This window comes from Brassica napus, chromosome C2, assembly GCF_020379485.1.
Source record: "Brassica napus cultivar Da-Ae chromosome C2, Da-Ae, whole genome shotgun sequence".
Taxonomy (NCBI): domain Eukaryota; kingdom Viridiplantae; phylum Streptophyta; class Magnoliopsida; order Brassicales; family Brassicaceae; genus Brassica; species Brassica napus.
Window position 1 is genome coordinate 34116353 of NC_063445.1, and position 72089 is coordinate 34188441.

Genomic DNA, 72089 nt, shown 5'->3' on the forward strand with positions numbered 1-72089 from the left:
TACAACATAAAAAATAGAAATACTACATTAAACATATGTAAGATTACCATTTTACATTTTTATTTTTAAAAAAATAATATGTAAACATACAACATAAAAAATAGAAAAACTACATTAAACATATATAAGATTACCATTTTTCACTAAAAAAAAGACTGCTTATCTCCATAATGTAACATTACTATTTCGTAAAAAAAAACATTATATATAATTTCAAAAATAATAAATAATATATAAACATACAACATAAAAATGGAAATACTACATTAAACATATGTAAGATTACCATTTTACATTTAACATAAAACATAAAAAAATGGAAAAACTACATTAAACATATGTAAGATTACCATTTTTCACTAAAAAAAAGGGCTTATCTCCATAATGTAACATTACCATTTATAAAAAAAAAAAAAAAAACCATAAATATAACTATTTGACTATTTGTCCAAGTTCTTCTATTAAACATTGCCGTTTTACATTAAAAAAGGAAAAAAACATTAAGATTTAAACATCCATCTTAAAATATAAATATAGATATTAACTAAATATAAAGTATAAAAAAGAGAAATACTCAATATATAGAAAAATAAATAATAAGTAAATATTATAAATATATAAATATATGAATTATATATACAATAATAAGTAAATGCACAATTTTTAAAATATGGAAAGAGTACATTAAATATTAAACATCTATCTTAAAATGTAAAATATAGATATTAAGTAAATAGAAAGTATAAGAAAAAGAAATACACAACTTAAAAACAATGGAAAAAGTATATTAATATTTAAACATCTATCTTAAAATGTAAAATATAGATATTACGCAAATAGAAAGTATAAGAAAAGGAAATACACAATTTAAAAAATGGAAAAGTACATTAGTATTTAAACATCTATCTTAAAATGTAAATCTATCTTAAAATATAAAATTATTATTAAATAGAAAGTATAAGAAATAGAAATACACAATCTATACTAATAAAATGGACATTTGAGGCTCCATAGAGCGTCCACATCAGCGAAAAAAATTATTCCGATAAATGACAAGTGACATAAAATATATTTTTACATTTTAATATTACTAATTTTCGAAAATTATAAATAATATGTAAACATACAGCATAAAAAATAGAAAAACTACTTTAAACATATATAAAATTACCTTTTTCACTTAAAAAAAAACTGGCTTATCTCCATAATGTAACATTACCGTTTTAAAAAAAGAAAACAAAAAACATTATATATAATTTCGAAAATAATAAATATATGTAAACATACAACATAAAAAATAGAAATACTACATTAAACATATGTAAGATTACCATTTTACATTTTTATTTAAAAAAAAAATAATATGTAAACATACAACATAAAAAATGGAAAAACTACATTAAACATATGTAAGATTACCATTTTTCACTAAGAAAAAGACTGATTATCTCCATAATGTAACATTACTATTTCGTAAAAAAAAACATTATATATAATTTCGAAAATAATAAATAATATATAAACATACAACATAAAAAATTGAAATACTACATTAAATATATGTAAGATTACCATTTTACATTTAACATAAAACATAAAAAAAATAGAAAAACTACATTAAACATATGTAAGATTACCATTTTTCACTAAAAAAAATGGTTTATCTCCATAATGTAACATTACCATTTTATAAAAAAAAAAAAAAACATAAATATAACTATTTGACTATTTGGCCAAGTTCTTCTATTACACATTGCCGTTTTACATTAAAAAAAGAAAAAAACATTAAGATTTAAACATCTATCTTAAAATATAAAATATAGATATTAACTAAATATAAAGTATAAAAAAGAGAAATACTCAATATATAGAAAAATAAATAATAAGTAAATATTATAAATACATAAATATATGAATTATATATACAATAATAAGTAAATGCACAATTTTTAAAATATGGAAAGAGTGCATTAAATATTAAACATCTATCTTAAAATGTAAAATATAGATATTAAGTAAATAGAAAGTATAAGAAAAAGAAATACACAACTTAAAAACAATGGAAAAAGTATATTAATATTTAAACATCTATCTTAAAATGTAAAATATAGATATTACGCAAATAGAAAGTATAAGAAAAGGAAATACACAATTTAAAAAATGGAAAAAGTACATTACTATTTAAACATCTATCTTAAAATGTAAATCCATCTTAAAATATAAAATTATTAGTAAATAGAAAGTATAAGAAATAGAAATATACAATATAAAGAAAATTAAATAATAAGTAAATATATGATATGAGTAAATACGCAATTTAAAAATGGAAAATTACACTAAGATTTAAAAATATATCTTAAAATTTAAAATATAGGTATTACGTAAATAGAAAGTATAACAAATGGAAATATACAATTTAAAAAAATGGAAAATGTACTTTAAGATTTTAACATCTATCTTAAAATGTAAAATAGAGATATTAAGTAAATAAAAAGTACAAGAAATGGAAATAAATATACAGAAAAATAAATAATATGTAAATAATGTAAATATATAATATATGAATTATATATATAATAATAAGTAAATACACAATTTTTTTAAAAAAATGGAAAAAGTTCATTAAGCATTAAACATCTATCTTAAAATGTAAAATATATAACGTAAGTAAATACACAATTAAAAAAAATGGAAAAGTACATTAAGATTTAAATATCTATTTTAAAATATAAAATATAGATATTACGTAAATAAAAAAATATAAGAAATAGAAATAAACATTTTAAAAAATAGAAAAAGTACATTAAGATTTAAACATCTATTTTAAAATATACATCTATCTTAAAATGGTAGTAAATTATATAAAAAAGGAAATACCACATCAAATAAAAAAAAATAAAAATGTACAGTTTTACATCAAGAAAGTCCCTATAAAATTCATTATTCCATCAACATCAACTTCACACTATCAAGGAAAACTTCAAAGCACTCGAGCAAAAAAAAATGGTTCTGCCATCAACTCTTGCCGTCCCAAAAACCTTTAATGACCTCGAAGGAGATTTTTTATAACAACGAACTTTTTGTTAGGTGGATTCATTGTTGGGAAACCCGCAATTTCCAAAATCCAAACTTATTCATGGGAATTGAATTGCTTTTCATACTCTCAAATGTATTCTTACAAATTTAAATTAATCTAATCCATAATTTTATTGTTAATATTCATACTAACTCTTTCATGATCAAACCATTACAGTTAATAACCATTCAATCGTTTATCCCGAAACACTTCTTTCCTCGCCGAATCAGGTATTGGTTCATGTTGGTTTAGTATTGTTTTTAGTTTATTAACCGGTTTAGGATGGTTCTATTGTAAATATAATTTAAGTTGGTTTAGCATATATTATGCTTAAAATAAATTAAATTAAATAATAGTAATATTACGCTTAAAATTATAATTTAAGAGAGTTTTCAAATATAGTTTACAGAACATTATAGGTGATGAATTTAATTTATTAAATTCGTTTATTACTTAAAACTAAGTTTTTTAAAAAAACGTATTGAGTTATAAATATCAATGCTGGATTGGTGAGTATAACATGAAGACAAAAATATAAATATTTCATTTTCAAGATAAGAAATTCAGCTTTTATTCAGTTATATCTTAAATTATTTTTCAAAAAATATACATAATTTATATATATAGATTAATCTTCCAAACTTAAACTATTATATTATATATGAATAATGTTTTTAAATAAAAATAATTTCTGATTTAAAAAAAAAATAAAAACAACAAATGGTTATTTTCAAATAATGGATGTAATTTACATTATACTATCATTTAACAAGTATTAGATACGTTTTGATATATCATTATTTTCTATTTCCAGAAAAAAATAAATTGTTAAACATCAATATCATCTAGGTTAAGTATACTAACATCAAAAATTCAAACATCACAAAAAATATTCACATAAACATTATAATACAATAATTTAATCAAAAAATACAGTGCAAAAAAACAATATTCAAAAGAATAGTCATATACTTAATATTTGAAAATCAAAGATATTTTTGCTAAAATTGTACTTACCTGGCCAAGGAGATCGACCATCTTTTTACGGATCGATCGATTGTTGAGCATGTGGTCGATCCGAAAATACTCTGTAGTTTAATTAAATATCTAAAACATTTATTCCAACACTCAGCAGATAGTTTTGCCAAATATGATAACTAGATAGCCAACAAAATCACTAAAAATATTTAAATAGTAAAAAATATGTTAATTTAATGTGTTAAAATTTAAAAGTAAATTTTAATTATGACATGCATCTTAACATTTATATAAATATATATCATAACCTAAATATAAATAATTTAACAACTTAAATTAGAAAAAAATAAAAATCTCGGGCGCAGCCCGGGTTAATCCCTAGTCACAATACTAAAAGCAGCATATTCTGTATCCAGAAAACGCCACGTCATCAAAAATATTTGCCCAATCAGATTTTTTTTTTGGGCTTAAAGTTTACGTTTGGGCTTTATGACCAATCGGATCATTTTTTTGTGCTTAAAGTTTACGATTGTGTTTACGTATGGGCTTTATACTATTAAAACATAAACAATACATTGATCTAACATTGTTCTCTTATTTAAGTCCATTCCTATAAATCCTTTTATTTTGTTTTGGGTGTATTAAAAAAAAAAAACCTAGCCGCCATCACAAGCGGACGCAGAGAAAAAAAAAAGTCGTCTAGCACCACCGCCTCTTTTCTACGTCGTATCTTATCTTCCTCTCCTCTCCATCAAGCAGGAGTCGTAGCCCAATCCGTTGGAGATCCGCTGCTGTTGCAAATTTACGCCGTTAGACTCCGTGAAACTCTAATAAAACCCTAATAAGAAGCAAAACAAAGGTTGTTACTTTTCAGACAAGGCAGATCCATTTCTCCGTTGTCTGATTATATATTTTTTTTTCCACAAACACAAACGGACAATTCTCTATTAAAAAAGAAGCCTAGGAGATTTTCCAGAATGGCGTACGTGAAAGTTGAACAAAATATTAAGAAAGGAGCGGCAAAGACTAAGATAGTGTGGACACTTGGAGCAGCGTCTAGATCTGTTGAGATGATAGAGAAGCTTCTCGAAGCTGGTATGAACATAGCCCGATTCGATTTCTCTGAGGGGTCTCACGCACACCACCAAGAAACTATCAATAATCTCAGAACCGCCATACGGAACACTGGCATCCTCTGCGCCGTCATGCTCGACACAAAGGTCCATACTTTTGTCTCTCTCTTTGTTGTGTGTTTATAAAAAGTACTCCCCATCATGGCGAGGAAAGCCACTTACGCCTGAGACCCCAAAGCAAAGGCTATCATTATCACTGCCAAGGCTGCGGTAAATCTTGTGGCCAGGTGCAGGCCGAGCGTTCCTGTTCTCTTGGTTGTTTCGATGTCGGAGTCCTTTAAATGGTCGTCTCATGTGGCCAGTCATGGCTTGGTGTTCCGTGGGATCCTTCCGCTGATGGGGGCGGATTCGAAAATGATTGGGGACATGATTAGTGTTGGTTTGCTTGACATATCTTTAAGAAGATTTGAAGTCAATTGATTCATGTTCCATTGATATGTGGCAATGGATTTGAAGTACTCAGCCGTTAAGCAGAGCTGCATAAGTCAGATCCTCATGGGTCACCTGAGGTGGTATGTTGTCTTGAGGGTCAAACTCTCAAGCGGGGTTTTGTTGTGGAACGTGTGAGTTTGATGTGAATGCTGATACTTCGTGCCATCAATTTCTTGTTGTCTCATATCCCGGTGGCAGAGGAAGTGGAGATCACTTGTTGAGACGATTAACGACTTCGAACATGGTTCAAGGTGGAGTTACAAATGTTGGATGATCGTCGACATTTAGCTGTGCAGGATGCGATCCTACGTCAGACTTAGTGATGCTACTTCCTGTTTGTGGTGCTAGGGAAGATAAGTTAAGGTGTTTTCGAAAAGGAGAATTAGGATCGGCCAATCAACTAGCTCCATCGACTGTCCCGCTTTGGAGTATTGGATATTGAGATTTTTTTAGACGGTGCTAGTGCCTCTCGAGACAAGTCTCAAAGGTTCGAGCAGCTGTCACATGTCGATGCGTTTGATCTTTGAGTGAGATGAGCATCCCTTGGATCTTTACTAGCTTGTTCGACGAAGACGGAAGCAGAGAGATCCGTCGCTTACTCGATCTGGCTCCGGCGGCAGACAAACCATTGTTTTGTTTTGTATCCAAGAGTTGAGTTGGTCAATAGGAACACTTACCAGATTCAGGTTTTCGACCGAGGGAACGATTGGGAGAGTCGTATAGTTGTTGAAGGATTATCTTGGGCGGATGACTGAGATTCGTGCTTGATGGAAGTATGGCTCAGCTCTCCGATGTTGATGGTGCTCTACTGAGTCAGAATGACTTCATTAGCTTGAATCGGTGCATCGTTACGGTTGGTATCACTGGTTATGGGATCCATTTTGTTCTGGCTTTTCTTAGATTGGGTTCTTGGCTCGTCCTTTATACTGCTCAGCTCGCCTAACTACTCTGTGTATTTAGGCGCACGTGTCATGCTTTGCTCTGGAGATCTTGTTTAGCTAGTAACCACTTGATGGCAAGGTGACCGGATCTTGGTTGTTATCCGTAGACTCGGAGCTGGCTACTTCAAGCTGTGAGGCAGCCCTTTGGGCCCAAATAGTTGGGTTTCATCGATGGATCATGTGTTCATTGTCAATTTGGCATGTTTCAGTTAAGCCTTTATTGCAGGGAATTTATGTGTAAATCATGATTGAGCACTACATTTTGAAGACTTGCTTTTAAGGAAATTTTTTTTGCAGAATCAGAATCAACACTTTGGGCTGAGGCACAAGTGTTGAACATACAAAGGGCCGCACACCATGTAGAGGTTACGAATCTACCGTCAATTCCAGGGTGATGGTGTTTTACAGATGGTTCTTGGAAATAAAATGATCGATTTTCAGGACAAGGTTGGTATAGTACTCTAGAAGGTTTTGATGGTTTGTTGGGGGCACAAAATGTCAGGGCGAGTCTCTCTCCTCCTCATGCAGAAGTGGGAGCGCTACTTTAGGCAATGGAGTGCATGAGGAACTTACGACAGTTTCAGGTCACGTTTACAACAGATTGTTCTCAATTGGTGAAGATGGTTTCTAAACCAGAAAAATGGCCAGCTTTTACTAATTATTTGGAGGATATAAAGACTCTAAAAGCAATCTTTCTCAGCTCAGAGATCATTCATGTACCACGAACGCAGAATTTTTAGGCGGATTGGGTTTTGGTTTAGGATCTTGTTTAGAAAATTGTGGTTTTTGTTTGTTGAAGAGGAAGTTCTTGATGCACAAAGAGGTGAAGAGGAAGAGTCGGTGCAGTCAAGAAGCCCCGTGGTAGACGCCGGCGCGTGGGGGAAGTTAGTGGAAGTGAAAGAGATGATGAAACCGGCGGTGACTTTGAGAAAAATCAAACGGAAGAAATTTTTTGGCTCCATGTGTTGTTTTTTGTTTCTTTAGTGAGATAGATCAAAGTAGCCATCGCATTATATAGAAGAAAAAAAGGAAACACGTGAGCTTAGTTAATTACGTCACTGATCACCAGTATTGTAAATAGACAAATCGTCCAAAAGATAAAATATCGAACCCCTAGGAAGTAGGATCTTATCTTTGACGATGGAAGATTAAGACAAACAAAATTTGTCCACACATTGAAACTTTCGGTGTGATGTACTGTGCCGTGGTAGTGTGGTACAAGCATGAGTGAAAAGTGTATAAACCCAATGGGAAATACCGTGGTGAAGAGAAAAAGAGTGCAGCGTGCGTCTACTCCCCCTAATGAGAACATAACTTGAGATATCTGATAGGACACAATCCAATGTGATGAATTAACTCCTTCGTCTTTGGCTTGGACCGGTTCACTTTTCTTGGCAGATTTGACACTCTTCACTGAAACTTGAATATCTTGATGACCGTAGAACAAAATAACTTCAAACCACTTGTAAATCGAAGCTAACATCCATGTTTAACTTTAGGCGCCAGTCTTGATCTGGTAAGATGGAAATAAGGAGCAATATTTGGGATACCAGTCGAAATTAGGTATTCTGAGACAGCTTCTACATGTCCCACGAAAACTACCATATCTAGAGTTCTATCATCCGAAATGACTTGATTCAAACTAGAGATGAAAGTAGACTCAAATATCTTTCTATGAACACCAAGTTCACATCTTAATTTCATTTAGAAAGCCTCCTTTGATTGGAAAACTTTCGACCTTTGATTCTTTCTCGCAAATGGAATGTGCCTTGATTCTTCTTCAAGTATGATTGATCTTGATCATTCTCTTTTGCTTCTCTTAATCTCAATAACACATTGGAATATCGATAGATCTTCATCACTTAAGTGATAACATTCCTCTTTAGGTATATATCATTTGCGTGTTCTTTGTTGCCTCGTTAAAACCTTGACATGAAAAACCCAATGGGACAAAACCAATGATAAGGAAAAAGAGTACAACTACGCACATCATCATATTCTCCCCCTGGAAGCATCATCTTTGGGAGATGTATTCTCATCATATATATCATCCTTTTTAAGAATTGCTATATTATTATTGAATAAACTCGTTTGATTGTCAGATAATCTCTTAGACCATTGACTTCTTGTCCATAACATTACTTTCACACAAAAGATCATATCTTGGTCTATTTGGAATCCATGTCCAAATTTCCTTTAAAGACAATCTTTTACACCTTCAGATTATGTATACTTATACATACGAGTTATTCCTTTGCTTCTTGTAAAAGTTACAAGTATGAATATCCTTCTTCTCATACGAAACCACATCTTTCAATCATGAAAGAGATTAGTAAATTTCCAATATATATCATGGTACTTCATGACCAAAAATTATTTCCTTTATATGCTCAATATACTCGCGCGGTAATGTTCTCGAGAACTAGCACTTATTGTTTCTCGCAGCCCAAATCCTTATGGGGTTTATTGCTTCTTACATTTCACATCCTTCTGGATCTTTCACATAATTGTCATTTTCCAGTGGCTTTCAATTTTTGCCAGACAAAAGAAACTTGAAAGTTGATGCTTCCACCACATGATGATATGTTTCTTATAGCAATTTCAGGTCTTTGTGAGAACTCTTGTGAAACTACTCTTTTTCATCTCATAACTTTTCATCATCTCATTCATTCTTTCACATAAAGACCCATTTGTGTGCCACTGGTCACCATTAGGTGTACGGACTATCAGTCCGAATACTCTTCTCTTTCCAAGAGATTTAATCCTTCACCTATTGCTTATTTCCATTTTGGCCTATTATTTTCTTTTTGTGTGTACAATTTTCAATAGATGGTTCATGATCCTCATTCTTATCAACTGCTACATTGCATGCATATGTATTCACGACGTCGATTTGATATCGGTTCATATTGTTTCGTACATGACATAGCTATTTAAGATTTCTTTATTCTCAGGTACCTGAATTTCTTTCTTGTCATGTTTTCTATCTCTTCTTGAGATCCTTAATATTTTATTTCTCAATTCTGCCATTCTCATTCATGCTCCTTTTATTTTTCGAGGATTATTATTTGGAACCGATAGGTCTATCACGCTTTAAGCGCTCTTTAGACTCGTTAGCAGTTTGATATTGTCCTTCTGGGACACTCATTTTAATTGAAGCATTTAGAGCTGGTACTTGTGACTAAATCACTTTCTTAGGGCCAGTAAATGAGTCTGACAACTCATATGCTAATCTTTGTAATAGAATTATCTCCATACATTCAGTTTTGGACTTTTATTCACTCTCTTTAGTCCAAGGATCAATGATAATTCATTCAACTCATTCATTTTCCAGCTGTTTATTTTCTCTCCCTAATTTTGGATAGACTAACTTTTAGCCTTTAGATAAATCTTATAAAATCTTGTATTATCAATGGAGATCATATCCAACATATTCATAACCTTCTTTGAGGTCCCATCTTTTAGTTGTGTGGTGGAACAACTACAACTTATCCAAAAAATTTTAGATGGGGATCTTTGGTTCCTGACCCAAAACCAATTTGATGGGGAGAGTTCTTAATCACTCTTTGGCATTATGCGAATAAATGCTGCCGCATCTTAAATATGAACATTAGCTACAAGATGTTCATCATGTATCCATACATGCATAAAATAATCATCAAATGCTTGTGATTTTACCAGTATTACCAATTAGTCTCGCAAACATCAGGTTGCGGATCTTTGACAAGGATACATACGACTTTCTTGACGATGCATTAATCATATGGTGGATGATCAGTCCACCAGTGGGTGCTCAAGCCAACAACATTTCCTTGTATACATAGATTCCAAATCTATTCAACGGGTGAAAATTGTATTCTTATATTGCCTTGTAAGCAAACAACATATAGCAGATCATTCGTAAGAATCTTCTGGTTCTTTAACGAATGTCCATATGATTATCTTTTGTATAATTACTAAACCGGGATGGCATAACCAGCTTGCCAAACATTACACGTTCAGTAAACTTCTGGTTTACTATTACATTTATCTCTATTTCTAATCATTGTGCAGTACAATACAATAGTGCCTTGGGTAATACTTGTGATTCAAGGTATGCAAGATTTCTCTTTACTTATTGTCTCAATATTTTTTAGATGTACAATCCCTTGGTTTTATTTTATAAATGACTCTTCAAGTTTATTTCCAGTGTGAACATACTTATGGATGTTCCACATACTAGGGATGTGAGATTCTCTAATTCTCCCCCTCGAGATGATAACACTGCATTTTTGTCAATCTCGAAGTGAATCTCAACTAAAAATGAACGACATACCCAACTTAAGGTCATGTGTTACATCTTAGATCCTTTTGATCTTTGAGACTTGAGAAAGTATAAGTTTCAGTCTCATAGACATACATGTATATGTTCTTTTAGAGCTTCCAATAATCTTGATACTACAAGACATTGTACTCACACTAGTTTCTTTCCTTATAAGGTCAGAGAAATATCTCTTATTTGCTACCATACTTATTTTCTCACTTCTTGTGAGAATATTTTTCTTGAAAGAAACTCATTGGGGTCTACTTTGACCATAAAAGTAGTTTTCGGTAGTACCACTAAAGTATTAAACAGTAAATCGTATTAAGCAAAAGTTAGTTCATCAAATTAATGTAATTAATGTTCTACACAATAAAATATGCTACCATGTCATATCTGATATATATATTATAAATCATTAGAGTTATTGATTCATCTACTTGCCTATTAGACAAGCAATGATGGTAAATATAGAATACATGACCTAAGTTGTAGATATTATAAATCTGTATAATTTCAATTGATTATAAATACAACAGTAAACTTTGACCGTAATTGAGCAATAAAACCGATCCAACCAGCAAATCTATTTCTACGAAATTAAACTTAGCTGAATTAATTTGCTAACTCCTAATTATTAAAATTCAGTTTATTTGTCTGCTCGTAATGGCATACACATGTAGTTAGGGTTTTCAATCATCGTTAGAATATAAGTACATCGTTAGATTAGTACTTATCACAATTAGGGTTTTGCTTAGACCGCTAGGTTTTGACGATTTAAAAGGTTTCAATTATGAATTTAGAAAGCCTAGTACACGGATTCTATCAGATCATGCAATCATATTCAATATTCAGAGAGATCAGGTTCTAGCATGTGATTAAGACTAGTTCAAAACAGAAACATATTTTGATTCAAAATATTCGATTAGGGTTTTAAAGATTATATGTATCGATTTTAATCAAGATTTATTTGATCTGATTGTGTTAATAATCAGATCTGATACTTTAGTTTAATTAGGTTTTAGAATATAAATCGAATATGTTTTGGTTTTAGGGTTTGATAATTTTAGGGATTTGATTTAATCATTAGGGTTTTGATTTTAATCATTAGGGTTTTGATTATGTAAAACATGATTAGGGTTTTAAGATATAGGTTTCGATTTTTACATGTAAATCCGATTAGGGTTTGATAATTACCTTAAACCTCCAATTGGGTTGAATGGACCACCGATTGAACAAGAGAAGATTTCGAACTGGAACTTGCTGAGATCGTCGGTCGAACAAGCTGAGAACGGTATCGCCGTTTCGAACAGGCTGAGATCGGATTGTCGGTTCACAATCGGGATGAAGGTTCACGATCAAGGGATTAAGGTTCTCGCCGTCTAGGGTTTCGATCGAGGGAGAAAGAGATAATTGGTTGTTCTTATTATTATTCCATAGACAACATACATATATATAGGAATACAGAACTAGGGTTTAGAACCGTCTAGAACATGGGCCTATGGGCCTATATGGACATTCACATAATAGTTCATAACAAATATATAATTATTTAGAAGCAATTTCATAAAGATTAATTAAAATATTTTTATATCGGGATATTATGCAAAATTTTAAGAAAAAACTATAATGTTTTCCTAAATTGTAGATTAAATGTTCAAAATCATCATAGATTGTTATCTCTATTGGTAAAGCTTAATGTTTAAAACTTAGAGATACCATGTTCAAATCTCAGAGAGGCTCCATTGTTAAGAAAGTTTCTAAAAGAAAATAATATACTAGTACTAAAATAAGTCAATTACATTTTATTTTTTAAACCAATCAAAACATATCTATTTCCCCCTACTTGAATGATATCAGTCTTCTAAAGTTCTAAGCAATTTTTATAAAAAATAAAACAGGATTTTTGTTCATCCTCTCTCATATTTTTGTTACTATTTCTTTTTTTTAAGATGAGAAATCTTCTAGAATCCACCGTTAAAGGTACTCTCCGTAGCTGCGCAGAATCTCATTTAACAACCAGCTATTATTCCTATTTCAAAAAGACTATAGACTTCGGTGCAGAACTTCTTACAATTAAAAATAATAATTCAACGGCTTGAGCCACACTATGCAAAAAAATGTGTTTACATGGGATAACTTTGTGTCTTTCTTTCTTCACACATAGATATGCTAGTAATCTATCTATCTATACTATTAAATCAATATCCCTAATAGGATTCTGCCCTTGGTTTTTGGAGTTATTTACAATGATATGTCATTTTCTTATTTAGATTTTAAAAAAAATTAAATTTGACCAAAAATTAAACACACTTATTTCCATATATATACTATTCTCTCCTCTATTTAAGGAATATTCCAAAAACAAAAAAAAATTAAACATTCTAATAACTAAAACTCTCCTATTCGACTGGAATATAAAATATTTGTTGCTTAATATATATTCTACCGGAAGTCCTCAATGAAAACTTGCCGGTATGTTTAGAAGCGGCCAGAGTGAATGTGGTGGTAACTTAATTTTATGCGAGAATCTTTTTCATAAAGTCTGTGGCTACCTGAGAGATATGTTTATTGGATTCGGAGGTTAGGGCTTGTGATGAGTGTAAGACGAGGGATGTTACGACGGTGGAGTTTAAGGAATGGATAGTGTTTTGATTATTCATACAATGGGGAAAAAGGATAGGCTGAAGGCTATTGGTAACGCTGGACGGGTGATTGATGCCGGAGGTATTTTTGCATATGCTAGAGAAGCAGGAATGATTCCGTCAATAGCTGCTCGATTTTCCAATGTATGATTTATAAGACCGAACTTTCTGATTTTGTTATGTATAGGTTGATTCAAAGCTTAGTATTTTGATTGTCTTAGGTGACACTTGTGGTATAGGTTGATTCAAAGCATAGTCTTTTGCTTGTGTTAGGTGACAGTTGTGGTGAAAAGATTCTGGTTTTGTGTGAGTAGTTACTTGGTGTCAACATAGTCCACCTAATCATATGGTAGATGTTTGTTCGTGTTTTGATATTTTTTATTACAAACAAATGTCATGTTTGAATTTCTAATAGTATAAACACAATATTCATCCCCTTCTCTTTGTTTTTTTTTTTTTTGCAGGGTAAAGTATCCGCAAAAGATTTTTTTTACCACCAAAAAAGTATTTTAAAGTCATTTCTTAGCTTTCCCTTGGTGAATAAAAATAAGATTAAGAAGACAGTGTTTTCAGTAGTTTATGAACCTAATCTATGCTTTGTGGATGTATATTTAGACTTTTGTTTAGTTTGCTTTAAATAAAGGTGTAGTTTTTCTTTAGATGTGTCAATCATCAAAGCCTAAATGCTTCTCTGCTCATTTTATTCAAAGCATACAATGACATTCACAAGCTATTTTCCATATAACAATTTATACCACTGTTTTCCAAACGATGAGATCTTACCAAACTATTAATAAGTGACATTTATAAGCTCAATTTAAAGATTGGTCACTATGATTCAGATGATAACTAAGCTGAGTAGAGAATGATTAATGTGACTGGATGCAAGAATCTAATTTACAATCGATTCTATTTCTAATTAAAATCCAAACACCATATATATTATAACTATAGGAAACTTTTTTTTTTAACAACGAACGGCTATTTTACAGATTATACTTAGTTATTTTACTAAAATATTTTATTTAAAAATTATTGTTTTGAAATATACTTGAATCTTACATAATTGTAGATTTAAATTTGTAGTTTGTTTCAAAATTTATTATTTACAAAATCAATCTCAAAATATATTTGAAATCTATAATTAAGTATTCAGTTTATGTTCAAAAATTTAGGATTGAAAAGCTACTTTTAACATCTATAACAAAACTGAAAATGACACTTCACTATTTTATCAAAATTTTAAGGTAGCAAAATTTAGTGATTATTTTTGTAGATGAGAATGTAAGTCATATTTATTATCTACTACATTTTTTAGAAGTATATGACAGATACGAGATTTATGGATAATATATATTTAGTTTTTCTTACTAAAAAAATTAAAATAATGAACTGAATTAAATATGAGACGTTGAAATAAAATAATTTCTCAATTATAGACGTCAAACTCAAATCTTAAAATTCAAAGGGTTACTATTTTTTCATTTCATAAATAGTTTTTAACCGAAAAATTATTCCGCGCTTTGAAAGCCCATGTCAAAATCTAGTATCTATTATAATCGAAGTACACTTTAAAATTAACCTTTAGATTTGCAAAATATATACAATCTAATGCCATCAAAGTATTTTTTTTTTCCTGTTTTTAATACATTTCCTAAATTGATTATCAACTATAAAAATTGGCAACATTAATTATCTTTGAACTGACTTCCTATTTTACGTCAGGAAAATATACACGTACTATATCATGAAAGAGAATATTTTCAAAGATATTGAATGCATCTTTGAGATCACCAGTGGATTTTAAATATATTATCGTACTGTATTTTATGTTTAACACAATACAACTCAGAGTTTTCTATTTCTTATGATCTTAATTCAGTAAAGTGTTTTGTATATCTATCTTAATTTCTAAACTGCTATATAATATAAATTTTTGTAACATTTTTAATATTAAACCAAAGTTTATGCAAAAAAAAAAAAAATTAATATTAGATTTGGAAGTATATTATTCATTTACTATGGCTTTATAAAAGCTTTAGACAAAAAGATCATAATCGAAGAACCGAACCAAAATACATGAATCTGAAACTGGACCGAACTCTTAAATAATGAATTGGTTTCAAAATTTATATATTCAAAATCATCGAACCGAGCTGAACGGGTACCCAAATATAAAAATATTAATTATATATATACATATAGCATAGCTAAATATATATTTATACTTTAAAAATATATTTAAAATATTTGAAAAAGACTAAATTATTGTAAAGTATCTGAACTATCTGAACGTATCCGAAACTATCCAGATAATTTTATCCAAAGTAACCAAAAATATCAGATTTTTTAATCTAAATCATCCTAATTATTCGATATTTTATCCAAAATACATGTTGTTTAACCTACACTACTTGAAATAACGAACCAGAACCAAAACCAAATGAGGACCAAAACATTTCGGGTATTTTTGGTTCCTAATTTTACTATCAGAATCGAACCGAACCAAACCCAAAGCTATCCGAACCGAACCAAAAAAAAATTGTTAAATAGTAAATGGATCCTCTAGCCTCCTACGTGAATTACCTGATATTCAAAATACCCGAACCGAACCGAATTGATACCCATAATGCCCACACTTGCTTATAACATAATATTGTTTTAAACCTTAACACATTAAATATTTCATATTATCTATTAGTAATACAGGAGAAGTTATAAAACATCAAATAATCAATTTATATACTATTAAATATATGTTAATATAATCTATGAATATATTAATTGTATAATATTTACATATAAATACAAGTCTAAATCGTTTATAAATATGGAATTAGGCTATATGATATCCATGTCGGTCTAAAATACAAAATATAATTAGTAAATGTAAAATTATATGTAAATAATGTGTTAAAATTTTATAATACTTTTAAAATTATAAATATATTATACCATTTATTCAAAGCAAAAATTTACTTACAAAAAATTGAAAATAAAAACCCGTGCAGGTGGTCTAGTATATAATTATCGGTACAGTACCTTCAAACTTAACGAATTTTTTTTTTTTGGTAATCAGACTTTCCAAAATTTCAAACTCAAAACTGGTAAAAAAATGAACGGGAATATCATGGTTCAAATAGGGTTTATCCTATAGAGTTAGGGTTTTATTCAATTAAACTTAATATTTTCTATATAATTTAAAATTAATTTAAATTTTTATTTTGCTGGAAAAAAGTTAAAATTTATTTTCCACCAAAAAACTTAAACTCTTGTTTTCGGTAAAAAATGCAAAATCTTGTTTCCAAGTAAGAAAATAAAATCTAATTTTCACTGAAACATAAAATCATATTTATTGTAAAATATTTTAATTTTGATTTTTCATCAAAAACATAAAATATTTTTTCTTCAAAATTATAAATTAATTATTATATTTATCATAAATGAATAAAATAAATTTATCATATATAATTGAATATAAACTGAACAAATGATAATAATGTAGTAGGGTACTCGTGGCCGTAGATAACCTTAAGAATAACAATGGTTTCCTTCGGTTACCTTAACAGTTTAGAGTTTCTTAAGTTTTTTCCTATTAAAATTGTTTTGGACAGTTTTTCGGATTACCTTAATTAAGAGTTTTGGGTTTCTTAAAGTTTCTTAAGGTTTAACTTTATAATAACACAAAAGGTCACATTCTAATTGCCACACACTTTTCTCTTGTTGATTGTCCATCATACCCTTAAAGCCTTACTCTCATTCTTGTTACATGTTTTGCTAACTAAAAAACTGTGTGCAAATAAAATACGAACTCATAAACCTTGAACATGGTCGAATCGAACATGGTCGAATCGTCTGCTTCATGAAAGGCCGACCTCATCTCCTGGTAACTAAATTAAAAACCCTAATTTTTCATTCACCCTCCCCTCCAATTTCTCGTTTTGGGATGTGAAATTTGAAAACCCTTGATTTTGGAATTTTGGACAGACCGCAGGAAATATCTTACATGGAGGAGCAACAGAGACACTGGTGGATTTGATAGGATCAGCTGTAATTTTCACAACCGGAGTTACACAGTCAGGTGTTTCATTTGAGATCAAACTCTCATACCTTGATGATGCGTTTCTTGACGTAAGATTATGTTTTTCTGTTGAGATCAATTTCAAAGAAACCAAAATTAGATCTGTGTCTGGGTGATTCAATTTCAAAGATTATATAGTGAGATTTTGATGTTGCTGGAAGATATAGAGATAGAGTCAAAAGCTCAGCATGTGGGTAAGGTAATATCTGTTGTGAGTGTTTAGCTGAGGAAGAAGAAGAATGATAAGATGATGGGAACATGGGACCTTCTCCAAGAAAAAACGTCCACGGAACATAGTCCACGACACAGCTAATACATGAAACGTTTTAAGATTTGAAACTTAGTCCACGACAGCTAACCTCCCTCTCTCTCTTACGATGATGACATATATGAGATTATGTGAGTTTTTCATGGTATATTGTTTGGATTGACATAGATTGCAATTTGTATTTTTGTAAGGTGCTCATGAATATGTATGTTAAATTTCAGGGGATGAGTTTGAATACTAGTGTAGGTCTATTCAAATGTTTCATACAAATCCAATTCTAAAAATTGATGTTAACTAGAAAAGTTCACGCTTTTATGAAAGTTTATATTACATTCTCGTAAGTGAGTAAATTCTTTATAATGTGAATGTTTGAATATCCATAAGAACATGTCTACAAAAACATATACACATGAATCTATCTACACAAGCCACTACACCATATTCTTTCAATTCCTAACGAAACACATGCATCCTTCAACACAAACACACACAAAAAAAAATCCAAATTCTTACAATTCCACACCTTAAATGATATTTAAACATATTTTAGTTTTCTTATCCATAATTCTTATGTCTACAACTCATTTTTAATTTATGTTTTCACAATTCACGAGTTCACATTTTTTCTCTATTCACAACATATATATGTTCAGATTTTTTCTGTCCACAAACACTTAATCCACAAATCTGCTTTTTGTGTGTTTAATATACTTTTGTGGGTGGTTTATCCACCTAGTATCCACAATATTTTATTCAAAAATCATTTTCTATGTTTTTCATATTAAAATTACTAAAATATATGTAAATGAATATCAAATATAAAAGATAAAATGAATTTATTATATCAAATTTATTTATTTATTTATATATTTTAATTTTAGAAAAATAATCAAATAAAGAAATGGGGGATGAATAAATAATAATATAAATATAAAACATTGCACCTCATTCATTTAAACATGTGAATCTAATAACATTTTGGTTCTTTTTAGTTACACTTTCATTACAACTTGACTAATTTCCAATCATTACTTGTTAGGAAAAAGGTATTTCGGTCCAAGAACATCCTTGAAACAAAAAAATGTGCTTTTTCAGCGAAATCTAATTAGATATTAAAAAAAAAAGACAAAAGTGATAATCCACTCTTTTAAGAGAATGTTATGTAAAAGGACACATCTTGTGTTTCTTTTTCACCTGAAAACACATTGTGTATTTGGAGCATTTCTTGAAGACAACTGTCTTTTTTAGACGAAAATGACCATGTAAACAAACAACTAGAATCTACTTTAGTCAAGGCATTCAGTTGGTGTTGGCATTTAATGCCTAATTTAAAGAGGTTTGAGGTTGGTGTGTGGGGTTTGCGTGAATTAATTTGGACTCTTGGATAGTTTATGGATATATGAGCATCAATATAACCATAAGATATCATTTATCAAATCAATCCAATGGCCATAATTTGTAGGTGAAAAAAAAGATTTTATGAATTTTTTGTGCTTTCCGACATAAGGCTCTTCACCCTTTTTTAGGAACAATTTTTTTTGTTGCTATTTATAACTAAAATAATTTTTATACCTCCAACATATTTTTATTCATATTTATTTTTTAATTTGAAGATACAAAAATATATAAATCTGTATATAGAAAATAATTTTTTTCTTTTTATTTTGATATCCATATTTATATATATTTTAATTTTTCTTAAAATTTGATTTTAGTATAACATTGTGGACAGTGTTTTCGTGGATATATTTTTTGATAGAAGAGAATGAGTGGATGTATCTATAGTGGTTGGTAGAAGAGAATGAGTGGATGTATCTATAGTGGATAGGTTCTTGGTGCATAGGTTTGTGTCTATGGTGGATAAGTGTTTATGGACAAGAGTTTGTGGATAAGTAATAATCTCAAAATCCATAAAAAAAAGTAATATGAGATATGTGGACGAGATAAACGCGGATAAGAAAAAGTTGTGGAAATGTTCTTGTACACATCCATTAGTCAAAATTGCATGTTAACTTAACAATAATCCAAAATCTCATCCATTTAAGAGCGTGGGGTCAATCCAAAAGGATTTATATGCAAATTTGAGAGTTTAGGATCAAATTCAGAACAACGACAAAGTTAGAAGATGAGATGTACAAATAAGTAAAAGTTGACCATTGTTGCTCTTCAATTCAGCTTTGGAACTGCAACAAAAAGGAGCTGTGATGGTACTTTGTAGACAAAATTCTTCATTTTCTTTGTATTGTCCTCTTTATTTTTAAACTCATCTCTGATATATCTTCATCTGCTTCTGAATCATTAATTCCTCTCACGCGAATCATTCGACCATCCAGCTCATCATCTTCTTCTTCTATGAATCTTCATACGCTTCTTCGTTCTCTTTGTCATCTACGAGATCTAATTTCATCGATGGAGAAAGATTTTGCCATGAGTGAGGCAATAGAAAGAAAATGAAGCATTTTTGAATAAAATGATTGAAAACCAGACTTTGTTATGTATAATTGATTGAGAGATTAAAGTGAAAACACAAATGATTTATGGAAGAAAGAAAGATCGTGAGAGGTTAGATATTTTGGGATTTAGATAAATTTAATTTATGAAAGATGGTTGGTTTCAAGATAGGAAATTGGAAAAAGAAAGATTATTTGTTTGTAGCCGGGACAGAATAGCCTAGTGGTAACACTAGAGTGAACTGGATCCCAAGGCACCTGGGTTCGAGTCCTCTGGAATTCCGGAGACCGCCCGTGACAAAAAAAAAAAAAAAAAAAAAAAAAAAAAAAAAAATTATTTGTCTTTCTTAGTTATAAAATCCAACCAAACACGTTTCCACACTGGTTAAAAAGCAGACCAGTCAATTTAATAAATGAAAGTGCTCTATAGGTCCAATATACGTTTGTGGGAAATTGGAAAGATAGAGTGTGTCCTTGAGCGTAAACATTTTCCTCTTTTTAACACAGGAACATCCATATACATAGGAAAAATGTCGTTAATTCAAACTCATCTTTTCTTCTAAATTCTATTTTAGAGTAACTTTTAGCAAGTCTTCTTGAAACTTAACCTTTAATATCACATTATTTATTATCTTTATTTGGTCTCGAATATAAAATCTTCTAACAGGTGTTTCGTTTTAATTTTTCCAAACTACACAAGCCTTAGCTACACGAATAATTTTTCTTTTGTTAGTTTCACCAACAAGCACATGCAATACTTGTAATATAATTTAAAGTTTTACCATGGATTTATAATAAGATCGAAAAGCTGAATAATTATTTCATCAATTTTTTATTCTTCTTAAGCAGAAACAGATTCTGTTCCGCAAACTGGAAGGTCACGTTCGAAGTACGGAGAAGCTTGAAGGATTGGATTGCGCTCGAAGAAATTTGTAGGCTTCAAATCGAAGCTAGAAGAAACCGTGGGCATTATTGGGAAATCTTCTTGACATGGAATGTGATGAAATCCAAGTGTGTACCATACCACTATGTCTTTATTCTCTATGTCTCTATCCCTGTTTCAGAACAATTAAACACATCAATTTAAAATCATCAATGACTAACAATATGTATAGTTACAACTCTATAAACTATTAATTATACAGTTATTAATTTAAAGAGAATTTTATGAAATTTATATTTTAAAGATATCTTTTAATTAACAATAAAAAATATATTTCATTTCAAGATATTATATATTAGTTAAATTTTAAGGCTTTATATTTTATCTATTTTATTATATTATTTAATAGATTGTATATTGAATACGTATCATAGAATACAAATAAATTTTATGTGTAATGCAATAAAGTAACTGCAAATTATCAAAAAAGATGAAAGTTAACTTAAAGAAAAATAAACAATAAAATGCTTTTTATTGTTATATAAAAAATTTATATAGTAATTATTAATTTATCATTTTAATGAAACTATATTTACTAAAAATAAATAATATTGTCTTATTAAATTATGTCATATTTTATATTGGCTAAACTTATGACCAAATTGTTTTTATTAATTCATCGTGTTTATTAATTTATCAAATATTACTTACCTCTCAGACCAAACTGCAAGAGTATCGTCACCATGACTTTGGTAGGTGAACAAACCACCAGCCCATTGCTCAGACATATTGTATGGAGTGACCCATATTTGGTTATTGGTAAAAGCTCCTCTCTTCTGCGGTGGATCATCGTGGTCAAGCAAGCTAGCAGCCGTGGCTCTAGATACAATCTTGTAGCCCGTTGGGTTACCGACCCTAGTGGTTTTACCAGAATTGATGACGTGGAATTCTGATGGATCGTACAATCTAAGCTTGATCTGGCCTTCCTTTTCAGTTTTTGCAATGTTCCTAACAGCTTTCATGTAACTCTTCCTTGGTGACTCACCCGGCTTAGTCTCCTGCCTCTTTAGGTTCACTTTCACAAACGAATTATCCGGGCCATCGACATCGAGGTCAAGATAGAAAGTGACGTAGTGGTCGTGAATTACTCCTATTACATTTTCAGATAGAATGGTGCCATAAAGCTCTTCTTCATTACCTTCTTTGTCTTTCTTCACTTGGTTCTTGTTCTCATACGCTGTCCCTTTAACCATCAAGATTCCACTGAGCCCGACCTATTTTCCACAGTACCAATAATAGATATTCAGTATAAAACATTTACAATCTTTTTATAACATAAGACTGATAAGGAAAGTTAAAAGTACCTTAGGTCTCATAAGCCCATCAGTTTCGAATTCATAATCAATGATGTAATCGTAGTTACCCACTGAGGCTACCATTCGTACCACAAGCGTCAACTTTGGTCTTACTTCCCTTATCGGCTAAAAGAAAATTGTAATTAATCGCTTTCTATCTTACAATATGTGATGCTGATATTTTGAGTGTGACTACTCACAAGCAGCATGTCACCACTGTTATGTTGTAGTCTGTAGATGTCTTTTTATATTCGTCCATACTACTATATATCATAACAATCTTCGGTTTGCCCAGTGAAATCTTCATAATAATATTTTTGAAAGAATTGATTTGTTCATTATCAATTGGGTTTCAACTATTTTATCATAAAAATTAGTAAAAACTGCATTTTCAACTACAAACTCATATGTTTTGGTTTTAAACCAAAAAAAAAAAACTCATTTATATTGACTGTCTTTTTTTTTTTTTTTGAATGTTAAATTTATATTTATCAAAAAAGTCCTTTTACATCAAGTGTAGACCTTGATAAGAAAATCCTAATCTTTTGCAACTTATACTTCTAAGGATTAATTATCTACACTCTTGTACTAAACCAATATTGAAGAGCATTCTCCATGCCCTTTCCTCCTTTCAATCTCATTAGGCTTAGCTTGTTTCTAACTCCTTTGTCAATCCGCTTCTTCATTACTTCCAAAGGTAAAGGCTTCTCTCCATGTCTTATTTTGTTTCTCTCCATCCATACTGTGTGAACAATAGCTTGGAAAGCATATCGAGTACAGAAAGATCTCTTCTTGTCATTATCAACCCGCGATAACAACACCACAATTTCCGACCAGTCTGTAGTAAAATCTCTTCCCAGAATTCCCTTTACAAGATGCTCCCAAATCTGAGAGGTGTATGAGCATTCAAAGAACAAATGATTGCGAGATTCTCTGGCTCTCTTGCAAAGAACACATGTAACATCCACACCTTGACTCCATCTCTCAATTCTATCCATAGTTGCAAGTCTATTAAGCTAAGCATTGCTAGCAAAGCCATGAAAGCAAACTTAGGAGTGGCTTGCGCGAACCATTTACCTCTCACCCAACTACACTGAGTATGATCTTCTCTTAGTAACGCCCATGTCTCCCGAGTTGAAAATTTCTCTTTAAATCCTGATTTGCACTTCCATAGACACACATCTTCTGAGTTTTCACACATCTTCTCTTCTACTTTAGTCAGCTCTGCCTCCACTTCAGTTAGCAACGTATTTCGATGCCTTCTTCTTCTGGCTTTAAGCACTGCTTCTTCCACTGTTGCTTCATTTCTTATTCCCATGACCAGAGCTCCTCTTTCACCTAAACTCTCAAATAAAATCCCTTTAGAAGACCAATTCTCATACAAAAACAAGTGCTTATGCCATTTCCTATAAGAACTCTTAGCTGTGTCTCTTTGCTTCAATAATTTCCTCCACATCCAAGATCCAGCCTGAGTATTCTTCTTCACTTCCCAGAAACATTTCCTCTTTAGTAAGTTTTTTTTAATCCACTTCCCCCAAAGAGAGTCTCCTGTTAACAGCCTCCATATTAATTTCAAACCAGCTACCTTATTCACTTCCTTCAAAGCTCTGATTCCCAGCCCTCCTTCACATTTAAGTTTACAAATGTCCTTCCACGCTACCTTTGCACCTGTGCTTTTCAGTTCCGGACCTGTTCAAAGAAATGAGGCACAGAGCTTTTCAACTTCTTTTATACACCCACTCGGTAACCTGAATACAGATGCCCAAAAGTTTATTATGCTTATCAACACAGTCTTAATTAGTTGCACTCTACCAGCATAGGATAGATATCTGCAAGTCCAAGTGCTTATTCTGCTTCTGACTCTCTCTACTAGTGGCAAGTAATCTTGCTTTCTCATAGCTTTTGTCATGAGAGGCAAACCCAAATACCGAACTGGCAAAGTCCTTTCTGCAAACGGAAAATTCTGCAGAACTCTACTCTTCTCTTCATCTGAAACCCCGGCCTTATATATAGTTGACTTCTCTATACTGATATTTAGACCTGACCAACTGGCAAACTCATCAAAGACTGATAAAGCCCCCTCTATAGACTTCTTTGATCCTTCCACAAACACCATTAAATCATCCGCGAAACAGAGATGAGTCAAGGAGATTTGCTTACAGCAAGGGTGGAAGGTAAATCTCTTCTCTGCAACTGCTTTATCAATCTTATGAGATAAAACATTCATGCACAACACGAAGAGATAGGAAGACAGAGAACAACCCTGCCTTAGACCCCTCGCACTTTGAAAATACCCAGCAAGCTCTCCATTTACTTGCACCGAGAACGAAGGAGTAGAGATGCAGAGATTAATCCAGTGAATGAATTTATCCGGGAATCCTAAAGCCTTCAGAGTTCGCAGCACAAAAGATCACTGCACTGAATCAAATGCTTTGGATATATCTATTTTCATCAAGCACCTTGAGGAGATATTTTCCTTGTGATAATCCTTTACCAACTCTGAAGCCAATAACAGATTCTCCATCAATAATCTGCCTTGAACAAACGCAGACTGATTTGCAGAAACGATTCGAGGCAGAACCCTTTTGAGTCGATTAGCCAAAATCTTCAAAACCACCTTATAGAGGACGTTACAACAAGCTATGGGCCGATAATCTCTCATCTCCATGGAATCATTCTTCTTTGGAACCAAAGCTAATATTGTAGAATTAACCCCTTTAGGTAGAAAACCATACCTGAAAACCGATTTTACTGCAACCGTGAAGTCATTTGCAAGAATGGACCAAGTCATCTTGAAAAACTCAGAAGGAAACCCATCTGGTCCTGGAGATTTGTTTGATGGCATATCAAACAAAACTTTACGAACTTCCTCCTCTGTAACTTCTTCCTCCAACTTCCCACAGTCCTATGTATTGCACCGAAATTTCAGTAAATTCTGTAATTCCTCTGTAGTTGCACCATTAAAACTATCAGGAATCTGATTCAGAAATTCTGAAAAGAACTGCTCTTCTTCCACCTTTATCTCCGAGTGCTTTTTAATAATACGACCATCCTTACATCTGATCTCTCGAATAGTGTTCTGTGCCCTTCGAGAACATATGGCATTATGGAACGTTTTATTATTCTCATCTCCCACTTATAACCAATGGAGTTTAGCCCTCTGTTTCAGATGACCCTCTTCCAGTGCTGCAACATGAAGCCAATTTCCATAAGCCTCAGCTTCCTCCTTCACTGAATCTTCACTAGGATGCAATAGCGTATGCTTCTGCTTATCACATAATATCTCATGAGCTTCTTTAGCTCTTTTTGTGAGGTTACCCAGTTGCTCTCTACCTATCTCACGGATTAGAGGTTTCAGATTCTTTAATTTTTTAGAGAATCTGAACATTGCAGAAGTAGACAGAAACAACCTCTGAGTTGAATCCCAATACTCTTGTACCTTTGGTAGAAACGCAGGCAACCTCCCAATGGCAGTGACAAACTTAAAAGGTCTTCTCAACTTTTCAGGTGGTGGAATGAATTGGATCTTGCACCTCATGTGATCTGAGCATCCTCCCGACTCAAATACTGAATAGGCATTAGGAAATCTCTGTAAAGCAACATCATTCAATAGAACTCTATCCAACTTCTTGCAAATCACACCCTCATCCCTCTTATTACACCAAGTAAATAATGGACCTTGAAAGCCTATATCAGAGAACCGACAATGAAGTACCACCCTCTGAAACTCCCGCATACCACTAGAAACTATCCCCCTACTAGTGAAACTTGAACCATCTTCCACATCCAAAGTCTCGTTAAAGTCACCCATAATCATCCAAGCCTTATTCCTGAACAGAGCATAATTTTGATGATGACATATGTCATCCCACAACTCCATTCTGCCCTCCACTGCATTGCTAGCGTAAACAAATGAACAGAAGAACTCCTCAAACCCTTGAACACTCACTGAACAAGTTATCATCTGATCAGATTTGTAAACCGGCGTCATCCTCACTGTATCTTTCCAAACAACCCAAACTCTCCCTCCTTGACTATATTCATAGTTCGTCATGTACGACCAATCTTTAAAAACTGTACTCAAAATTCTAACAGCCTTCCCTTCTTTAACCCTAGTCTCCAAAATAGACCCAAACTCCATGTTATTGCTTCGAACCCACTCTTTTACGACGGAATGGTTTATATGTTTATTGAATCCGCGCACATTCCAGAAGAAACTCTTCATGATTAGTTTTTGCGATGAGAAGACCGTGAGTTCTTACCCTGGTTAGAGTCTTGAACCTTAGTCTTCTGACCTCTCTTCCTTCCTTTTTGCATACCCAACTTCTTCCACTCTTTCACACTTTGATCAATAATATCATCTTCCAGTAGATCTCTTTCATTCATCTCATCTTCCTCCATTCCCTCTAACATATCATCATCTTTTAGAATTTCCCTTCCTCTCTCTCATCCATCAGAACCAAAAACTTTGAGACTGATATCTGGATCTCCGGAGTATTAGTTTGAGAAGAACTGTTCTGAACTTTTCCAATTTTCATTGGAGTTAACTAGGCATTTTCCTTCACTTTTACTTCCTCCTCTCTCACTTCCTTTACATTGTTTAGACTCTTCTCCCCTACCTGTAGTGAAATATTCTCCTCATTTTCTTTCCCTCATCCCCTATCACATCTTCCTGAAGATGAACACTCTCCAAACCAAACTTTTTTACTTCCAGACTGTCCTTATCCTTTTTCCCCCTCCCTTTCTGTCCACAAACTGCTTCACCATGCCCTCATTTGTCACACAATTTACATGTTGCGGGAAGCCAAGGGTAAAACTATTTCACCGTAAACTGCTTTCCCTCCTTGGTGAAAGTGATCTCTTTTGGTAAAACCTTCGATGTATCTACCTTGACAAACACTTTAGCTTCCTCCAAATTGGTGCACGCAATGGTTTCTTGATGAAGCTTTACCGAGAATCCAATAGTGCTTGTAATGAAACTTAAACCCTCCCACGAGTACATATGTAGAGGTACTTTCTCCAAATGCACCCACATAGGAATGGCGTCATCTTCTTGTTTCTCATCCTCTGTTGTTGGTGTCCATCTTGTTACAACCATTGGGACCCCGGCGATGTTCCACATTCCTCTACGAAGAATCTTCTCCCTCGCTCTCAGATTCGACACCTTGAATCGCATCGTAGTAGGATTCACATCATAGACATCTACCTTTGCAGTAGAGTCTCCATAACACCATATCCTATTACGCACCTTGTGAACCTTAGCGATATGAGGCGCCAGATCCAAGAACTTCCCAACAACAAAGTCTTCCCAAAGCGGTATTGAATTCGTGATGATCTCGTCAGGGATCTCCACCGTATTCATACCATCCTTCTTCAAAATCTCAACCGTATGTTTCTTCAATGATTTCTTATCTTGAGCAACAGATACCCGGCTTGCCGATTTCTTCAAATCCTCAATCCGATCTGCACCTCTACGAACCTCAGCACCTTCCGGAGACGCAGAGATCCCTTTATCTCCCTCCGGTAGCTCCGACAAATCCGGCGGAATAGCCAGATCCATCGATCAAACCCCTATCGCACTTCGCCTGTATATCGCCAATAAAATCGCCACCTCCTAAACGCAGCGTTTTTAAAAATTCAAAAATTAAAATCTGTATTACCATTGACTGTCTTTTTATGTAAACTAAATTAAATGATATATTTTTTTCTTTTAGGAGTTTATTGGTAGTGAATGTAAACGTGAGCTTTTGCTTACTACATATATTTTGGTTTTTGAATAATGCAATTATGGATTTTACTAAGTTACAATTATAAACTATTGGATCTTTATAATAAAAACACCTTAGGAAAACATGTTTTTATTTTATTTTATTTTTGCTAAAAACATGTTTTAATTTTATTTTAGGTTTATGAATCGTTCTAAAAGTTTGAAAATTGTTCATTAAATCATGTAGTAAAAAGTCTTAGAACTAGTCAAAAGCTCAAACTATGTGTGGTACTTTTGGAGTGATCGATTGTAATCTTGGAAACGTAAAGTTATGGTATTTGGAAATTGTTTTCGAAATATATATGGGCAATGCCGATTTGTAAAGGTGTATTGTTAAAAATATACAATCATACAAAAGTTGATATTGGGTAAAATTTAGTTTTCTAAAATATAATTTTGAATACTTTTTTAAAGACAAAAGTATAAAGTTGATAAAGAAAATCTAGACTTACTGGACAGAAACATTTTAATAACACGTGATTTGATATATTAATCAATTAATTGTTCTGAAAACTATAATAGATTTATAATCTCAAGAACTTTTAAGATACAGTTGTGAAGATTGAACTGGAATCCAAAGTCACAGAAATACTTTCATGTAATAATAATATAAAATAGAGAAGAACAAAGAATCTTACCGGTAAGCCGGTGACGGGATTTTCTGAGTGACGCCATGCAATATCTCCGGCGTAACTCTCAAACACACATATCATATTCTCTCTCACATCTTTGCACCACAAGAAACTTCCTTTTCAACAAACATATTCGACCCATTCCTGAAAACAATCCTAAACCAAACCCAGAAAACCATGACCACCTTTCTGATACACCAAAACATCCTCTAGACCCCCTCACGTTGGTCGAGATACAAAAAGTTCGATCAACACTCTCCTCTCACGCACTCTTCGCCTCACGTGCACCACACGCACTTCACTCCGTCGTACTCGAAGAGCCAGACAAGAATCTCGTACGACAATGGGAGAAAGGAAACACACTCCCACCAAGAAAAGCCTCTGTGATAGCACGTGTTGTTAGCGACTCGCACGTGCTCACCGTTGATTTATCTACTGGTCACGTCGACATAGTGGATAGTCCAGTTCGTGTGTTGGATTTCCCGGTTATGACCGTTGAGGAGATGAGCGACGCCACATGGGCACCTTTCTCAAACACGGAGTTCAACCGTACGATCATCTCACGTGGATATCGGGAAACAAATCACGTCCGTTAGATTAAGTCCACGTGAGATGATCGTACGGTTGAACTCCGTGTTTGAGAAAGGTGCCCATGTGGCGTCGCTCATCTCCTCAACGGTCATAACCGGGAAATCCAACACACGAACTGGACTATCCACTATGTCGACGTGACCAGTAGATAAATCAACGGTGAGCACGTGCGAGTCGCTAACAACACGTGCTATCACAGAGGCTTTTCTTGGTGGGAGTGTGTTTCCTTTCTCCCATTGTCGTACGAGATTCTTGTCTGGCTCTTCGAGTACGACGGAGTGAAGTGCGTGTGGTGCACGTGAGGCGAAGAGTGCGTGAGAGGAGAGTGTTGATCGAACTTTTTGTATCTCGACCAACGTGAGGGGGTCTAGAGGATGTTTTGGTGTATCAGAAAGGTGGTCATGGTTTTCTGGGTTTGGTTTAGGATTGTTTTCAGGAATGGGTCGAATATGTTTGTTGAAAAGGAAGTTTCTTGTGGTGCAAAGATGTGAAAAGGATGAGTTTGTGCAGTCAAAAATCCTTGTCATGGACGACGGTGCGTGAGTGAAGTTAGTGGAAGTGAAAATAAGGATGAAACAAGCCGTTGTGATGAGAAGAAACAAACGGAAGGACTTTGGCTCCATGGAAGCTCTCTCTCTCTCTCTCTCTCTATCTAGATCTCACTTAGCTGAGTTATGTGTGTTTTGTAATGTGTTCTTTGTTCAATTGATTATATAAATCAGTATTATATTTATCTATATCTACTTTTCATAGACCAAACAAAGAGAACCTCTGTAATATGTTAATTTTCAAGTATTTTTTAGAATAACATGAAAAAATATGGAATTCTGGAGGGCACGATATTCAATGCTTTAAAGAAATATATAAACCACATGACCAACAAAACGTTCGACATATGCGACCAATTTTGTTTTTTTTTTCTTTTGATCAAGTGCGACCCAATTCGTTTTGTATCTAGTTTTCTGGATTAAGCTAGTTTTCGATCCAAGAGCCAAGCACCGAGCACCGAGCACCGAATGTGATCTCCACCCAAATGGTCAGATGAATATAAAATAAAATATCCAATATAAAGTAAGAGCATGTTTATTGCAATAAATCCTAGGTGGGTTCTTAGTCAATATATACTCTATTAAAATAGAGTCCTAATTAAACTCTTCCATGGAATATTTTAATTTTGGACTTATTCAACATGTTATCACTTAACATAAGATCCTTTTAATTTACACGCTCTTCTTTATACAATAATTTATGATGATCCGTATAATTAAATTTGACTGGTATGTTGTGCCTTGATATCGACATGTCGTTTCGATCACTCGGTTAAGTTTCACTTTCATAACCATGAACATTATTAATATAGTGAAAATGTACAATAATTTATGATGCTCGATAATAGGATCATTTTATTATGAACATAACAAATTAGATTAATAGTAAAATCAATCTAATACACGAATCTTCTTATAATATGTTATGCTATTTTTATGAAGATTTATACTAAACCTTCGGTTATGTATTTTTTTTACAACAAACGACTATTCTATTACTCAAATTTGAGGTAGTCTGGATAACCAAACCGAAATAGAAAACTAATGAAACAAATCTCTCTATAGAAAAACTTTGCGGTCCTACCTAAAGAATCAGAAATCTGATTTTGCGCTCGTAGAATATGAGTGATCTTGAAGTCCGGCAAGCATATCTACAGAGACTCTATCCTCTCCAATTTTGATGCAAAGCTTGGCCAAGCATAAGGCTCTTTAATTATGACGATCAGCTTCTTACAGTGTGTTTCAAAGGTCTGGCATGTCGAATGTTGAAGCATATTCTCCATCATCCATCGCAGTGCTTCTACTTCGGTTATATATTTATTATTAGAAGAACAATATAATACACAAATCTTCTTATAATCGGTTATACTATTGGGCTTTAAAGTCTTTTTTGGCAAATCAAGTTCTGATTATATTGTACCTGAACCATAAACACATAAATTTAATTTAGTATGAATATTTACGGATCTTAGAAATTTATCAAATATTTTTGGGGTTTATTGTATTTTTAAATGTACATAACTAATATTTTAAAACCTATGTATAACCAAATTATTTATTAATTAGATAAAAAAATTTGGTTAGTATTATTGAACATAAAATTTTTTTAAAATAAACTATTTTATATAAATTAAATTAAAAGATATATTTTAAAATTAATTTAATTCCTTAGTTTAAGTAAGATAATATCAGAATTAAAAAACCAAGTCAAAAACCAAGATTATACATTAAAAATTAACACCATGTATAATCTATCTATAAGATTAAAACAAACACCAAGATTATACAAGTAGAAAGTAAATTATATTCCAAATAAATGTATTTTTTAAAATATAAACCTCAAATTTCATAATCCTATAATATTATATATTAAAAAAATTATGAAGACATAACGAAAATAATATCCGCGCACGGCGTGGATCCGTATCTAGTTTTAGTATTAAAATTAAGTTAAGAATTAATGTTAATAAACACCTAATTTTGGACCTCCAATGATAGTTTCTTAAGTTAAGGGTTCTTAGAAAAAACAGAAACTGAAATTTACAGAAGAGAGGGGAGAGATTTACATACCATCTCGCAACTTGGCTTGTTGTTCCATGACTTGTAAACGATGCTTGAGCTCTGTGTTCTCAGATGACAAACCAGTTGTGTCTCTCTGTAAAAAGCAAGTTGAGACACTGAGTACAGTTTCCCTAAGTACAAATTGTACAAAATGTTGAAGTATGTAATAAGAAACCTGGAACAAAGACAGTTGTGCAGAGAGGGTAGTAGCTTCAGTTTGCGTTCTGCCTCTTGCCTTTCCCTCTACTTCTTCTCATAACTCTCAATTCAATTTTCTACCAAACCAAAAAGTCTCAAGCAACTAGACAAGAAACCTGCAGGTGAAAATGTCGTTTCTTTTCAATCCATCTTAACAATCTGCAGTATCCCAACACCAAAAAGAGACAGTGAAAACGAATTAAACTCAAACACATACTCAAATTTGTCTGAAGAAAGCTAAGTTAGACTACTGGAAAAGTGAAAAGCAACGAATTAACAGGGTTATAAACGAGAAAAGCAAGATTTCATTCTAAGATCTCGAAGTAATGCATTGAAAAACTTATTTGACAATGACTAATTACAATTTTATTTCCATGAAAAAGGTAATTTTTAACAAAGAGAAGTATAAACAACACTTCAGTCGCTAGAAACCTATATCATTCAACTCAGTAGTACGTAGCAAGCTAGCTCAATCCATGGAAACTACTTGCATGAACAAACAATCCAAAGAGAAAACACAAGCTCTATTTTTTTTCTTACAATCTCTACAAACTTCAGAACACTCACCACATGATTCACTACCACAAAAAACAAATAAAGAGAAACATAGACTCACCTGTGAATCTCTACAAACTTCATCGGCGTAAGGACCATTGTAGGGCCGGGGCTGTTAATCGAATGGCGGGAGCTGCAGCGGAGAAGAGGTGGAGTAATCAGAGCGGAGGAAGGTCATCGCAGGTGTAGAAACCCGTTAAAAAAAAGAGAGAGAATGGTCGAGTATCTTTGTGGTGGTCGAGTCTTGGGCGATAAGGATCGATCGAGAAGCTTTGAAGTACGAGGTGAGCGAAGAATTGATCGTGAGTGAACTATGAGTCGAATAAGTTGCTCGACCATGGTTAGAAGATGTCTTAGATTGATTACACATATGTTTTGGAAGCAGAACATTTTTGGAAGCACGACGGTTTAGAAGCTCGACGTTTTGGAAGAATGACGTTTCTTCAGCAAGAAGTTTTCGATGAAACTTCGTATCAGTGGAATATTATTTCGAAGACATTGGAAGCAGGACGGGAATCAAGAAGGATGGGAAGCAAGCACGACGGGATCGAAGCACGACGGGAAAACCCGAAATTAGACAAAAACCATAATTTCGGTATTATGCAAGTCTTCGATGAAGCCGAAGGATCGGGAAATATTTACTGCCAAGGTCAGACTTCAGATTGGAGTTTATTAAAAATATTAAACTCATCTGAACGGGAGCAGAAAAATATTTGGGGTTAATCGCGGATCAGAAAATTGCCGGAAGGACCGAAATCAGGCAAATGGACCGAGAAGCTCGAGGTGGCTCGTTGCATGGGTTCAGAACGTGGTGTCAACCATCTAACAAGCTGAGTGTCTCCAGAAGCTCGAGGTGTCGCCGTGAATGGAAGCTGTACATGCAGCCTGACATGTAGAAGCACGAGGTGGATCAACCAAGCACGAGATGTCTCCGTGCATGCAACCGAAGCATGCTGATCGACATGTGTGTGCTGCTGTGGTGCCTTGCATGAGCTCTAGTCATGAAGCCTGACATCTGGGAGGAGTGGTGGCGTCCTGCATGTGTCCTGGACATGCAGCCAGCCATGTGGAGCACGAGGTGTCACCGCGCATGCGTCCGGAGCCATGCGAAGCGACACACGGACTGCCACCAACCTGAAGCTGATTGGTTGCTGTATTCTATAAATAGGCACGACCTCCCTTCAGTTTCAACACATCCATACCTGTACAAACCAAGTTAAAAACGTGAGAGAAAAGTAGAAAAAGAAAGCAACAGTTTCCGAACTATTTCGAGAGTTTTAGAAAGTTTTCGAGGTCTGTTCTCTACTGATTTTGAGTCAGCGCCTAGGGAAGGTTCTGTCCAACTGAAGTTCAATCAAATGAAGATCAGCTCAGATGGGAATCAAGTCAATGTGGCAAGAGAGAAAGAGAGAGAGAAACAAAGTGGTCAACTTAGAGTGTAGTCGATTCTCACCGAGAAGGCCAGTTCCGTCCAATCGACGATTCTCTACGATTGTGACGCGGAAACTCTGTCCATATCAGTCCGTCCAGGCAACTAAGTTCCTTTGATGATCAAGTGGAGGTGATGTCCAGAGTTAGTTCAGTTCCACGGTTTCAAATCAGTCGAATTTCTGCTCGATACTCCGCCGTGAAGTCCGAAGAACTGTCCAGGAGCTAAAGGAGGTTCTGTCCAGATCATTCTGCCGAGGCCTTTCAGTGTCTTCATGTTCAAGCCGAGGTTCTGTCCAAGTCGAGATCAGTTAAGTCCAGTCCAGTTGAGACATTCATCTTGGGTTTTGGCCAAGTCCTCTCCGATCAACCAGCTGCTTTTCGCCTAGAATACTGTGAGTTGGTTTTGTGTGAATTCCACTTGGAATTTAGGGAAGATTTGTGAGTTCCACTTGGAACTTAGGGAAGATCGAGTCACATATAGAGTAGAATGCTCACGCTGTTGCATGGTAGAGTCCTTAGGGTTATTTATTAAACCGGACTCAGTTTAGCACGGGCTAGCTGAGATGAAATGGAATTAAGACTGAGATAATAACCTGACTAGGACTAGGATGCATCATGTTTAATATTCCTTGCGTGTTGATATGGTTGAGTGCAGGTTCCCGTTATCTTTAAAGATAGTGTCGTAACAGGATGCCAAACTATCTGGGTAACGGTTTGATTGAGTAGATTGATTGAGTAGATTTAATTAAATTCTTGCTTGTTTAATTAATCTTGTTAATTGAGGTTAGTCATCTCTTGGTAAGGGAGTGACTAACTGGTTGAGTTGGTTAGTGATAATGTTGTTGTTTAGGGATCTTTGGCCATATATGCCGATCTCCTAGTTGTGATGTTGGTATTACGGGTCCTATGCCATATAGGCAGGACTACGAGTATTAGTGTTAGTGTCGTAGACTTCTAAGTGTTGTGTAGTTTTGGATAGGACTCTTGTCCCTTAGGTCTTTCCTAGGGATTGTGTGTCGAGTGTTATGCCGACAGCAGGTGGGAAACCCGCCCATGCTAGGCATGTTTTGGGGTGGACTAGTGTTTCCTCGCCCTCGTATTCAGCGGGTTCAAGGAAACCCCTTATTCGCTGGATCGGGAAGACTCAGAGAGACGGGATCATGGCCAATGGCTGAGTGATTACACTACGGTGTAATGTGGCAGTGACCCGAAGGGCTGTGGGCTGTAGCACGGTGATCCGAAGGACTGTGGGCCGCGGTCGGTTGAAAGTTTCTTCTTCCGGCCTTTGTGGTAGGGAGATAGGATATTTCCGATAGAGAGGAGGAACACGAAGTCACCAGGGCCCAGGTTAGAGTGTTGTGTTAGTGTGTCGTAGAGGGTTATGGAACCCTCGAGTTAATGTAGCACCGATATACGGCGTTACGAGTTAGATTGAGTCACTGGTAGTTACTATCTTATTATTGTTGTGGTTGTGGTTGTTGATTGTTTGTCTTGCAGGTTCTGACATTAAGTCCTAAGTCTGGTTTAGGTACCGGATTTGGCTTGGTGTGTATTTGGTTAGTGTAGGCCTGACGTTGGCCTATATGTGTTCGAGTGATATCTTGTGAAGGGTGGTGGATATTAAAGCTATGCGGTGTCATTGGTAGATCATGTTCTTGTCTGATTGTTGGTCGACCGGTTAATTATACTTGTATAGTCTAAGTGTCTAACACTACATGAGTACTGAACTCAAGCGTATATATGGTTAACTAGGGATTGGTTGTTGACTTGTTTTAATGCAGGTTCCCGTTACTTGAAGCTAGATCATGGCAGGAGACCAAGTCTAACTTCGTAACGGTTTGCTTAGCCTTAGCTTTTATTGCATGCTAGGGCTAGATTGATTGTTATTTTGGGTTGTCTGGGTTAGAGTCTAGGTTGCGGGTAGAGGCCGCCAGCTACTGAGTAATACTAGATTACTCATCCAACTCCGTTGTCCTTTTTGGAGGTCGCTTTAGGTAAGGATGATCGGATAGCTTGGAGCTGGACGTTAGGACCGCCGGTGTAGATTTTCATGTCTTTTGTAAACGGTATTGTGAATTGTGTTAAGTTGACTCGATTTGGTATTAGGCCGGGCCCAGTCTTGAATTATTCAATGTATGAATATTTCCTAAATCAATAAAAGTAATTGTTTTATATGCGCTTCATGAGTACTCTGATATTTGACTAGTCTGGTCTAACACAAGGTAAGGTCGTTGTATGGGATGAAAAGCCTTAGGCCTCGATCTACCAGAAAATGATAACTCTAGGTACGGGTTGGAAAGCTTTGTGCCTTGACGCAGCGGGACAAGTTAGTGGATGAACTGGTCTAGGTCGTGGAGTAAATTTTGTGACTTTGACCGGTTCGTCCCTAATCCGTAACGTAGCGCTTCTGGACCATGGTGTTGGGTTGGATGGTCAGTCATGTTCTTGTTTGATTGTTGGCTGGCCGGTTGGTTCATTCATCTCCAACCCTTGGTGTTGGACGGTCGATCGGTCATGTTCTTGTTTGATTGTTGGCCGGTTGATCGACCATATGTCTAGGACGGTTCGGGGGTGTTACAGCAGGGGAATGGATCCGGGAAGAACTTGAAGCTCTATCGACGAGGCGAGCACCGACGAGATTTTTCGAGGAGGCGAGCATCGAGGAGAGGACAGAGAGGACGGAGAGAATCGAGGAGAGAACGGAGAGAGTTCGGAGACTTCGAAGACTTCGTCGATTCTTCTTCTCCCAAAATGAACAACTCCAATTCCCTTCCTACACGTGTTAAGCAAGAGTCGGTTTTTTAAACCCTTAATTAGGACCCGTTTCTTAAGTAATTAACCTTTTTTCTTTCTTTTTTAATTACAAAATACCCTAACCAACCCACTTAAGACACTGCAATAAACATGTTCTAACAATTTTTTCTTAATCCTCGCGTTCTTCCTCTAGTGGAGTAGGAAGTTTTAGCTACATAAAAAATCAAAATAATATCCTGCATTAATGTGATATGCAGAACAAATAAAGAGAAACATAGACTCACCTGTGAATCTCTACAAACTTCATCGGCGTAAGGACTATTGTAGGGCCAGGGCTGGTAATCGAATGGCGGGAGCTGCAGTGGAGAAGAGGTTGAGTAATCAGAGCGGAGGAAGGTGATCGCAGGGGAATGGATCCAGGAAGAACTTGAAGCTCTATCGACGAGGCGAGCACCGACGAGATTCTTCAAGGAGGCGAGCATCGAGGAGAGGATGGAGAGGACAGAGAGAATCGAGGAGAGCACGGAGAGAGTTCGAAGACTTCGTCGACTTCGTCGATTCTTCTTCTCCCAAAATCACAACTCCAATCCCCTTCATATACGTGTTACGCAAGAGTCGGATTTTTAAACCTTTAATTAGGACCCGTTTCTTAAGTAATTAACCATTTTTTTTAATTACAAAATACCCTAACCAACCCACCTAAGACACTGCAATAAACATGTTTTAACATTTTCTTCTTAATCCTCGCGTTCTTCCGCTAGTGGAGGAGGAAGTTTTAGCTACATAAAAAATCAAAATAATATCCTGCATCAATGTGATATGCGCATCAGTAGAAACTACAGTAGCTAAAGAGATGGACCTATAAATTTACAGGTAAAGCATAATTTGAGGATGGCCCATTAGGATCACATTGTTTCATTGGTGACGAACCTGGACTCTTCTTGATCAATGTTTTATGATCTTTCGAATGAATATGAATATTACGATACAAGAAAAACATTGTCATTTAATTCATTAACATTATATTGGACATCTGTCAGCCACATCGATTTCAATTTGAGTATGCTGACGTGTCGGCATTATATTTATTTAACAATTAATGCGTTCACATAACTAATTTTTTAATCGGCTCATTTTAACCTTGGTATTAATAATGAACTGAAGTTCTCTCCGTACAACTAATGAATAATATCATTTTGAAATAAATAAATTAAAAAGTGATTAAGATTCACATCAACTAAAATGATGAAATATGAATGTTTTTGGAAATTGAAACTTTTGTATCTTGCCGAACTTATCCATTGTTGAGGCTTCGGTACACGAAGGCAATAAATAATTGTGATTAGCTATGAATTTAAAAAATTGAGGTAAAAAATACCACACACAAAGTCGGATCATTAGTTAAGCCAAATATTTTTTTTACGGAGTTTTTATATCAAACCAAAAATAAGAAACATAATCAGATTGCAAAAAAAAAATCAGAAAAATTTTGAAAAGAAAAGAAAATTCGTGAAATCGATTGAAAAACAGAATTCATGTGCTTGACGAAGAAATCACATTATAAGAAAATACATGTTATTAGTTTTATATTATGTCAATTTTGCAATATGTCCAAAAATATTGACACGATTCTTAACCATTTTTATTGGTATTTTTAAAGTATAGACCAATAATTATGTATGTTAAATAAACCGAGAATATTTATTTTACATTTATTTTATTTTTCTTTATTCTAGTAGAAAAAAAGTAAGTTTGGGTAAAACATCTAGATCAAAGAACCGACCTGAACTAGATTCGAAACTAATACTAAACACAAACTAAAACTGATTAATTACTCGGATGGATCTAAAAGTTTAATATCCAGATAACCAGACCCGATTTTGATCCAAACTAAAATATTTTAGATACCAAAAATATCTAAATCACAATTATATATTTAAATATTTTAATTATTTTAAATTTTGACTGTATTATATATTCAAAAATATGAAAATATCTAAAATTATCAATACAGTCACAAGTAAATATCTAAAAATAATAGAAAATGTTCAAAATACTGAAAATATATATTTGTTTCCATCGAAATATTTAAATTGAACTAATTTTTATGTAAATTTAAATATTTATTCTTACATTATTCAAATTTTTATGTTTCATATTATTTTATTTTAATATTAAGTATATTTGGATTATAGATAAAAATACATAATTAAAATGAGTATCTGAACTCAATCCGAACCGAACCCGCAATGATTCGAACCAAATCAAAACAAAAAATTTCAAATATCCGAATATGATTTAAATTTCTAACCCTAAAAATCTGAAATCCGAATAGATTAAATGAATCCGAACGGATATATGATGCTCATCCTCTGAAAAAAACTATACAACAAATTCTTTAGTACGACATACAATAAATAACTAGCTTAAGATCCGCGCCTTGCGCGGGATGAGTACGTTCTACACTATTTTCTATTTTCTGAAACAATTACTTGGCTTCATACCAATTTTTACGAATGTATATAGTTTCATAATCTTATTACTATCATTTTTTTCTAACCTACACATATAGTTGAGAGATATGTGTAGGTTTAGCAATGACGCATATTCGAAACTTGAATGTAGAGAGATTTTCGGTAATAATTTGATAATTATACAAAACTCATTAGGAAATGTTCCAATAATAAACGAATATATATATCAAAGATATATAATATATAATTCCTTATTGTAAGATCTTGGACACTAAGTTTACGAATTGCCTTTTCAACGTACAGGAAAACCTTGCACACCAAGTTTTAACATTAGTACTAACTTATCTAAAAATGAAACTTGCAAATAATTCACAAAATCATATCATTTATTACATGGTTCGAAAAGCCAGTACGCTGGATCACCTTTTGTGTTACATAACCTTATATTTCTCAAGTGTATTATACTATTATGTTACTTTGATCAAATCTTATGATTTTTATACAATTCAATCTTTTTTGTAGTGATATATAAATATCCCTGTTCGGAACTACGTTAGGCGCTAGTCGGGCGGCCACTCCGGGCCTAGCGAATTACCAAAAAATTGGGGATTAAACGGGGTATATGCGGGGATTACTTTTATTATTATTTTATTTTATTATAATATTTAACTAAAATATAAAATATAAAATATAAATATATTAGAATGTAATAGTTTTTTGTATATTATCATTGAAATTTATATTTATTGGTTGAACAAAATTAATTGTTAGCATATGTTAATTCCGTACATTTGAAAAACTAATTATTCTAGACTAGTTTTTGAATGTTTATTATATGTATACGTCTATATATTAAGCTCTGCATTTTACTAACAAAGATTCGTTGTTTCCTAGTGGTTGAGTCTCATGTTCTGCGCCGAATAACGTGGATTCGATGCTTCTTGATTGCAATTTATTTATTTTCGTATTGTTAGTATTGATGTTCAAAAGTTCCACATCGGTTATAGCTCAAAAAGGAGACAAAATCTGACTCTATATATAGATTTCAGATACTAAAGAAAGGGTAAAGTATTTGGGCTTCAAATTTCTTCTATAGCCAATATATACTTTAACAGTGTATAACTTAGGTTTATATAATTGAGCCGAGTAGTTATTGATTAGGCCGCCTAATTGGTTAAATGGGCCGCTTGATTGGCGTCCGATTTTGTTTTGCGATTGTATCAAAATCGCTGCGGGAGATGTTCGGGTAGCGCCCAGGCGGACGGCTAGGTGGCCGCGTTTTTTCTCAGTACTTTAATAATTCACGATTGATCTGAATGCATGACTCTTTGCCTGCATATGACTCATTAAAATTATCCCCATTCTACCATTGTAAAAGATAAGAATGCCTATACATATATCTCTTATATATTATATGTGAGCATGACTCTTTGTATATATATGACGTTTGGTACAAATTATTTATAAGTTCGACGAAAAACAATGATAGTAGACTCTCCAACACCAATTAAAACCGTCTGATCATAATATATTTCCCGTTCAAAGATTTTTCCGAGCACATGACATACACAGACGTGTTAAAATTATTTATTATTGTTAAAATGACATATACAGACGTGCTAACATGGTTGAACAATTTATTCTTAGAGTGTTGTTATAATGGAACCTGGGGTATAGCCCCGCGCAAACGCGGAGCCGGATAAGTTATTGATCGTTGTGTAGTTTTATGTACGGGATTTTGTCGTTTATTTTTTCCCACTTTTGTTTGTCCGTGTTGTATATAATGGTGATGAACATAACATTTAGAAGTCATCCAGTTTGATTAAGTTGATATAAGAATGACCGGCGAATTCTTCTTTTTTTTTTTTGGTATCAAACAAAATTTCATTCATAAGAGCTTACTATGGTCCGTTTAGACCGGCTGCTAGGGCCAATCTAGAGTGAACCAGAACGTCTACAACGGTAAAGCAGCGACCTCGTGATCGTCCTCCCTTAGCCAGGGAGTCCGCACGGATATTGTTATCACGGGGTACATAAGAAAAATCAACATCATGGAAACAAGTTGATAAGAATTTAATATCATCTAAGTCCGGTGCTAAGGCTGGCCATTCGTCCTCCCTTCGGATGAGGTTTATTAACTGCTGACAATCCGAGCCAAAGTTAACCCCATCAAAGCCTCTGTCACGGGTTTCTTGCATTGCCCAAATAAGGCCACTAGCTTCGGCATTTATCGGTGCTTGTGTACGAGGGGCACACTTATGTCCCTGCAATATCACAACCTCCCCTTCTGTAAGTACGAATCCCATACCCATCCAGTCGTCCTTGTCCGACCAGGAGCCGTCGACGAGGCACCTAAATCTCTTCTCCGCGACAGGCGTATCTCGGGCTCTACTTTGATGCTCCGTTTGTTCCTCATCAGCTGTCTCATACAGTTTATCTCCTATTTGTGCAATCCTCCACGTCTCTACTTCATGTCTAGCTAACTGAATCGTATCAAGGGGCGAGATGTCTTTCGCATTGAAACACTTCTCATTCCTTGCTTTCCACACATACCACATCAGCCATGGGAATATCTGAGCATCCCCTTGTGGATTTGCAGTCGTAACTTGCTGCAGTAGGTACTCAAAGTTCACAAATAAGGACGTACTCGGGAACGACCCCGGAGGTGTTGGAATTGCTGTGAGAATCCAGCATTGAAAAGCTGGTGGGCACGTGAAGAGTATATGATTTATGTCTTCTATCTCCGCTCCGCATCTTTGACAAGATTTATCTGTGCCGCAGTGTCTCTCTACTAGTTTGCTTGCCGGCGAAACATATCCCGATAGGGCTTGCCAAAGAAAATGTTTAATTTTTCTTGCTGTCTTTAGTTTCCATACCTTTTGTTTCAGTGGCGTGATGCTTGGTTCCGTCATCGGTGCGAAGTGATTCTTACTTCGTTGTTTTACTGCGATATCGTATCCAGTTCTCACTGTGTAATGCCCTGATTTTGAGTGCTTCCAGTAGTAGCCGTCTTTTCTTCCAGATTTACTAATCTTTATCTCAAGGATACGTTGGATATCATCAGTATGTATGAACTCTGCGAGAAGCTCCGGTTTCCATTCTTTTGAGTCAGGGTCAGTTAAATGATGGACTTTCAGGTCTTTATCTACTTCCAGTTGAGCTCAACGTGCTGGCCTTGCTACTTCCTCCGAGATCCAGACGTCATCCCATACACTGGTATCAGCTCCTGTCCCAATCGTGCTGGCCTTGCTACTTCCAGTACTTGTTTCGCTGCTGCTTTACCTGTTCGAAGTGGGTTTGAGTGCCGGTAGTATCTACCTTTTAGGACCCTCGCGACTAGTGAGTCAGGAAAGACTAATAGGCGCCAGACCTGCTTGGCTAGAAGTGCCAGGTTAAAATCTCGAAAGTCCCGAAATCCCAATCCGCCTTCCTCAAGTGGTACACAGATTTTATCCCATGCAATCCAGTGTATTCCGCGATTGTTTTCTTTTGTGCTCCACCAGAACCTCGCCACTGCGGCAGATAGTTTCTTACATACTCCCTGTGGTAATAGATAGCATGACATGACAAAGGAGGGGACAGCTTGTGCTACTGATTTGATTTGGACTTCTTTACCTCCGCGAGGCAGCAGTTTCCCTGACCAATTGTTAATTCTTCCATTCATTCTTTCCTGGACATAAGAGAAAACTTGAGTCTTTGAGCCACAAATCTTCTCTGGCATCCCCAAATACATCACCATACCCCTTCTCTCGTTATCCCAAGTGATCTTTTCAGATCATTTTTAGAGGACGCTACGACCTTAGAACCGAACAGAACTGAAGATTTGGTTTTATTCAGTTGTTGTCCTGAGGCTTTACCGTAGACGTCAATTATTCGCATCAGTTCCTCGCATTGAGGTTGTTCTGCTCTGCAGAAGAACAAACTGTCATCCGCGAATAATAGGTGTGAGATCGGGGGGCATTCTCTTGCTATTTTGATGCCTGTCAAAGCTGAAGTGGCTTCCGCGTTCTTTATGTGCGATGTCAATACTTCCGTGCACAGTATGAAGAGGAAAGGTGATAAGGGATCACCTTGTCTTAAGCCTCTTGAGGGCTTGATATTTCCTTGCGCTTCACCATTGATCAAAACCTGATAGGAGACCGAGGAGATACATTTCATGATCCTGTTCACCCACTGCTGCTCGAACCCCAACTTGAGAAGCAAGGCTTCCATAAAACTCCATTCAACTCTGTCATAAGCTTTGCTCATATCCGTTTTGATCGCCACAAACTTCCCTTTACAGCTAGGGTTTGTTCTGAGTGCGTGAAACATCTCCTGTGCAATCAGGATATTATCTGTAATCAGTCTCTTTGCCACAAAGGCTGATTGAGGAAATCATTTCCGGAAGGATACGTTTCAACCGCGAAGACAGTATTTTAGATATGATCTTGTACCCCACATTGTATAAGCTTATTGGTCGGAAGTCAGTCTTGGACGTAGGTCTGTCTGTCTTAGGTTTAAGGCAGAGTTTTGTTTGGTTTAGACATTCTTCCAGCTCGCCAGTCTCAAAGAAATCCCTAACCATGCTGCACACGTCCGCCCCAATCTTGTTCCAGAAGCGTTGGTAGAACAGGCTGGTCATCCCATCTGGTCCAGGTGCTTCCTCTGGATTAATCGCAAAAGTGGCTTCCCTAATCTCCTCATCTCGAGGGATTTTCAAGAGTTGTTGGTTCGTCTCATTTGTAACCGACGCGGTAACATACCGGAGTGATTCTTCAATATCAGATGGGTTTGATGTGGAAAAAAGCTCTTGGAAGTACTTCGTTGCTACCCGTTCTATGCCCTCTTCTGTATCCACCCATTGTCCCATTGAGTTCTTTATCCGAGTAATCCTGTTGCGAGCTCGTCGTTGTTTGGTTTTAGCATGGAAGTACCGTGTGTTCCTATCTCCTTCTCGCAGCCAGAGAGCTCTGCTTTTTTGTTTCCAGTATAGTTCTTCCTCTCTATACGCTTCACATAGTTTCCATTTAAGCTCCAGTTCCTCCTCTGTCGATATAGTTTCATCGTCTTGTACTCTATCCAGCTCTTTCTTAATTCTTTCAATAAGCAGAGCATTATTCGATATATTCCTTTTCTTCCACCGTGAAATCGCTTTTCTGCTTTCTCTTATTTTATCACTCAAGGTCGCGTCTCTGTCCAGGTTAGCGGCGTCCCATGCTCCTTGAACCATCGTGTTAAAACCTTCTTTACCTATCCACCGCTTATCAAACTTGAAGCTTCTCCGATTTTGCTTTTCTCTGGATAGAAATCTTGCTAAAATGGGTCGATGATCAGAACCCCATCTCAGTAAATACTCCACATATGTGTGGGAAAAGTTTTGATGCCAGTCCTCATTGCCTACAGTCCGATCGAGATGACATTGCACTCTCCCTGCTCGCGTCCTTCCTGCCCAAGAGAGGGGGTTACCAGCAAATGGAAAATCTATCATACCACAATACGATAACATATTCTTCACTGGTAAGATTGATGCATCGGATCTCTTCCTCCATCCTTTCTTTTCCCCGTTGCTAGTAATCTCGTTGAAGTCTCCCATGATCAGCCATGCTTCTGATCTCGACATACTCATCCTCATTAGCCTCTCCCATACTTGTTCTCGGTACTCTATCACTGGATCGCCATATAAGAAGGTGATCTGCACCTTATGTCCTTCTATCTTGGCTTCAATATCAATCATACGATTACTGAAAAAACCAATCTCAACCTCAGCATCATTCATATAAAACAAAGCAAGTCCACCGCTCCTACTAACAGGATCCACGGTGAACAAATTATCATAGCCAAACTCAAATTTAAAGTCTTGCATAAAAGTAAAATTGTTTTTAGTTTCAGAAAGAAAAAGAAAACTAGGATGAAAGCAGCGGTGCAGCTCCCTCAAGTGCTGCTTAGTAAGGTAGGCTCCTGCCCCCTGACAATTCCATGCGATTGCACTCATATCTGAGTATTGGGTGGTTTCTGGGACCCCACCGAACCTGGTACAGTAGAAAGTTTACGGCCCTTGACAGCCGCAGGGAACACCTCAGTAGGAGGGAATATGTTCGATCGCACACCTTTCGTCGAACTAGTTTGACTGTGCTTGACCAACTTGCCTTTCGGTGAGGCTCTTCCTCTGGTTGCAAGTTTCTTTGATGCTGCTATTCCTTTTGTATCCGGGCTTCGAGTGCCCCGGCGCTTGCTGGGACGGTATGGTTGTGGCTTATCCTTCTGGAGTTTCCTCGTTTTCTCTCTCTCCTGCCCCTCGTTCTGTCTTGGTTAGCTCGTCTTGTCCATTGCAGAAACATCTCCCCCTTCCGTTCCTTGCTTATTTTATTCCTTTGTGCTTTTTTGAGTCACCTCCTAGGTCTCCGGGACTACTATTTCCTCGTTCTCAACCTCATCCAGCAGGTCATCTTCATCTAGCATCTCCTCATCCATTTCGAAGTTCACGCTCGCATATTGTTCCTCAAACTGTCGCATCTCCTCCTCCGACGGTAGCTGCAGATCTTCCTCCGTTTCTTGTTCCTTATCATTTGATTCTGCAATCGCTAACTTGTCTGTTCCTCCTGTTGCAGGCTGTATGTTTTGATCGTGTGTAGGAGCTTCTTTAGACTTTGTGGTTTCTTTAAGCAGACCCTTAGCAGTTGTTATGTTTTCATGTCGCTTGCTCTTCTCTGCATACACCTGATTCTCAGGGATATTAGTTATTCTTTGCTCAGTAGTGTGAAGACTTCCGTTAGCTACTAGCACAGAGCTCGTATGGGTCTCCTTTGCGCCATCGTCCACCTCAATTGCTTTCCCTTTCAGTCGGCGCCTTCTATCTTCTTCTGTTTCTTCTAGTGTGCTCCGTTCTGCTACCTGTTCTATGTGGGTTTTAGATCGCCCTTCATCATTCCTAGCTGAGATTCGCACTGGCTGCCATATTAGACTTTGTTCTGGTCAAGAATGTGCCTCTCTACTTCTCGCTTGGTAAGCACTCCTAGGGTAGCGGTGTGACTCTAAGATTGTTCGTTGGGAATCTGGGGAGACACGGTTTGATTTAGGCAGAGGGTCATTTCTCCTATCATCGGTTTGTTCCCGGTATCTGCCTCGATGCTGCGGGCTATTACCTCGTACTCTCCAGCTGGAGGAAGAATCAGAGTCTCCATATCTGCTTTTATTAAAGCTCTCTGAGCCTCTTCTAATGAGTTTTGAGTCTTCACGGGGTTCCCTGCGATATGGGTGGTATCTCTCCGTGTCTCTGGTGTTTCTCCCAGCAGGGTTATGTTCCAATCTATTCCAGATGTTCTTACCTTGATTCTCTCTGCTATTATGGAGTCTGTTGCGAAAATCTCCATGTCCCTCAGTCCGATTACGATCAGTTCTTTCAGCTCTTTCTCGCTCCTCTCTTCTTATAGGTAATTCTTGATTCTTCAGTGACGAGTCAGAGTACCGATGAGCTCTCTCTTACTGCTTGAACCGCGGCTTTCCTTCATAGCCTCTTAGTGGGGCTGAGAATACCTCTCTGGCCGCTACTTCCTCTTTCTCCTTTTGCTCCAGTCTGGCGATGCGGTTGGTTTCTCTCTGCTCCGGAGATAGCCCGGGGCAAGTACCCTCTTCATGACAGATACGTTTGCATGTGTAGTAGTATCTATGAAGCTCCTCGTACTTTAGTGTCACCTTGATCACATCTCCATTTGCATATCCCGCCTTCCGTTCAAATTGTAAGGGTTCATCAACATTGATATAGACCCTCACTCTGCCATTCTCGACATCCACATTATCCACCTCCCCGAGTGCTCCTCTGATACTTCTGTACGTCTCATCTTTCTTGTAATGTGTGGGAACTCCCATCACCGTAACCCATAGCATCATTGATTTCGGGAAATCTTCTTTATTCGTCGGGATCCATCTCTCCAGGGAGAAACTCCACTTATTGAAGTGGCAAGGTCTGCGGAGTAGAACCTTTTGTAAGTCCTCTTCTTTATCAAAGTCAAATTGAAACTTGTTATTTCCCAGATTTGTTCCTCTGACTCTACCCTGGACATCCCAAATTCTGCATTTCGGCATGTGGTTGATCAGAGCATCAACGCTACGACCGTCTTGGTGGAACATTCTTCCCACCAGGGATAGTTTATACTTCTCCACAAGATCTGTGAAATCAAACGGTGGGACCTTAATAATCTCCTCATCTTCTTGGATTCTCTTTCTAGTATGTCTAGAGCTCTCTGCTCTCTCATTCCTTGTTCGGTACATCCTCACGTTCCACCCGGTTTGAATACATTCTATTAAAGGGGAAAGCTTGTAGAAATAGCACAAGAATCACGAAAGCCTCTTCTCTTGGTAAACACGGGACCAAAAAACCTAGAGCTGTTGCACGAAAAAACTGAAACAAAAGAAAAAACACTGCAAAGGGCAGGAGATTTAGGACGAGAGGAGTGTAAGGTAGTCTCCCTCTCTCCTAAAAACCGTCGGGAGTCGCTGTAATCTACGCCGTTGTCGAGGAGATCTTGGATCTGGAATTCGCCCTCGAGTCACCTAAAACCCTAGCGCCGCCCACCGTATCATGTCAAAAACTCATTTGGCGCTTGTGATTGACCGGCGAATTCATAAGCATTATTTTCGTAATGATTTGATCGACCATTAGCGTTATTAGTGCTTTCATGTTCAAAAGATAAAGTTTATGAAGTTGTTTAGTATTTACTTAGGTAGTTGTTAGTATATAAAACAAATAGTGTAAGGAACAAAATATAAAATTTGAATTCAAAAAATTAAACAATTTATCGAACAATAAATTAAATTATTTTCTTATTTTACCTAAATTAATTTCAAAATATAGAATTGTAATAAACTATTTTAAAAAAATTAATAACTCTAGAAAAATTTATAAAATTATACGGTTGCAAAATTATTTATTTTTAGAGTTTTACTCGACTTTGTTAAAAATAGTTTATGGTGGACAAAAAAAATGTCAGAAATAGGTAAACCAAAAAAATACACCACTGACAAATCTTGTATGAGTTAGAACCCGTCGACGTTTCATTAATAATCCAAAATAGAAATAAAATCTCTGAACAGAGAAAACATGCAAAGGAAAAAATATCCAAAGTTTATGATGGAAAACAAAGATAATAGCAGTTTTTAAAAATGCATAGAAAAGACGTTGACGGGCTGATCGGAATATAATAGATATTTTCAATCACTCACGGCAGCGCTTGCGGTTGTTCTGAGCGTCTGAAATCTCTGGAGGATCTGCTGCAGCACATTCCTCATCGACCTTGTCTCCCAAAACAGACGGGCCCGATGATGCTGCCAATCCTACGTCACCTTCACTGCTTGGAAGAATGTTCTCACTGTGCTCCTGAAATACATGAACGTGATGACAAGTAAAATTAGACAACCTTGCCATGGTTCTCTATGATGGTATCTTTAGTGATGGTGGAGATAGTGAAGGTACGGTGATTGCTATTAATGGCTTCCATCAATTTGAGAGCTCTCCATGTTTTGGGCTGGATCTTGGCAAGTAGCTATGAATCCATCAAACACTATGTTGCTGGCATGAGATTTAAATCGACCTAGAGAGCCTGCAACAACATAGACGGTGAGGTTCTTGAGTATATTGAGCTCCACCAAGCCAGACACACTCGTTTTCAACACATTGTTCCCTATCTCTCTTCTAATTACTGCCATGTCCCTCGATGCAGTTCACCGCAGCAGGTTTGTTAATGTCGGAGAAGAAGTTATCTGACCAATAAATTTCAAGTTTTTAAGTCTCAAGATGACACTAAGCTAAAATGCATTGTTTTAAAATCAAACCAATAACATACAAAAAGAACTCACCAGAGATTCCGATCACATCCATGTCAGGGGAATCATCGTTGAGGAACTCAATAACATTATGCACACCTTTGGTTACCATGTCCATCCCCATTGCACCACACCGGTGTTAGAACTGAATCATACATAGCCATTTTTTCCCTGCCAATGTACAGTGAACAGTTTGTAGCCTCGTAAATCTAATTGACATGCATCCAATAAATCATTATTTCATCAGAAAAATTTTCAATCTTGAGTCGAACCACACCACAAACATAAAAAAATTTACATCTTGGTGGTACCTGTTGAAAATGACAATCGACGTTTCGAAGTGAGGTGGATTCTCCTAAGAAGGCTTAAGTTCCATAGCACGTTGGCACGACAAAAGCCGGACAATAGGCGCTCTAGTTGTACCGTCCTTCAGCTCCGCCCTAGACGTACTCAGCCTTGCAGCCTCTGTTAGTCCTAGCAACCAAATAACTTTCCGTTATAGCCCATCAGAACAGAGTTTACATCATATTAGTTAATCGGACAACTTCAAATCGATCAATCAACTTTCACGATCGACCCCCTATCGTAGTGATGGATGGTAGTGATTCACACGAACTGGGATAGAACCGTGGATCTCAGAATTCTGTCCAGAGAAACATACGCTTAAAGTATTAAAACTGATAGCTTAAATATTGATTAAACAAATATGGTATATAGTATTCCATAGAAAGTCAAATTGTCAATACCTTTTCCTAGGTACTATGTTCTAGGCGGAGAAAGGTGGCGGGGACAACGACCGATTAAGCAACAGCAACACTGGAGGCTGACATCTTCGAAGGTTGGCTAAAAGCTGCGACATCTCAATTTAGGAGTAATTTAATAAGAGATATGGGTCTCAAGGTTTGTTTGAGGAATTATATATACTGAGACGGATCGTTTCAGAGGTGAAACGGTACCATAACTGATCGTTGGAGATATAGAGAGGTGAAGATGAAAAGTTTCAGACTTTTTTTGATAAACTAAAAGAGTAACGCTTCGGTTTATCGGTGGAGACAGAGTACTATAAAAATCCTAGATACATACAAAAGAGATTTAGCCCACTTATATGTTTTATTGGGCCAGAATGCGGATTTTACTAAATAGGTTTCGATGATCAAAGTTACACGTGAGTATTGAAACATTACAGTTATGTGTGGGATCCACTATAAGAAATCTTTCATAAATATATATTAGTTTCGGTAATCAATGTACAAAGTATCCTTTAGTTCAGTGGTATAAATGTTGGTGTTTATATCACAGGAATCCGGGTTCGAGCCACAGATTTAACATTTTCTCACACTTTTTAAAAGTGGAATCCACTTACCTGCTGACGTGTTTCATCAGGAGTGATGAAACTGGCTCATTATAACCTAGATTAGGTGAACATATGATACACAAACAGTTAATATTGGAGGAAGCAATTAACTCTGTTAGATAAATAAGAAGGATCAAACATGTCTGATCAAATTGCTAAAATTATGTGAGTCGAACTGGTGTGATCGAAGTGTGTTACTTAATAACGATACATATACATATCATTGTAGGCTGAATTCGTAATAAATCGTGAGTGGAAGATCATGTGATATTTTTTGGTTAGGAACCAAACATATTGTTAGTCGTTGTTATATTATGTGGGGATAAAAAAAATTCCTAGAAAATAAAAGGTGGTCCATGTTTTCTCAATTTCATTGTAGTGCTGTCACCCACGTATGCAATTTAGAGTTGTAATTAGCTGACAATTCAGCAAGAATAAAATGTAAATAATACAAAATATAAGGTTATATCTTTTCAAATGATTCTCAATTAATATATAAGAGATATAATAAAGTATTTCACTATGCACATACCGTGGGTTATTACCTAGTCTATACTAATAAAGCATAATTTCAACTAAAATTTTGTCATTACTTTTTGAAGTTATTTACAAATTAGGTGACTGGTCCGCACCTTCATAAAAATATATTGTGGTATCGGTGGGTTGGATTTTGATGGAAATGTTTCAATAGTGAACTCATTGATCTCCAAGTATTGCAAGTGCAAGGAAGTTGATACTGACATATAATGTTTCAATGTAGTTTGTTAGTCTCTATCCAATCCATAAATTTGGATTTATCTGGGTCATCATGGATATTGACTGAAAGTTGTTCTCTGTGTGTAAATCAGTAAATGTCATCATATTGTTATATTGATGCCACTGATTGACTTTAGTCTCTGTACGATTCTCAATCTTTTGGTAAATCTGTCACATATTTTACGACATAGTTTAGATATTGGAAGTAAAACAAAAATATAATATAAACTATATATTAATATATAAAAATCACTTACATCATCGTACGAAGACAATGAAGTTTTATCATGATCACATGTGCATAATTCCTTTAGGAAAACAAAACATCAGTCCTTTTTTAAAAAATGTTTCAAAAAAGATGGATCTCGAGTTCGATAATACATGTGTAGGAATTGACCATAGATATTTGGCCGGCTGCATGTTACCTGATGAATTTTAGGACGCTAGACTTTTTTTTTTTGAAACACTTTTTTTCTTTGGAAAAACAAGGACGCTGGACTAATTTATGTTGTTTCTTTGCAAAGTAGTTTCTTTGCAAAGTAGTTTCTTTGTGAGTTATTTATCAGCTAAACACGTTTAAAAATTTAGTGTTGTAGGTTTTCAATTGGGCTTTTATATTTAGGCATAAGCCTATGGTCGGTTCAATATATCAATTGGGCTTTGATTTTATTAATGCCAAAGGGGATTAATATAAGTAATTCTTTAAAAACTACAAATAAGTTTTTTTTTTAAGAATGTAATTAAAATTTACGTTATATTTCTGTTGTCCTTAGACTAATTTACTTCTTTTGTTTTGCAATCATTTTGATATAATGTCATCTCTTCCAGCGAATTATTACTATACCGTGGGCAATCATTTTGATATAATGTCATCTAAACTTGCGAATTATTAGGTGTTGTAATTCTGTGAACAATCGTCTTATGTAAGAGAAAAGAGAAGACAATTTTTTTTCTTCCAAATAAAATAATGAATTGCTCAGAAAGCCAGAGCTCTCAGTTTCAACATAAGTAATTGTTCAAAAATTTTAAAAATCCCAAGCTAAAATACTAAGAGACAAATCCAAGAGATAATAATAAAAAAATACGACAAAGCCATACTGTCTGGAAAAAAAAAAGCAAAGAGTTGACAATGTTTCACTCGCCCTTGATTTTGTTTTGACAATGTTTCTCGTTGACAGAGAGTTGATGCTCAACATCATTGTCTTGCTCTTCTTTGCTTTTTTTTTTAGACACAGGAGTTGCTGAAGAACCACCGGAACCATCGGAAATGTCTTCGGAGGCGAGCAACATTAAAACCTGAAAAATAAAGAGAATTGCACAAAATATTGGCTTAGGTGTAACTATCAAACTTAAGCAATCATAATGTGTGTATTACCGGTTTAGGAGGCAAAGCTGCAAATTCCTCAATCATTTCATGATCATCATTAGCCCTACGAACAACATACCGAGAGTTCTTTCCTCTGATGTTATCAGAATCAACTGAAATTTCAAAAAGCATTCTCTTGCCAAAGAGGTCGCTAACTGCTTCTGGTAAAAACTCGGGATCTTCATTCTACCATAAATTAAAGATAGATTAAACAAAAGAATGTTATTAGGCAAATTATTGGACACTGTTGATTTAGAAAAGTACCTCATCGTAGAGTTCAACGGCCATACGACGCACAATCATTTGAGCGTTGGTATCAAACAAAAGAAAGTTTGCCTTACCGGATTCGTCTTTAACATTAGCAATTAGTTTAAACCTGAAACCAAGAAGACTATAATGTCAATCTTATATAATCCTAACTTCAATACTCGACGTATCTTTAAGCGGTTTTAATTCTCTAACATAAGAAACAACGTTTTTGGGGGCTTGAACCAAAGCCATTGTTTTTTAAGATTATTAGCAAAAGCGAAATATGTTTGTATTTTAAGACCTCGGGGTCTCTTTTAGGAAAAACGGCTTATTCATACCTGAACTAGAGACCACTGAGAAAATACATACCTCAACTTCTACTGCATGCCAAAACATACCTTGATTAATCAAAAATTTGAAATTCATGCCTGAACTAGGGCTCGTTGAAATACATACCCCAACTCCTATTGCATGCTAAAACATACCTTAACTAGTAATTTTTTTGAAATTTATGTTCAATCTTTAGAAGTCAACGCTAATCCCAATTTTGACTTAAACTATATTCATTAATTGTTAATGACTAACTAAGATACTTAGTTGGCTAATGAATTAGGGTCTAATCGAAAATCAAATTGGAATAGGTCACATCTGATAATAGTTGGGTCGGAACCTTAAAACAATGGACCACTATCTCTACGACGTCGTTTGTTCTGTATTTTGTCTCTTCACTCTGCCTTGTCGGGATCCTTCACTTTGTCGCAGAAGAAGAAAGAGAGGAGAGAAGATAAAATCACAGAACAAACAACATCGTATTGATAATGACCCATTGTTTTAGGGCTTCGGCCCAACTATTATCAGATTTGACCCATTTCAATTTGATTTTCGATTGTGCCCAATTATTATTAATCTGGCTCATTAGCCAACTAAGTATCCTAGTCATCGTCGTTAACAATTAATTAACAGAGTTTAAGTCAAAATTGGAATTAGCGTTGACTTCTACAGACTAGACATAAATTTCAATTTTTTTGATTAGTTAAGGTATGTTTTGGCATGCAATAGGAGTTGGGGTATGTATTTTTTTATCGACCCCTAATTCAGGCGTGAATTTCAAATTTTTGATTAGTTAAGGTATGTTTTGGCATGCAGTAAAATTTGAGGCATGTATTTTCTCATCAACCCTTAGTCCAGGCATGAATAAGCCGTTTTCCCGTCTCTTTTATATGTACCCTACCTTCAATGAATGAGAGTTAGGAAGTTATTTTTTCATAATAATGACGTCTAGGAAATATTTTCATAATAAATAATGAAATAGTTTAAAGAAAGATATTAAAAGTATATTATCAAAAACTGGTTTGCAATAAATATGATATCAATTTGCGCAAGTAATCTATAAGATAAATAAGGTAAATTATTAAAAAAAAATTAACAAATTAGAACTATTAAGGTAAATTGCATTTAAACAATGTAATAAATATGATATCAAGTTGCGCAAATAATCCGTATGAAAAAATTGGAAAGTTATTAATAAACGAATTAATTAATCATTTTTGCGCACGTAATCTCCAATAAAGTAAGTTATACGGGTTTATTATTAAAAATTAATAAATACGTTTTGGACTTTTCTAAATCCCAAATGACCATTATATGTGGGCTTATCTTTGGGCTTTTCTAAACAGGCTATAGACATAATATTTTATCACCTAAGATTGTTTCTGGTACAAAAGACTTACGGGATCACTGCAGCATCAATGAGTTCAGGATAAGTGAGCAGCACTGGATATACAAGACGAGTGAGCAACTTGAATCCCACAACCAAGCAACTTGAATCCGAAGAGCTTGAAGTCACCTCATCTGTCTATTGTTTGCCGAGAATTGTGTTATGTTAGAAACAATGCAATCATTTTTTTTTTAAGAAAACAGAGTCTAAAGAGGCTTCAACGTCTATGTTCGGTCATAACACTTTGTTCAATACTTGAAGCTAAATTCAAAGAATTTACAAACGAAATATTACCTCAGGATCAGCTTCAACGGGTGCTAGAGATAATGTGGGAACACAAGCTAAAATCCATGATCTTGAAAATAAACATTCAAAGCTGCTGTCACATTCTACAAGAAAAGCTAAACATAATTAGTATAACTGTGAAGCCTACCTCTTCAAGAGTTAAACAGAAGTCAACAATCGAAAACTGAAAGATTGAGAATAACTTACCTCAGAATAAGCTCGTCCCAGTTATTGAAACCGGCATTGATCAGGTTCTTGATAGTGATAACCGTGTCGTTCTCTCTTCGCCCTGTAAGCAAGATAAATTTGTACCCCAAATCTTGAACCTTTTCATAAAGCTTCATGTTTGGTGCTATTGCAGAGGCAGCTACTTTCCTCACCCACTTATCAAACTTCGTATGATCAAAAACTTCCAACCTGTAACAAATTCCAAAACAGATTTGAAACACTTTAAATTATATCAAAGACCATGTCCTCAAGTCTCCAGATAAACAAGCAAAATCAATGACACACGACTACACGAGACCTATCTAAAATCCAATGACACCTAAAGGACAAACATTATCCCAAAAAAAAACATTATTTTGAAATGTAAAAGAAGATTTTCAAAAAATCAATTACACACAACCGTGTTCCAAATAATAAGCAAGATTCGACAAGAGAGTCTAATCCCCAAATCCAATTAAATCCAAAAACCCTAATCCCCAAATCCAATTAAACGATCTGAAGTCAAAACAGTGCGATCTCACAAACATACCCCTATTAAACGATCATGGTTCGACTTCCACACGGATAACGCGAACTCCACCGACTTTTTGTCTACCTCCACATCGTCATCGCAAATCAAAACAGCGCGAGTGTCTACAGAAGGGCGAGGGAGGAACCTGGCGTTGAGGGTGCTCGATGATTGCTGAATCAGAGATATCGAAGCTGTACGAAGCGAGTTTGATCTTGCAAATCTCCAGCGGCTTTAGGTATTGCAGAAAAAATAGATTGAAGAAAGAGAAATCTGTATTTCTTAACAAACGAAAAAAACAAACTTTTAATGTTCGGTAATGAAAAATAAAAAATAAAAATCGAGCAATGAGTGTCTGTATGATTGCCATGACATCATGAGTACTGACTTCTCGATTAATATAGAAAATATTACATCCAAAAGCATCTTAAGTTTCTATTAACATAATGAGTTGATTACTCTCTAGCCAATTTTTTGACTTATTTTTATATTCGCAACCACTTCTTACATATGAAACATTTTTTTGTGGGCCAGTAATAAACTGTGGACAACTTTGCCCTTATTAGACATTTGATGCGTGGACGGATGATGTGGGGACGGGTGATGCGTGGACGTAGATGCGTGAACGGAGATGAGTGTAAAAATTCTAGAAGTTTCATCAGAGCAAACTCCACAATAGCTGAGCTTAATGACACAACCCCAACAACAATGTTTGTCTGTGGACATGAAAGAAGATTTTGATTATGTTGTGGATATGGACACTAACATAACCATGAATAAAGAACAAGACAGATCTCTTAAATTTGTGGATAGAAAATTGAAGTTTGATGTGGTGGATAGAGTAGTAACTCAAACACTAAACATTGATTAAAAAAATGTAACATATTGAAAGGTTATGATATGGATGTCAATGTGTCCACAATATCAAAGATGAACAAATTAATAACTTCAAACCAATTACGACCACATACATGTCTAGGAAAAAAAAACAAGCTTGAGTGATGAAAACAAAGCTAAACAAACCAAAAAGTTAAAACGAGTCAGCTCCTCCTCCAAAACCATCGGTCAAAACGAGTCAGCTCTTCTTCTCGGTGAGCCACACCATTGATTCCGAGCTCAACATCGTCGTGGATGAGCTCGGTGAAGCTGCATTGGTTCGAGCTCGTCACAATTCTCCACCATGAGATATGTAGTATGCTAAATTATGATTTTTAATCATAATTTTACTCATCCACAAATACTCGTCCATATTTACTCATCCATGCTTACCCGTACACACTATCTTCCCACACTCATCCACATGTGTCTTTCTATGCTTATATTCTACATGTAGTTATCCACGGTCTTCAAACATCCACATATCACTCATCCATAACACAATCATTGAATATGTGTACAAGTAGATATTTTAAAATATAACAAAAAAATATATCAAAGTGGATATCAAATTATAGAGAATAAAAAAACATAATTTATTATATCAACAAAATTTGTTATATGTATTTTTAATTTAAAAATAAGCAAAAACAAAATATTAAGAAGTACATTAAATAATAATAAAGAAACACACTTTCTCTTTCTTCTAGTCTAAAAAAGATCTAATTTTATTTTCATTAAGGGCAAATCTATATATTCTCTCTGTAGGTCTCATGAAAAAGTGTCTTACAAGTGCATTGTGGCTTTGGATGTAATTGAAAAGTGATAAAGTGTCTCTTGATGTAAAAAATTCTAACATAATAGAGCAATTCTCACTACTAAGGTAGTTTTCTTTAACCAAAACCTACTTCTGTTACAATCTAACTAAACAAGTGTCTACTAAACTAACTAAATCTAAAAAAATATAATATACATTTTCTTACTTAAAAGACAAAACAATGGACCTCATATATCTTCTTCTCCGTTTCTTCCTCTTGGGTTCTTTATTTTTTGTAAAATGAATAGTAGTTTTTCAGAACATTTTTTCGAGAAAATATGTTCATAATCAATATCTTTATTATCCAACCTATCTTTTGAGATATGTCAAGCTATATCTCTGATAGTGGTATAATCATGATGTATAAAAGTTCTCTCTCTCTCAATGAATACACCTCTGCCTCAAACTTTAAGACGAGATTCAAAACTGTGGCACTGGTTCTGAAGCTCCGGAATTGTCGTCGCCGTGCCCCTTTTTGTCACAACCACCACTTGTGAGTAGTTTGATAGCAACAATGGCCAACTTTGACATTTGATGTTTGTCAGATCTTTTGAGTTTATACCTCTCGTAAAGTTTCGATCTTGAATCAGATTTTAATGACGTTTGTTTGGCTACTTGGTATATTAACATACTTTTCCCAAAAATAATTACGACATGAGCAGATTCCCATATATAGTGTACATGTGAATATCGTTACAACAGTGTACATGTGGATATCGTTAAAACATGTATCTTTAAACACAGGAACACGTGGACACGTCGAGCCAAGATCGTATCCATGTGGTTACTCAATATACTCGTGTACATGAACATGATGTACATAACAACAAAAATGCAACATGGAGTTTGTTTACTTTATTCGAATGAATCAAAATTTAACACGAATATGATGTACATCTCCAATTCTATCCGAAAGAATCAAAATTTACATAATTAAAACAATTTAGACTTTGCTTTGGATTCTTCTGTGGCATAGATTTTGTGTACATATATTCACCATTTGAACATACATGTTGAAACTTGTAAATTTATGTTACAAATTCGTAAATGTCTAATTGAATGTTTCACCATGGTAAAATGTACATGTCGTTATTCGTAAACAAGTGTACATGTAGATATGTTTATTGTTGAGCTACTTGTAATATTTCAAAATGTACATGTTGATATTGGTAAACAAGTGTACATGTGGATATTAAATCTTGGTGTACATGTGGATAATGTACACACACCCAACCTCATGAACTTTACTTTATATGCTCCCGCGTATAATTACGTTTTAACTAGTTTTTTAGATACAGAAAGTATTCAAATAAATAATACATCATAAAGAACCAAATAATAATGAAAAGAATCTAACAAATGGGATATGAGTTATGTATCATTACTTCGACGTACACATAGATATTATTACTTCTATGTAAACATAGATATCATTTACAACTGTGTACACGGATGTAGTTATCATTACTTCGATGTACACATATGTATCATTTACAACTGTGTACACGTATATATTTACAACTGTGTACACAAATATAGTTGATTTAACTCATTACTTCGATGTACACATAGATATCATTTACAATTGTGTACACAGATATAGTTATCATTGCTTCGATGTACACATAGATATCATTTACAACTATGTACATCTTTCCATGGAAAGATGAGTTATGTATCATTACTTCGATGTACACATAGATATCATTACCAACTGTGTACAAGAATATAGTTACAACAGTGTACAAAATGATATCTTTACAACAATGTACACATCGATAAAGCCCACAATCACTATGGAACATGTCTTTAATGAGTGGCAATTTTGTAAATAACCTGTCATCTTCCTTTTAGGTTACAGAAAACTCTGCAACTTTCTATTGGAGCCGCCATCAATTTTTTTTCACTTAATCAACATTTTCTTTGATATTTTAACACAAAGCTTACAAATCTTATTTTGATTAACCAAAAAATAATTAAAAAACAAGATTTTTCAACAAATCAAATTTTTAACTGATTTTAACCAACATTTTTTGTCCATGTCCGCCAAATGTTTATTCCTTGATTTCCGGCCACCACGGCCGCGTTTTCGAACATAGGTAAGAGAGTTACGACACGGTGACAATATGGACGACTAGATCTTGTCTCCGGTGAGAGCTTGCCGACTGTCTCGTATGACTCTTCACAAAAGAGAAGGGCGAACAACATGGTTTCCTTCTTTTGCCATTAAAAGCCTCTTTATCCTCTTCATCTTTTTCATCCTGTTTTGCCATTAAAATCATTGTTTCCCAGATTTTCTATTGGGATTTATCTACCATTAAAAGTTATTTTTCTTTTACAGAGAGAGAAAGAAAAACAAAATTAAAAATTGTGGGGTCCATTTAGTTTCAAGAAAGAACGTAGTTAGCTTGTAGTTGTGAAAAATTACTCTGATAGCACAAACTGCTCTATGATGTTATAAAAACTCATAAACTGTCCTATAGTAAAAACTAGGAGTTAGCGCGGAACTATTTTTATTTTCAAATGTTAACTATATAGTTATTTTTTAGAACATTGTATTCTGAACAACAACAAATTCTGAATTGTATGTTTGTGTGAATACATATTTCCTTAGAAAAAAATTAGAAAACTATACATTTTTTAGATAGATGTTTGATATAGTTTTTCCTTTCTCATATTGTATATTTATTTATTATTATTATTTTATATTGTAGGACAATTCTCTCAAATAGATCTTTTAAGTCTTTGTCACAAAATAACATTCAATAAGAAAAATGACCAAAATAGCCCATTTTATTTTGAAAAATTAATATTAATTTTTAAAAATTTGAAACTCTTTCCTCAAAACTCCACCCCTTAACTCTAAGCTATAAGTCTATGTTAGTTAACCATAGGGTATAAATATATTTTTACTCTTTAATAAGACTTATTTTGGTCATTTTTCTCATTTATAACTATTTTGTAACTAAAACTTAAAAAGGGCTATCCTAGAGAATTTTTCAATATTGTATATTTATTTATTCTAATTTTCTTACTTTTATATCAAATGATAATATTACGATAGATGTTTAATGTAATATTTATATTTCTTATATTGTATATTTACTTATTATTTATTTAAATATACATTATTCCATTTAACTATATATTTTCAGATAAATGTTTAATTAGTTTTTCTATTTTTTATATTGTATATTTACTTACTGTTTACCTTTTCTTATTTTTTATATTTACTTATTCTAATTTTCTTGCTTTTATATCAATGATAATATTACGATATATATTTAATGCAATGTTTTTATTTCTTATATATTATATTTACTTATTATTTATTCTTTCTTATATTTTATATTTACTTTTTATAATATTGAAAATTTATATTTACTTATTGTATTTTTAAATAATAAAAATGTAAAACAATACATTTTTCAGATAGATGTTTAATGTAGTTTTTGTATTTCTTAATTGTACTTTACCTATTTTTTATTTTTCTTATATTGAATATTTACTTATTCTATTTTTTTACTTTTATATCAAATGGTAATAATATTTATAAATCAAATTATAATATTATGATATATGTTTAATGTAATATTTTTATTTCTTATATTTTATATTTACTTATTATTTATTTTATCATAGATTTTTTAGATAGATGTCTAATGTATTTTTTGTATTTCTTATATTGTATATTTACTTATTATTCATTTTTCTTATATTTTATATTTTGTTATTCTAATATTATAATATATGTGTAATCTAATATTTTTATGTTGGATATTTAGTTATTATTTATTTAACTATGCATTTTTCAGATATATGTTTAATTTAGGTTTTTCATTTTTTATATTGTATATTTATTTACTGTTTATCGTTCTTATTTTGTATATTTATTTATTCTAAATTTTGTTGCTTTTACATCAATGATTATATTACGATATATATTTAATGTAATATTTTTATTTCTTATATACTATATTTACTTAATATTTATTTTTTCTTATATTACGATAATTGTATAATATAATATTTCTACATTTTATATTGTGTATTTAGTTATTATTTATTTAACTATACATTTTTCAGATAGATGTTTAATTTAGTTTTTTTTCATTTCTTAATTATATATTTACTTATTCTAATTTTCTTGCTTTATACCTAATGATAAATTATGATAGATGCTTAATGTAATATTTCTATTCCTTATATTGTATATTTCTTTTTTATTTATTTTTTTCTTATATTATATATTTACTTATTATTTCTTTTTCTTTATATGTATACTTTTTTATTTATTTTTACTAATGTCACGTGTCATCTTTTAGAAGAAGTTTTTTTTCGCTGATGTGGACGCTGCCTTAAAAGCTCCATTTTATTAGTATAGTTCATATATTTTATATTTAGTTATTTTAATATTATAATAGATGTTTAGTCTAATATTTTTATGTTGTATATTTACTTATTATTTATTGAACTACACATTTTTCAGATATATGCTTAATTTAGTTTTTCCGTTTTTAATATTGTATATTTACTTACTGTTTATCTTTCTTATTTTGTATATTTATTTATTCTAAATTTTTAGCTTTTATATCAATGATAATATTACGATATATATTTAATGTAATATTTTTATTTATTATATAATATATTTACTTAATATTTAGTTTTTCTTATATTTTATATTTAATTATTCTAATATTACGATAATTGTATAATATAATATTTCTATTTTTTTTTATATTGTGTATTTAATTATTATTTATTTTACTATACATTTTTCAGATAGATTTTTAATTTAGATTTCTTTTCATTTCTTAATTGTATCAAATGATAAATTATGATTGATGTTTAATGTAATTATAATAGATGTTTAATGTAATATTTCTATTTCTTATATTGTATATTTATTTTTTATTTATTTTTCCCTATATTGTATATTTACTTATTATTTTTAATGTAATATTTCTATTTCTTATATTGTATATTTACTTATTATTTATTTTTCTTTATGTGTATTTTTATTTTTTATTTTTTATTAATGACACGTGTCATCTTTTAGAAGAAGTTTTTTTCGGTGATGTGGACGCTCTATGGAGCCTCAAAAGCTCCATTTTATTAATATAGATACGTTTTTCAGATAGATGTTTAATTTAGTTTTTTTCATTTTTTAATTATACATTTACGTTTTTAATTTTCTTTTTTTTATATCAGATTTTAAATTATGATAGATGTTTAATGTAATATTTCTATTTCTTATATTGTATATTTACTTTTTATTTATTTTCCTTATATTGTATATTTACTACTTATTGTTGTTTAATGTAACATTTCTATTTCTTATATTATATATTTACTTATTATATATTTTTCTTTATATGTATTTTTATTTTTATTTTTTGTTATAGCCACGTGTCATCTTTTAGAATAAGTTTTTTCCGCTGATGTGGACGCCCTACAGAGCCTCAAAAGCTCCTTTTTATTAGTATATATTATTAATTATGATAGATGTTTAATGTAATATTTCTATTTCTTATATTGTATATTTACTTTTTATTTATTTTCCTTATATTGTATATTTACTTATTATTGTTTAATGTAAAATTTCTATTTCTTATATTATATATTTACTTATTATTTATTTTTCTTTATATGTATTTTTTTTTTTTTTGTTAATGCCACGTGTCATCTTTTAGAATAAGTTTTTTCCGCTGATGTAGACGCCCTATGGAGCCTCAAAAGTAGATACATTTTTCAGATAGATGTTTAATTTAGTTTTTTCATTTTTTAATTATACATTTACGTTTTCAAATTTTATTTCTTTTATATCAGATTATAAATTATGATAGATGTTTAATGTAATATTTCTATTTCTTATATTGTATATTTACTTTTTATTTATTTTCCTTATATTTTATATTTACTTATTGTTGATTAATGTAACATTTCTATTTCTTATATTATATATTTACTTATTATTTATTTTTCTTTATATGTATTTTTATTTTTATTTTTTGTTAATGTCATGTGTCATCTTTTAGAATAAGTTTTTTCCGCTGATGTGGACGCCGTTCGGAGCATCAAAAGCTCCCTTTTATTAGTATAGATAACTCATTAATATATAGGGGTATGCCATTTTTTTTTTGGAATATTTTAAATTTTTTTGCTTAATATGTGTTCAATCAATCGTACAAAAACCTTATTAATTACACTAAATATTCAATTTGGGCAACACCTTATGAATTAACTACGGTACCACACGATGTAATAATGATTAGTTAAGAGTATCCTATTTAAATATTCATTTTCCTATTTTATAGTAACTTGAAACCATATATAGTTATGATTTCAATCAACAGATTTCTACTCTCTCTCTGGTTTATAATAAGTATCATTTTAACCTTTTTTTTTGTTACAAAAACAAATGTTATTTTACAATTTTAAAGCAAATTATACTTACTTTCAGATGAAAATTAATAGAAAACTACATTGATTTTATAAATAATTTTATTTATCTCTAATACTATTGATCAGAAACATATAATTAATAACAACTTACATATATTTCCGTTACTTTCTTAATCTGTGTGAAAAATGTTTAAGTGATACTTATTTAGAAACGGAATAAGCATTAATTATTATTCTTATATTCTTGGAAATTTTAACGTATACGATATCGCCCAAAATATAGGAACTTCCTTAACTAAACGATTTTAATCCTATATTGACATACGCATTTTTGCTTACTTTCCTTTTCTTTATTTTTTTTCTGAAGGCCAAAGGGTCATATTGTCGGGAAGTTGTTGTTTGTTGGGCAGGGTTTCACAAACCTATAAATTTTGTAGGTTGTTCAAATTGAAACCCATTAGTTTTTAGACTAAACAGTAGAAAGCCCATTTTTAAAAAATGTTAAACAGAAATATTTTATCTAAATATTTATTTCTATTCATTTCCTTCGAAAATATTAAAATATGGTATGAGAAATAGATTTGGTAATATATTTGTAAATATAATAATTTAAAATTAATTAAAACGCTAATACAATGAACTTATAAATAATAAATCTTCAAAATCAGTTCTTAATTATTAGTATAAAATACAAGTTTTTAAATTATGTCTCCACGTTTATGAAAATTTTAAGAAGATTATATATCAACACAATTACAAAATATTAAGTTATCAAATATTTAGCACATAACCTTATAATTAAAATAATAACAAAGAAAGAGTGCAATTATATTGAAATTGCCTACAAACATAAAATCTATGAAAATATTATATTTTACAAATATTCATTATTTTATGTGAAATTCTTTTAAAAAAATGATCCCGCGCTTTGAAAGCGCGAGTTACGATCTAATTTGATCTTAAACTAATAAGATATTCAGAAGTTAACATCAAACTGCAATTTAGTTTTAGGGCTGAAGTTATCTTTCTCCGATGCAATAAATTTTGATTTTGACTGAAGTTATCATTCTTAAACTAATATATTGCTTGCAACTGAATCTTGGGAAATGAATCATGAGAATCTGGTTAACAAAGGCTTCGAGTGGTCTAGCGAAGAAAGTGCAGATCATCCGTACATGTAATTCTTCCGCATTGCATTTCACCTTTCAATTATTTTTGATTTTACATTGCATATATAACGGGAGATTTGCATGCAGTTTATTTTTTTGTCTTTTTTTTGGAAAAAACAGCAGATTTCACTAAGCGAATATTTAATTTTAAAATATATTTATCTATTTTTATAAATATAATATTTTTATTCAATTTTACTTACAACTTTAACAGTATAAAAACTATCATCGACTGTATATTTCTCTTTCTATTTTTGTCATATAATTTTATATTTATTTAAATTATTATATTTATATAATTCTCTCTCTGTTTCATAATAAGTGTCACTTACCCATATTTCACGCAGATTAAGAAACTAACAAAATATACAAATCTATCATTGTTTATTATATATATATTTCATTAAATTTTAATTTTTTCATATTTTGATTTCAAAATTGCAGTAACATAGTTTTAAAGCGAGATTTATTGTTGTTTATGTATTATATTTCTATACTCCCTCCGTGTCACTTTAAGTGATGTTTTATGAGAAATTTTTTGTTTCATTTTAAGTGATGTTTTCAAGTTTCCATATAAAAAGTAAATGCAATTTTATGTTTTTAACTATTTATATTCTGCAGTATGATTTTTTATTGGTTGATTTATATGTATTTATTGTTGTTTTTAAACAAACGAGAAAGATTGAATAAAAATTTATATTAATTAGTGTGCAAAAACCTTAAAATTCACTTATTTTGATATAGAGGGAGTATTATGTGTTTTGATATACTTTATTGTAATTTTTGTTATTTAAACATATATTTATTTTATTTCAACAGTTTTTATCATTCAAAACTATAATAACTGTTTGATCTGCTTGATTTGCCTGAATGATCCACTTGATCTGCATTTCTTGATCTGCATGATTTACATGATTTGCTTGATCTGCAAGATCTACATAATCTGCAACGCTTGAACTGCTTTTACCGGTCGGAACCTAAGTTGGTAGAAGTTTTTTAGGTTTCATGTGAATTTTGAACCATTGTTAGAGACCGAAATTCTCTTTGGTTTAGATTTTAAACCAAGTCATGTTCTTCCTTTTTATTTTCTTTCTATGACCATTTAAATATACAATTATTATTATTATTTTATTTAAACATTATTTTCAATTAATTGTAGGCATTTAGCAATTATAAACTAAAATATTACAGGCCATTGGTTAACTAAAGCAACATGTCAATAAGGGGGGAATGGACATTTAATTCCCCAAGTATTTGCAATCATCAATTTTAATGCCAAACTATGGCTCGCACGAGTTAATGCCTCAACTAGTTGTTGACCTGACCAATTAATGACCAATTAATGACTACGAAAGTCAGCAGTTAAATCTTATGTAGTTAGTTTAATATAATTTCCGTTATCTGCTAAAATTCCCAAATTGAAAATTCTAACGTTGAGAGAGACGACGATTTTGACGACTCCATAGACGATTTCCAATGATTCCATAGACAATTTCCGACGAGATTATGGTGAAGACATTCACCATAAGACGGGGAAGAACGAGAGATAAAATTTTGATTCGACGGGGAGCCTCGAATCCCATTGTCCCATCTCTCCATAAACGATCCCACAACTATATGAATCGCTCATGCATTCTGGAGATAACTCTTCCTACAGACATAAAGTTCAAAATCTTATCTTCTACAAGCACCTTTCAATCCTCACCGGTCATTGGATCCTTCAAAACAGTGTAAACAACATATGACTTACAAATTTTGATCCAGAAGAAATTTGAGTTGTTTCAAGGCAAAGTTTCTTCTTCTTGTCAAAGTTCTTCATCACGTCGCCGAATTTGTTCTTTTATCTCGCCAGAAATCGCCTTTATCGTCGCCGGAATCACCTTCTCTCAAAATTAGGGTTCCAAATTTGTGAATTTCGAGTTATGTCGTAAATGAGGAAAATTAAAAATAACGACAAACGTTTAAGACTTAACTGCTGACTTTTGTAGTCATTAATTGGCTAGGTCAACAACTAGTTGGCGCATTAAATCGCGCGAGCCATAGTTTGGTATTAAAATTGCCGATTGCAAATACTTGGGGAAGTAAATGCCCATTTTCCCGGTCAATAAGATTAATTGATATTGGCATTTGAGTCATTTGACCAATATTACATTTTTCCTAAACTGAATAAGAAAGGAGTAGTTGCAATGTAACAGGTATTATATGCCAATGCTAAATGTTTTTTTTTAATGAATGCAGTGGGTGCATAGGAGGACAAAATAGAAAAGGACGCTAAGAAGAACTTAAACATCAATCAAAGGTTGCCTAGAAAAAAGCGATACTAATTAGCTCTGTTCGGAACTACGCTAGGCGCTAGTCGGGCGGTAACCCCGGATCTAGCTATGTCTAAAAAATTGGGGAGTACTCGGAGATTACATGGAATCTAGTTTTAAATACAATTTAATATATTTATAATATATTTAGCTAATTTTAAACATGATGATACAAGTTCTTAGAAATAATTATATATTTTTTTATATATAATTTTAAACAGTCTCTTTTTGATTCGTAAATTGTGGGTTTGGTACCAAAAAATCCCTAAATGTAGTATGTATGTGTTTGTTTTGGGTTTGATAGCTAATTATAATTATTTAGTAATGAATAATTACACAAAATCTATCAATAATGAGTAAAAAAATTAACCGTGTTTTAAATTATACCGACGGGAAAAAAAACTTTGGCGGTCAACGAGGGATTAGACGGTCAACGCAGAAATTAGACGGTCTTACGCAGGTCAACACCTGGTTGCACCGATTTGGACATAATCGTCGCTGTCAACCTCCGAACAGCGGCTAGGCGGCAGCGTTTTCGAACATGGATAATTAGTAATGCCCAGTGTCATGAGAAAGTTACTTTCAGAAGTTTAATTTACTCCGTTCATTGGTAAAAAGAAAATTCTTTGTAATCATGTTTCTTTTTTTGTCAACTTTGTTTCATTACTTTAGTCCAATGAGCTTGTACATCGAAACGGGTTTACAGAAAAAATAAAGAAGATCCAGTACAAGATAAACCCAAAACTTAATCGACTACACTTTATTCATCAAGTCCACATGTTTGACGGCAAGAGCATTTCTACGACACGTGTAATAACACGTGGTCATCATGCAGTATCAACAATTTCTTCCACCGCCAATCCTCCGCCGTAACATCATCTCCAATGTATTTCCCTATTTTTTCCTCTAAAATAGAAAAACTTTATGATAGAGATGAGTTTGTCTCCAATGTATTCCTTTATTTCTTCATCTAAAAAAGAATATTTTTGATATATTCTTTTCTAATTTTACAAATAGTATCTTTTATTTGTGAAAGTTGAAAACTAATCCAATTTAGTGTAACATTCATAAAATTATGATATTATTTACACTGAATATTTTTATACAAACTATTATATAAATAAAAAGTATGATTATATATTTATATAAACAGTAAATTTTTACTAAAAAATATTTATTTTGGTTATAATTATTAAAGTAAAAAATTAAAGGATCATTTTGTAAATAAAAAAAATATGCTTCTATTATAGAGGAATGCTATTTCTTCCTCTAAATATAGAGGTGAAAATAACACTTTCTATTTTAGAGAAAAAAATATAGTAGGGTTAGAGTGATTTTATCTCTAAATGTTATTATAGAAGCAAATATAGAGATGGGTTAGAGATGCTCTAAGCTCCTCTCTTCCTTAGTTTGGTTCCTTGTCTTTGAAATGATTTTATCCCGCTGCAAAATCCTCCTTCGCTTCTCTTCGACGTCAATTGATTGAACTCTTGCTATTTCAGATGTTAATAAAGTGATCACTTAGTCGATACAAAAGAAGATCTTTTGTTGGACCGCTATGAGGCGCCAAACTCAGCTAAATATCCTATGAGAAAAATGGATTTGATCTATCACCATCGTCATCCTTCCCTTCGGAAAGCTTCGCCTTGTTACCCACTTTTCCAGGGAACCTTCAAACAGGTGAAGCTGATATCCTAAAGAAAAGAATTAGAGCATATCCTTAATAGAAAGATAATCAAGCATTGACAGTTTGGGATAAAATTTAAACATTCGAAAGAGGTACAAGGAAAAACAAAACAAAAAGATCGCCACCGCAAAGATTATAATCCGCTAGACGGAACTTCTAATCGATCCATAGATCGAAGTTTATATATATTAGAAACAAATGAGACACAATCAGTTCTCTCCTTTTGAAAGATATTTGTTTGATAAGAAGGTAAAAATCGAGATGATTCTCCCTTCTAATCGTGTTTCTATGTGTCAAATAATCATTGTCTTAGATTTTTAATATAAAATTATACGTAATTTGTAATCGCGAGTCAAAATGAATGAAAATGAGGATAATACCAAAAGTAAAAAGAATATACATAAAAATTTGAAAATAATTATTTTAAAAAATAGTTCTAAATTTTATTTTGAGTCAATTGGCTCATAATACAAAAAGAAAATGGCTATTAACAATCTACCTATAACAGTAAATTTTGGTGTCTAACAATCAAGGTACCATCGTGTACGAAATTGAGTATTCACCTAATTAGGAAAAAAAATTGTGTACATGGTGCAATTTCTCCTTTTTTAGGTCAAAAAAAATAGTTCTAAAATAACACCAACAGTTACAATTAAAATCGCTATCACAGGAGAACAAATTGCAAGTCAATCTTGATTTTGATATCCTAATTGTTGGAGAGAAATTCTTGGGTTCACCCCCTAGTGTGAACCTCTAGATTCACCAACCAATAGTGTTTGAATATTTGATATTTGATATCTTTTAAAAAAGAAATAAAATTAAATATCCAAATTAGATTATATTTATAAAATAAAATAATAAAAATACATAAAAATAGTTACAAAAAATAAAAAAATTAATATTGTTAAGTCTCTAGCAAAATACTAAACCCTATACCCTATATACTAAACCCTAAACCCTAAACGCTAAACCTTAAACTTTGGATAAACTCTAAACCGTTGGAAAATCTTAAACCCTAAATCATACATTAAAAACTAAATTTTAATAACACTAAACCCTAAATCCTAATCACTAAACCCTAAACCCTTGGGTAAACTTTGAACCCTTGGATAAATCATAAACTCTAGGGTTTAATTTTAAATATTTTTGATTTAGAGTTTATGATTTATCCAAGGGTTCAGGGTTTATCCAATAGTTTAGGGTTTATTGTTATTAAGATTTAGTTTTTAATGTATGATTTAGGGTTTAAAATTTTCCAATCGTTTACGGTTTATCCAAGATTTAAGGTTTCAAATTTAGGGTTTGGAGTTTAGGATTTAGGGTATAGGATTTATTATTTTGCTAACGGTTTAACAATATTTATTTATTTATTTTTTGTAACTATTTTTATGTATTTTTATTGTTTTATTTTAAAAATATAATCTTATTTAGAAATTCAATTTTGTTTCCTTTTTTAAAAGATATCAAATATCAAATACTCAAACACTATTGGTTGGTGAATCTAGAAGTTCACCCTAGGGGTGAACCCAAGAATTTCTCATTGTTGGACCCATAAACAGCTAGGAATAAAATGGACCGAAGGCCCAAGCCAATCAACCTTCTTTATTCAATAAAAACGACGGGCCCGGCTCCAATTCTTCATGCGAAGAGAGTGAGGAGAGCCCGCTAGAAAAGAGAAGATGAGGTAGACGAAGTTCCTAACAACCAAAGAAGTCGTTGAAGAAGATCTGGAAGAGCTGAATCTATAAGAAGGAAACTGGATCGAGGTGAGGAGACACGTGAAACCCTAGAAAGAGAGAGAGAGACCTAGCTATACACATCAACCTCACCATAAGCTCGATATAGTTCATTCTTGAATTCGATCTCAATTGTAGCCTCGATCTCATTCCTTTATTGTATTCAACCCTGATTAATCAATAAAAGTCCATTTTTGTCAACCGGAATCTGATTATATCTTGTGTTCTAAGGATATTGTTGTCCACATCTTCTTTATTTCCTAGTTTTTACATTCAAACACTATCAAATATTTAGTGTGGATTTTAGGATCCACACTAATGTACCAGAGGTAAACTACGATCAATTGGATACATCATAATAAATGATTTTGCTATAAATGATATGATACATTTTACCTTGAAAAGGATTTGATACAAAAGAATCAAGTTTCTGATGTGTTAACAATATAAGTTGATAAATATCAGTTGCAATATTATTAAACGAATGGCCAAGTTTTGGGTTTTCTGCAAAAAAAAAAAAACCCTCAATGTAGTTTTTTTTGCAAATTAATCCGCGAACTCAAAACCCACGGGTTAACCCTCCAAGTACCAGTCAAACCGCAATATAACCCTCGGACGTATATATGTGTATTTGACTGTGTATAATTTTAACATTTTTCAATACTACGTCGCTTTGGCATTAATTTTTTAATAAAATTTTTTTTGTTGAAAACAGAGTTCGAACCTTGAACCTTAAACACTATGTGCATGCTACATAACCATCTCGTCCAACATATATATTTGTTTACTTAACAAACGCAATTATATAGATTTCTAAACTCATTTTGAAATGTCTTTGTTTCTTCATTTTCCCTTGGACATGGAAGCTTGCATAATGAAGATGAGGTGATCCATAAAATCACAACATATATTTCTTTTTTCTATCGCCATGGGAGCGCATCATATCTTTCTTCTTTGCTCTGGCCACAATAACACTCGAAGAAGAATGCGGAAATGAGCCGGAAACGCGAATCCCATTCCGATAGTTGTTCAAAACATGTGAGATAATAACTATAAGTAAAGAAAATTGAAAAAAATAAATGCTTGAGTAACAATCAAAGGATCACCCCACCTTCATTACGCCGCAAGCTCCCATATGTCCAAGGGAAGAAGAAGAAACAAGGTCATTTCGGAATGAATTTAGAAATATATATAATTGCGTTTATTAAGTAAACAAATATATTTGTTGGCCGAGATAGTTATATAGCATGCACATAGTGTTTAAGGTGAA

The 72089-nt window shown here is 33.4% G+C and overlaps 4 protein-coding genes across 4 annotated transcripts; all 4 read right to left on the bottom strand.

The window, feature by feature from the left end:
- Positions 1-19490: 19490 nt before the first annotated feature.
- Positions 19491-29206, bottom strand: LOC106395643 (primary amine oxidase). The gene is made up of 4 exons (XM_048748612.1): positions 28948-29206; positions 22552-22668; positions 21899-22461; positions 19491-21359 (listed from the first exon to the last, which is right to left on the bottom strand). Exons 1-4 carry the CDS (start codon positions 29020-29022, stop codon positions 21146-21148), a joined length of 969 nt encoding a protein of 322 aa, XP_048604569.1. The 5' UTR covers positions 29023-29206; the 3' UTR covers positions 19491-21145.
- Positions 29207-29408: 202 nt separating this feature from the next.
- Positions 29409-30277, bottom strand: LOC125575562 (primary amine oxidase-like). The gene has a single exon (XM_048748613.1). The coding sequence runs from the start codon at positions 30153-30155 to the stop codon at positions 29502-29504; it is 654 nt and encodes a 217-aa protein (XP_048604570.1). The 5' UTR covers positions 30156-30277; the 3' UTR covers positions 29409-29501.
- An 18735-nt stretch (positions 30278-49012) lies between these two features.
- LOC106392856 (3-hydroxy-3-methylglutaryl-coenzyme A reductase 1) lies at positions 49013-49475 on the bottom strand. Its single transcript, XM_048749019.1, has 3 exons — positions 49385-49475; positions 49229-49288; positions 49013-49128 (listed from the first exon to the last, which is right to left on the bottom strand). Exons 1-3 carry the CDS (start codon positions 49473-49475, stop codon positions 49013-49015), a joined length of 267 nt encoding a protein of 88 aa, XP_048604976.1.
- A 2923-nt stretch (positions 49476-52398) lies between these two features.
- Positions 52399-55909, bottom strand: LOC106392857. The gene is made up of 7 exons (XM_013833634.3): positions 55902-55909; positions 55317-55495; positions 55088-55182; positions 54807-54931; positions 53092-53203; positions 52837-53013; positions 52399-52757 (listed from the first exon to the last, which is right to left on the bottom strand). Exons 1-7 carry the CDS (start codon positions 55907-55909, stop codon positions 52596-52598), a joined length of 858 nt encoding a protein of 285 aa, XP_013689088.1. The 3' UTR covers positions 52399-52595.
- Positions 55910-72089: the final 16180 nt, after the last annotated feature.

Coding starts and splice junctions, on each gene's coding strand:
- LOC106395643 (XM_048748612.1), bottom strand. CDS start 29,022: ATGATATGTGTGTTTGAGAGTTACGCCGGAGATATTGCATGGCGTCAC. Junction 22,669..28,947: donor ATCCCGTCACCGGCTTACCG/GTAAGATTCTTT, acceptor ATTTTCTTTTAG/CCGATAAGGGAAGTAAGACC. Junction 21,360..21,898: donor CTTGCAGTTTGGTCTGAGAG/GTAAGTAATATT, acceptor GTTCTGAAACAG/GGATAGAGACATAGAGAATA.
- LOC125575562 (XM_048748613.1), bottom strand. CDS start 30,155: ATGGAGCCAAAGTCCTTCCGTTTGTTTCTTCTCATCACAACGGCTTGT.
- LOC106392856 (XM_048749019.1), bottom strand. CDS start 49,475: ATGGGGATGGACATGGTAACCAAAGGTGTGCATAATGTTATTGAGTTC. Junction 49,289..49,384: donor GGATGTGATCGGAATCTCTG/GTGAGTTCTTTT, acceptor TTTATTGGTCAG/ATAACTTCTTCTCCGACATT. Junction 49,129..49,228: donor CTGCATCGAGGGACATGGCA/GTAATTAGAAGA, acceptor ATGTTGTTGCAG/GCTCTCTAGGTCGATTTAAA.
- LOC106392857 (XM_013833634.3), bottom strand. Junction 54,932..55,087: donor CCGTTGAAGCTGATCCTGAG/GTAATATTTCGT, acceptor GGCAAACAATAG/ACAGATGAGGTGACTTCAAG. Junction 52,758..52,836: donor CAGCTTTGCCTCCTAAACCG/GTAATACACACA, acceptor TTTATTTTTCAG/GTTTTAATGTTGCTCGCCTC.